This window comes from Aegilops tauschii, chromosome 2 (genome assembly GCF_002575655.3).
Source record: "Aegilops tauschii subsp. strangulata cultivar AL8/78 chromosome 2, Aet v6.0, whole genome shotgun sequence".
Classification (NCBI taxonomy): Eukaryota; Viridiplantae; Streptophyta; class Magnoliopsida; order Poales; family Poaceae; genus Aegilops; species Aegilops tauschii.
This window is the reverse complement of record NC_053036.3, coordinates 560,007,500-560,078,864: the sequence shown is the minus strand read 5'-3', so window position 1 is coordinate 560,078,864 and position 71,365 is coordinate 560,007,500. Positions and strand designations below refer to the sequence as shown.

At 46.9% G+C, this 71,365-nt stretch overlaps 4 protein-coding genes and 1 long non-coding RNA gene across 6 annotated transcripts; 4 read left to right on the top strand and 1 right to left on the bottom strand.

The window, feature by feature from the left end:
• Positions 1-28,491: 28,491 nt before the first annotated feature.
• Positions 28,492-31,639, top strand: LOC109741247 (uncharacterized). The gene is made up of 8 exons (XM_020300325.4): positions 28,492-28,791; positions 29,285-29,401; positions 29,706-29,899; positions 29,980-30,085; positions 30,205-30,352; positions 30,490-30,626; positions 30,754-30,920; positions 31,014-31,639. The coding sequence occupies exons 1-8, from the start codon at positions 28,701-28,703 to the stop codon at positions 31,305-31,307; spliced, it is 1,254 nt and encodes a 417-aa protein (XP_020155914.1). The 5' UTR covers positions 28,492-28,700; the 3' UTR covers positions 31,308-31,639.
• Positions 31,640-36,712: 5,073 nt separating this feature from the next.
• On the top strand, positions 36,713-38,438 carry LOC109741243 (E3 ubiquitin-protein ligase PUB23). The gene has a single exon (XM_020300322.4). The coding sequence runs from the start codon at positions 36,997-36,999 to the stop codon at positions 38,251-38,253; it is 1,257 nt and encodes a 418-aa protein (XP_020155911.1). The 5' UTR covers positions 36,713-36,996; the 3' UTR covers positions 38,254-38,438.
• A 2,733-nt stretch (positions 38,439-41,171) lies between these two features.
• Positions 41,172-42,410, bottom strand: LOC109741248 (F-box/kelch-repeat protein At2g43270-like). The gene is made up of 2 exons (XM_020300326.1): positions 41,519-42,410; positions 41,172-41,365 (listed from the first exon to the last, which is right to left on the bottom strand). The coding sequence occupies exons 1-2, from the start codon at positions 42,408-42,410 to the stop codon at positions 41,172-41,174; spliced, it is 1,086 nt and encodes a 361-aa protein (XP_020155915.1).
• Positions 42,411-42,586: 176 nt separating this feature from the next.
• On the top strand, positions 42,587-45,920 carry LOC109741245 (uncharacterized). Its single transcript, XM_020300323.4, has 4 exons — positions 42,587-42,864; positions 42,989-43,028; positions 43,131-43,249; positions 43,367-45,920. The coding sequence occupies exons 1-4, from the start codon at positions 42,835-42,837 to the stop codon at positions 45,443-45,445; spliced, it is 2,268 nt and encodes a 755-aa protein (XP_020155912.1). The 5' UTR covers positions 42,587-42,834; the 3' UTR covers positions 45,446-45,920.
• A 5,676-nt stretch (positions 45,921-51,596) lies between these two features.
• Positions 51,597-54,782, top strand: LOC109741244 (uncharacterized). 2 transcript variants are annotated; one of them, XR_012203309.1, is made up of 5 exons: positions 51,597-51,875; positions 51,975-52,090; positions 52,366-52,549; positions 52,741-53,005; positions 54,160-54,782. It is a non-coding gene; the product is annotated as an uncharacterized lncRNA (long non-coding RNA). The 2 variants fall into 2 exon arrangements; XR_012203308.1 differs by having other exon boundaries at positions 51,975-52,138; positions 54,160-54,435.
• Positions 54,783-71,365: the final 16,583 nt, after the last annotated feature.

Below are 71,365 nucleotides of genomic sequence, written 5' to 3'. Positions count from 1 at the left end.
TGAAAACTTTAGTATTTGCTAGAATGTTTTGTTGGAAATAATCTATAATCCAACATGTATCCTCGTTGTCGTTGTGTGTTGATGACTTGTTGTATTTAATGAATGGTACATTTCAGTTGCGAATGCATGTCATAGACTCAATTTATGAATGGTTTTCGAGTCACTTCTTGGAGTGTGAGTACCGTAGTAGTATAGCCAGCATCCGGTTAGTATATGAAGTTGCCACATCACATAGAGCCAACCTAATATTGGAGTATGCTAGCCCTCCACCGGCGCGCCGCTTCAAATGGCGGAGGAAGTGAGAGGTCGCGTCACCTTGTGTCCAGATCTAAGATGCCACGTGTACCAGATGAATGACTCCAAGTTCGACCACCGTGATGTTAGGTGCGAGCCCAGGAACATTGTTGGAGAGACCCCCCTCATAATTTTCCTACATTGGTCGTTTGATTCATAGGATAGAATGCTATAGGATTTTTTTCCTATTTAATCATCTTTTAATTGGCAATCTAGCATCCACTCCAACTTTTGTTTCACTTCCTTTGTTCCTACGAAGAGAGTACTTGCTCTAAATGATGTGCCGCTGCAAGAGCCGCCTATATTTATTAACCATGCTCTAAAAAGGTGGACCAGCTTTGGCTATAGTAGTACTGTACTAGGTTAGTAGGTGAACTTGCGCTTGGCTCTTCTCCTCTTCCGGAAGTCGAACAATAATGATGGTACTATAGTAGTACTTCTGGCAATCTGACACCAAATGAACTGCTGCACGTCCACCGCTTGTAAGCAAAAGTTTCTCCTCGTGCTGCGAGCCACCGCGCACGCGTTGGTGAGGGAGAAGGCGTAGTAAGCAAGCTTCTCGTCGTTCTGCGAGTTGACGGGACACATCAAAGTTATTTATTAGTACTCTTGGAGTAAACTCGCTCTTGGATTAAACTCGCTCTTCCTTGGACAAAACTATCCAATGATGGTGAAAGCCGATCCAGCTGCTGTTGACACAACGTTACTACCATTTATGAGAAGCAACTGTATCTATATGTCGGACATTTCGGTGGTTACCTACCCTGGTCGTGATATAGTAGGCCGCTTCAGCCTAGATGATCAGTCCTGCGTTGGCCTCGAGATTTACAATAGCTGGCCCTTCCCAGAGAATCACGTGTGGTTCAAAGCAAGCGTTTCCAACGCCGAGGATTGGTTGAGTTGAAGTTCATTTCATTGCTTGTTATTTGTTGTGTGATGAACACTTTAGTATTTGCTAGAATGTTTTGTTGGAAATAATCTATAATCCAACATGTATCCTCGTTGTCGTTGTGTGTTGATGACTTGTTGTATTTAATGAATGGTACATTTCAGTTGCGAATGCATGTCATAGACTCAATTTATGAATGGTTTTCGAGTCACTCTTGGAGTGTGAGTACCGTAGTAGTATAGCCAGCATCCGGTTAGTATATGAAGTTGCCACATCACATAGAGCCAACCTAATATTGGAGTATGCTAGCCCTCCACCGGCGCGCCGCTTAAAATGGCGGAGGAAGTGAGAGGTCGCGTCACCTTGTGTCCAGATCTAAGATGCCACGTGTACCAGATGAATGACTCCAAGTTCGACCACCGTGATGTTAGGTGCGAGCCCAGGAACATTGTTGGAGAGACCCCCCTCATAATTTTCCTACGTTGGTCGTTTGATTCATAGGATAGAATGCTATAGGATTTTTTTCCTATTTAATCATCTTTTAATTGGCAATCTAGCATCCACTCCAACTTTTGTTTCACTTCCTTTGTTCCTACGAAGAGAGTACTTGCTCTAAATGATGTGCCGCTGCAAGAGCCGCCTATATTTATTAACCATGCTCTAAAAAGGTGGACCAGCTTTGGCTATAGTAGTACTGTACTAGGTTAGTAGGTGACCTTGCGCTTGGCTCTTCTCCTCTTCCGGAAGTCGAACAATAATGATGGTACTACAGTAGTACTTCTGGCAACCTGACACCAAATGAACTGCTGCACGTCCACCGCTTGTAAGCAAAAGTTTCTCCTCGTGTTGCGAGTCACCGCGCACGCGTTGGCGAGGGAGAAGGCGTAGTAAGCAAGCTTCTCGTCGTTCTGCGAGTTGACGGGACACATCAAAGTTATTTATTAGTACTCTTGGAGTAAACTCGCTCTTGGATTAAACTCGCTCTTCCTTGGACAAAACTATCCAATGATGGTGAAAGCCGATCCAGCTGCTGTTGACACAACGTTACTACCATTTATGAGAAGCAACTGTATCTATATGTCGGACATTTCTGTGGTTACCTACCCTGGTCGTGATATAGTAGGCCGCTTCAGCCTAGATGATCAGTCCTGCGTTGGCCTCGAGATTTACAATAGCTGGCCCTTCCCAGAGAATCACGTGTGGTTCAAAGCAAGCGTTTCCAACGCCGAGGATTGGTTGAGTTGAAGTTCATTTCATTGCTTGTTATTTGTTGTGTGATGAAAACTTTAGTATTTGCTAGAATGTTTTGTTGGAAATAATCTATAATCCAACATGTATCCTCGTTGTCGTTGTGTGTTGATGACTTGTTGTATTTAATGAATGGTACATTTCAGTTGCGAATGCATGTCATAGACTCAATTTATGAATGGTTTTCGAGTCACTTCTTGGAGTGTGAGTACCGTAGTAGTATAGCCAGCATCCGGTTAGTATATGAAGTTGCCACATCACATAGAGCCAACCTAATATTGGAGTATGCTAGCCCTCCACCGGCGCGCCGCTTCAAATGGCGGAGGAAGTGAGAGGTCGCGTCACCTTGTGTCCAGATCTAAGATGCCACGTGTACCAGATGAATGACTCCAAGTTCGACCACCGTGATGTTAGGTGCGAGCCCAGGAACATTGTTGGAGAGACCCCCCTCATAATTTTCCTACATTGGTCGTTTGATTCATAGGATAGAATGCTATAGGATTTTTTTTCCTATTTAATCATCTTTTAATTGGCAATCTAGCATCCACTCCAACTTTTGTTTCACTTCCTTTGTTCCTACGAAGAGAGTACTTGCTCTAAATGATGTGCCGCTGCAAGAGCCGCCTATATTTATTAACCATGCTCTAAAAAGGTGGACCAGCTTTGGCTATAGTAGTACTGTACTAGGTTAGTAGGTGAACTTGCGCTTGGCTCTTCTCCTCTTCCGGAAGTCGAACAATAATGATGGTACTATAGTAGTACTTCTGGCAATCTGACACCAAATGAACTGCTGCACGTCCACCGCTTGTAAGCAAAAGTTTCTCCTCGTGCTGCGAGCCACCGCGCACGCGTTGGTGAGGGAGAAGGCGTAGTAAGCAAGCTTCTCGTCGTTCTGCGAGTTGACGGGACACATCAAAGTTATTTATTAGTACTCTTGGAGTAAACTCGCTCTTGGATTAAACTCGCTCTTCCTTGGACAAAACTATCCAATGATGGTGAAAGCCGATCCAGCTGCTGTTGACACAACGTTACTACCATTTATGAGAAGCAACTGTATCTATATGTCAGACATTTCGGTGGTTACCTACCCTGGTCGTGATATAGTAGGCCGCTTCAGCCTAGATGATCAGTCCTGCATTGGCCTCGAGATTTACAATAGCTGGCCCTTCCCAGAGAATCACTTGTGGTTCAAAGCAAGCGTTTCCAACGCCGAGGATTGGTTGAGTTGAAGTTCATTTCATTGCTTGTTATTTGTTGTGTGATGAACACTTTAGTATTTATAATCTATCCTCGTTGTTGTTGTGGGTTGATAACCTGTTCTATGTAATAAAATGATATGCCTGTGATAAACTTACTAAATTTATGAATGGCTATCGAGTCGCTTCTCTGAGTGGGTGCTGCGACGAGGCAAAAAATATTTTCCGAATACATAATTGTACGTGCATTGCAACAGGTTATCGGATGAGGCCAATCAACAATAGTACACTATTTGTACTAGCTTCACATGCAGCACTATCTCTACGTCTACGTACGTAATACAACAATTTTTAAACTTGAGACCAGCCACCCATCCTCACAAAGAACACTTTTTAACTTAGCACAGACTCCAGGAAATTTGGCCACAGTGTGAGGTGGGCCATATGTTAATGTGTTCGTTGTACGTAACTAGCACCTCGAATCCTCGATACTACTACTATAAGTAGTACTAGGAGTAGTAGGGTGGCATGGGCCAGAACAAGCATTCACGTCTAGGAGTATGGCACACACCACCAGCACGACTTCCATCTGACACCATATTTCTTGGAGTCCGTGCTACAGCAATCTCTTCAACCTAGTCGTTTCTCTAACTCCGCCATCGCGTGGCGGGCGAGGTGGGGGTTTGCCGATAGTCGGTTTCCTCAACTGCGGTCCCACTTGTAAGGCCAACTCCAACGCACGACCCCAAACGGACCTCTGTTTTGCCCGGATTCTGTCCGTTTGGGTAGGGCCATGGGGTCGTGTCCGGGCCATTTCTCGGATGCGGTGGTCGTGCGCCGAACGCGCGACCGCATCCCGGCCGCGTACATTTTTCTTTGCAAACACATATATTTTTTTCATCATTGATTTTTTGGTACATGGAAATACATCACCAAAATTTTGACTAGAAAAGCAAGACCAAAGAAAACAAGAACCACAAGAATACATTTTAGAAGGTATCCAACTTCCATAACTGCTCCTGCTGTTGGATTAGTGCCTTCTCGATGCATTCATTGTTGATCTGCGGAGGCTCGATCTTGCATGCTTCTTTCTTCTTCGAGTATAAAGAAGTAGACGTGTCTAGCCTCTATTCTATCAACAAGTGCACTAGTCTCATCTCTAGCCTCTATGCTAGCTAAAAGTGCTAAACATCTACTAAATTGTGCTCTATCAATATATCATTGTACTCTTCTTCCCAATACCAAAACTTGCATCCATTCTACACAATAAAATTTTAAGTTAGCACAACTAGTCTAATCCGAGAGCACAACCGAAGATTTGGTCGAGTTCTTCCTCCTTTTGCCGACACGTGGGACATCCAGCATCCAGGTCGTGTCATGCAAGAAAATAGAGTGGTAGGTGAAGCCACGTGATGTGCATCTTGGGTTAAACTGTAAATAGAATCTTACTACTCTTGAGTAACTCCAAAAGCGGCCACCGAAGATCTTTATTGGATTTGTTTTTCATCACCAGCACGTCGAGGTGAAAGATGTGCAGGTTCAGTGGGTCCTCTTGCGTTTTCACTGACATGTGGGACCGCATATGAGCAAACAGACGATGGGCTCCGCGCGTCTGCTAGCTGGCTGAGAAGAGAGATAGAGGAGGGCCGAGCACGGACTCCAGGAAATTTGTTCTACGTACTCGATATAGTGGAGTAACTAGCACCTCGATATAGTGGGGTGGCATGGGCCATAACTAGCATTCATGTCTAGCAGTACGGAACACGCCACCCACACGAGTCCCATCCGACACCAATTTTCTTGGAGTCCGTGCTAGCTACATCCATCTCTTCTCCCTCCTGTTTTCTCAGCCATCGCGCGGTGGGCAGGGTGGGGGTTTGCCGATAGTCGGTTTGCTCAACTGCGGTCCCACTTGTAAGTGAAAATGCAACACAGCATGCATTCCCCCTTGAGCGGCGTGCCGGAGAAACCGTGTGGGGGTGCGACGCGAACACGGCAGGCTTTTCCTTTTGAACTTGTAACTTGTAAAATTTGGTTCTGCTCCATGGGGCGACCGATAGATAGAAATAATGATTTTCCCTAGAGTAATGAGAAGTTTGGTTCTGGCACGGTTCATGCATGGAGTACGTAGGAAAATTATGAAGTTGATGCGAAAGGTAGGATAATTGCTAGTAGTACCATATACTACTACATGGATTTGACGGAAAGATAAAGATACATACGGATCCATCAATGACATCCTCACGCCCTAGTGCACCGGGTCACCAACCGACGTGTGAGGAGCAGCGGCGTTGGCGGCAAGCTCAACAATGCCGTCCAAGGTTGCCCTGCGGTCCAAGAAGGCCAGCGTCCTATCTTCCTCCTCTTGCATGTAGTAGTCCTTGTGGACGATTTGCGCGTAGACGTTGGTGATTATGTCGATGGTGTCTTGCTGCGCCAGGCGCTGCGCGGCGAGCGCGACCTCGAGGTGGACATTCTCCGGCGCGACGGCGGGCAGTCGCAGGGCCACCAGTGCGTTGAAGAGGTTGTCACCATAGAGGTTGTTGAGGGTGGCAGGCATCACAGAGCCTGGGCGCGTGGGCTGGAGGCATACGTCAAGGTCGTCCGCGAGCTTCTTGACGCCGGTGAACTTGTCGAGGAAGCCGACGAGGACCTCATCGAACAAGGAGACGAAGCTGTCGTCCAAGCGGCCCCTCGCCCTAGCGGCCTCAAGCACTACCTGGAGACATTCCTCGGTGCCAGGATGCAGGCCGGCGTCGTGGACCATCTGGTACAGCCGGCTGATGCTCGCGCTCATCGCCTCCATGGGTCTAGCTTCTAGTCAACTGATCTTGTGATTGGAGTGATCACTCTTGCCCTTAGGTGCGTAGGTGCATAGGATTTCGTAGATTGGACTGGCGGGAGCCTTTATATGAGAAGTGCAGACTGTGTTGAATTCACGTGTGTGTTGGCCATCTACTCCTCGCCCCTCTACTGCACCTGCCTTTGGCTGTATGACAGGTTGGCCAGCCACCCGTTGGACCCACGTGTCATACACCCAAAGGCAGGTGCAGTAAGTCAATGAAGCCGCGTCCCCCTCCGTGCCCGTGCATGCTTTCAATGACTTGAGACTACCAAACATCACATGCGGTGGTTAGTTCATTGCATGTAATCCTATTAAGTAGCAAAAAGACATTAAGTTACCTCGCCGATAGGAATAAAACAATACACCATGTATTTATTTATAGAGGGAGTATAGCCAGCATCCGGTTAGTATATGAAGTTGCCACATCACATAGAGCCAACCTAATATTGGAGTATGCTAGCCCTCCACCGGCGCGCCGCTTCAAATGGCGGAGGAAGTGAGAGGTCGTGTCACCTTGTGTCTAGATCTGAGATGCCACGTGTACCAGATGAATGACTCCAAGTTCAACCACCGTGATGCTAGGTGCGAGCCAAGTAACACTGTTGGAGAGACCCCCCTCATAATTTTCCTACATTGTCGACAACGAGGTGCCTATGGTGACTTCGTAAATTTCAAGATGATAGTGTCGTGCGTGTGTGCGTTCATAGGGGTGAGTGTATGCGCGTGTATATGAGCGCTTGCGTCTCTACTGTGTAAAAAACGTAAATGTGTGTCAAAAAGAGACTAGTCAGTATACTCAATATTGTGCACCTCGGAGAGGAAAACGATAGAACTAGTACGTATTTATTTACGGTGCAGATTCACTCATTTTGCTCCATATGTACTCCGTCTCGATGTAGTCTAGTCACTTGTTGAAATCTCTAGAAGGGCAAATACTCCTTTCTGGTTTACAGGGCAATACTAGCAAGTAGTTGTACGTACTAGTACAATAGTGGGCTCACATAGCAATTTTGTCTCATGCAAGAGCCTGGCTATATGCGTGCTCCAATGTTCGCAACTGCAACGTTCGGTTTGCGCTTGGCTCTTCGCCTCTTCGAGAAGACGAACAATGATGTTACTACTACTGCTTCTATAGTGTCGAATCCACTGCTGCATGTCCGTCCACCGCGAGCGGGACGGATAGCTTGTTGTAGAAGTACTACTAAGCAAAAGCCTGTCCTTGTTTGCGAGCAACCGCGCGCATGGGTGAGGGAGAAGGCGTGTAGTAAAATCAAGCTTCTCCTCGTTGTACAAGTTGACGCGACACATCATAGCACTGGCCCCACATGCTTGCCTCTAAACTTGGCTAAAAGACCCGCAGTGTACAATATATTTGCTGCAACCTCTAACATTTACCCACCACAAATTAAAATATATGTGGCCGTATGCATCGTTCTGATGCAGAGGCCAGGGAGTCCCCCCTTTTCGAAAAAAACAAATTAAAATATATATTCCTGTCTTGACTAGATGAGCGTGCAAACTACAATCACCAGGGTGTCAGGTAGGGCCAGAAGACTATTTTAATTATTTTTTTAACTTTGAGACGGCCACATAGCATGGAGCCGCCCCAACGATTTTAAGCTTACAGGCACGGTACACGCTATCCTAGACTACTCTACACATGAAACTGCCACACGAGCGTCCGGGCTGCGCTTGGCTCTTCGCCTGTTCGGGAAGTCGAACAATGATGGAGTACTGCTGCATTGGAGGAGTACTACAGTACGCTTCTGGCCATCTGACACCGATTGAACTGCTGCATGTCCACCGCATGCGGGAGGGAGAGCGTGTAGCGAAAGCTTCTCCTAGTCTTGCCAGCCACCACGCTAATGGGCGAGGGAGGGATGCTCCTGCCTTTGCGTGTATGACAAGTGGGCCCGACAGGTGTATGGCCAACCTGTCATACAGCCAAAGGCAGGTGCAGTTAAGTCCGCGAGGGAGAGGATAATCAAACTTCTCGTTGATGTATGAGTTGACGCGACACATCAAAGCACTGCACTCGATATATTTCAATAATTTGCGTTTACCGATGCATTAATTACAACGCATGCATGCATGCTGTGACTCTCCTTTTGATACTTGCATGTGTTGATTTAATGCACCTTGAAGTAGTATAAAATATGTGACGGTAAAGCTTTGTAATACCCCAGCCCAAGTCGAGAGATAGTTGTGCACGAGGAGGGCGAGATCATGCAGACAGAACAGGACCCGACGATGGAGCTCTCTAAGGTCTCGATGGACCTCACCGTGCTCCACTGCCCCTTGTGCCTCTGCCCCTTGAATTGTGGTTTCTCAACGAGTTGTGCTGAACTTCTTGTGAATTTTGGTGGTTTTCAGTAATGAAAATCGGAAGGGGCAAGCCCTTCTTTGATCAAAATAATAATAATCGTCCTTATATATTCATCAGTCTTGCTATAAGTCGCAATAGATGCTATATAGGTCCGTCGGATCTTACATCAAGATCCGTGCTTTCAGATTTTCTTTTTTCTCTCTTAAATCTCAGTCGAGTGAGACATAGCCACGCCATTAAACAGAGGCTCGGGCGCCATTAATGGAGACCTTGGGAGAGAGGTGGACGGCAGATGGAGGTCAAATGGCTCTCCTCCCGATAAGCACGCGCAGGGGTCTGATCGCACGCCTCTCGTACTCAAATAGCTACCCTGCACAGCGCTTCCTAGCTAATAAAAAATGGGGACGCGTGGCGGCACGTAAATGGTACTAGTAAGTAGAACGCCCACGGTTTCAATAATACTTGTGTTTCCGATTGTAACGTGACAGGACTTGTTCCAAAATGACTTTGTTGATTGTTAATGTGTGCACCTTCGCAAATCGGACTGCAAATTTACCACAGCATGTTGGTGCCATGTCATGGCACCAAGCCAAGTTTCATTATTTTCATGCGTGTTTTGGATTTACAGGAATTAAAAAACTAAGTTTCTCAATGTTTCCAACCCAGCCACGACGCCCAGAATTTTGAATTTCATTCCCATTTCTTGCATGGAACCTTGAAATTTACCCGAGGACACACATGTGATTTTTCAACCAACTTTGGTGCACTGGAACATGTGCTTGTATTTCAAATTTGAATTATGCACACAAAGGTGACACGTTCCCTCCCAGAACCACGAGCCTTCTTGAGAGAAGCTCTGATTTGCAAGAAGCTTATACCAAAATTTGTTCCTATTCGGCCAATTTTTTTTACCATGACATGACACCATGCCAAGTTTCATGATTTTAAAACCAAGTTTCTCGATGTTCTCGACCGAGCCACGATGCCCAGATGTTTGAATTTTATTCTCATTTTTTGCATGGTACCTACTCCCTCCTTCTATCTATATAGGGCCTAATGTGTTTTTCAAGACAACCTTTGACTATTGACAAGATTAATAGCACATGAGATGTATACTATGAAAATTATATTATTGGAAGCTCCTTTGACATACAAATTTGAAGGTATGCTTTGTGTAAGTTGCATGTCATATATTATTGCACTAACGTTTGGTCAAAGTTAGCCTCGAAAAACGCATTAGGACCTATATAGATGGAAGGAGGGAGTAGAAATTCACCCGAGGACACAAATGTGATTTTTCAACCAACTTTGGTGCACGGGAGCATGTGCTTGTAGTTCAAATTTGAATTATGCACATTAAATGACCAAAAACTCAATTAATGTGTAAATAAGGCCAAACAAAGCCGGAATAATTCCAAAATTTAACAGGGCACTCATGTAGTTCTATGTTGCCTTTGTAAATAAACTCAAGGGGGACAACGTATATCGTTTCGCACTCAAAGGTGGCACGTTCACTCTCAGAACCACGAGCCTTCTTGAGAGAAGCTTCGGTTTGCAAGAAGCATATACCAAGATATGTTCCTATTCGGCCAATTTTTTTACCACAACATGGTAGTACCATGACATGACATCCATGCCAAGTTTCATGATTTTCAGACGTGTTTTGGATTTACAAGAATTTTAAAACCAAGTTTCTCAATGTTCTCGAGCGAGCCACGGTGCCTAGATGTTTTAATTTTATTCTCATTTCTTGCATGGGACCTAGAAATTCACCCGAGGACACAAATGTGATTTTTCAACCAACTTTGGTGCACGAGAGCATGTGCTTGTAGTTCAAATTTGACTTATGCACATTAAATGACCAGAAACTCAATTAATGTATAAAAAAGGACAAACGGACCCGGAATAATTCCAAAATTTAATAGGACAATAATGTAGTTCTATGTTGCCTTTGTTAAGAAACTCAAGGGGGGGCAGCGTATATCGTTTCACACTCAAAGGTGGCACGTTTCCTCTTAGAACCACGAGCTTCCAAATCGGCCCAATTTTTTACCACAACATGTTAGTGCCGTGACATGACACCATGCCAAGTTTCATGATTTCCAGGCGAGTTTTGGATTTACATGAATTTAAAATCAAAGTTTCTCGATGTTCTCGGCCGAGTCATGACGCCTAGATGTTTGAATTTCATTCTCATTTCTTCCATGGGACCTAGAAATTCAACCAAGGACACCCATGTGATTTTTCAACCCACTTTGGTGCACCGGAGCACGTGCATGCAATTCATATTTAGATTATGCACATTAAAAGTCCAGAAACTCAATTAATATTTTAGTCATTTTTTGTGTTCTAAAATGTCTGCCGGCTCGCGGAAGGACATGTTGACGGCACACGCGCGGATTCAATGAAGGCAGGCGGGGCAGTCTTAAGCTGGTTGCACGCGGCGAGGAGGCGTGCTCAGCCGGGCCTACAGCGAGCGCGGCCCTCTTGGCTGGTGCGCCGGTTCAATGCCTGCGCTATGAGAGGTCGCGTCCGTGTCAGAGCAATCACTCCCTCCAGTCCTTTTTTGTTTGGGTATAACAAAATCTTGTTTTCCATTCACATTTTACAAGTAAAATTCATGGACAAACTTTGACCCAAAGTACGATGGGGACTAGTAAACCAGAATGGAGGTAGTAGCTTTTTTAATCAAAGAAGGGTTTCCCTTCCGATTTTCATTACTGAAAACCAGCATCTAAATCTAAGCCATAGTATTTGCCCTAGAACTACCAGGTTCAACATCTCGCAACATAAACCCATACAACCTCCATCGCAAAAAAAACCATACAACCATACGCCAAGGAGGTACGTAGTACTATGAATTCCATTTTCGCTCCATACCAATCGTTCTAAAAACTACTTACTACTTATAACGCACCATTGAAAATTGGAACTCTTAACCCCGCTAAAAAAATGATATTTTAAACGTGGCTACTCGATCTGTGGCAACTGGCGAGCCACCGCGCTCCAAGTCGTTCACCTGTGGTCCCGAGTCCCGACCATCAACTCCTACGGATCAAATTATCACGCGGGCTGACTATTCCTACAAAGGTGCTCCACCACGTACCCGGTACCCGCGAATGCAGCAATCGTGCACCTAGGGTCTTAGGGTTTATTTGTTAACGTTGCCTTTACGTAACACTCATGTGTGCGACACAGCGAGAGGTCGACTGCGTGCGTGCGCCTCTTCTCTTCGTATATGTACTCCACCGTTTGTCTGGTGTCCAAAAAATTATAATAACTACTAGCAATGTGCCAATGAGTTGCCACACGATCAAAGTAGATTAATACATATTCACCGATTTGATAGAAAAAAAGTCTAGTTTTGAAATACGTATATCACTAAAAATATGTTATGTTTCACTCAAAATATATTCCTTTGGCGGTTTTGATGAGATAAGGGAGGAATGTTGTTGGTTTCAAGATTCGAGAAGTGGTATATGTCTAATTTCTACTCTTACTAGCAAGATGCCCGTGCGTTGCACGAAACATCAAGATCTTGTGGGAGAAAAGGATGAACGAGGGAAGGCCTTATCTGCAAATGTGGTGAAGAGTGCGGGTAAATTGCCGTATTTTCCTTCCTATCTGTCAGATATAAATCGGACGACCTACATTGCAGGATGGCAGGCCCACCATCATCACCAACTCTATTTTTTATCCCTACTCTTATAAAAAGCATTGTCGGTGATGATCATGTGCCTGCCATCCTGCAATATAGGCCGTCCGATCTATATCTGACGGATAGGAAGGAAACTATGGCAATTTTGCAAAACATTTGCAAATAATGCCTTCCCTCGTTCATCCTTTTCCCCCACAAGATAAACTACTCATACAAATGCATCTTGATGTTCCGTGCAACGCATGGGCATCTTGCTAGTTGTTGCAAAAAGCCCATGTGTGTGTGAGAGAGAGGGAGAGTGGAGGAGGACGGAGTGCATGTGTGACAAAGACACAAGGAGTGTGTGTGCGATAGGTATCATCTTAAAATGAGGCGATAGTGTGTGTGTGCACGATCGAGAGGGCGTGTCTCAAGAAGGGAAGAAAAATCTACATAGATACAAGGAGCGGGAGAGAGACATGTATGCGATGGTGGAAGCACGAGTGTGCGGGTATATAAACCTATCTAGAGGCTAGCTAGTCGATAAATGTTTGTGAGAGAAATACGAGTCGGGGTGCGAAAGCGAGAGTTTTGTGTGTGTGAGAGAGAGATGGTAGTCGGGAAGGGGAGTGGAAGCAGGAGTTGTGTGTGTGTGTCTGTGTCTGTGAGAGAGAGAAAGAGAGGAGACGGTAGTCGGGGTTGTCTGATCGGTAAACAAATGAATAATGTCAGTCTGGGATGGAGACGAAAAGGAGACCGCAACAAATGTTGTGTCTACAGGAGAGAGAGAGAGAGAGAGAGAGAGAGAGAGAGAGAGTAATTTTAGTGGTATGAGTCATATGTAGAGACATATAGGGTGTGTGAGAGAATCCCATAGAGAGAAAGACAAAGTGAAAGACGAGTGGAGACTGTGTGTGTGGCGGTGAAAAAGAAAGCTTAGGTACCGAGTGATACCAGAGAACAGTAGAGACGTGAGAGATAATGAAAACGTGTAATGTATAATGATAGGGAGAGTGTGACACTTCTCAAGGGAGACGTTGGGAGACCATGTTTGCGAGGATAGGAGAAACATGAAGTGAGCGTGCGGGTGAGCTGGAGAAAAGAGAGTGATAGCTACCTGAAGGAGCATGCATGCGAGAGAGATGGGCGTGAAATGAGTGAACAAAAAAGGGATTCAAATATTTGAATTCGAGATGATGATACATGTAATCCATACTCGAACCAAAATTGATCTATCAAACATGCATACTCATATGAATTCACGCACATCTATGTTATTTAATATGTAGATATTACTGATCCATATATTTTAGTAGAACATAATTTGGTTAATTTTTTTCGAATTCAACCTTAAGATTTCGAGATCGTTGTATTTGTAAATCATATTATACATATAAAGGAGCAGAATTCTTTGTTTTGCTTTTGAAAGTATATATAAAAATGATGTATATAGAATGTAATTCCAATTGAAAATGGATCCCGCCCGAAAAAAATAGAATACAAACGGGATTCGAATTGAGTTGGCACGGTAAACGTGCACTTTGCAAAATTTGAACGAAGCGGGGAAAGTCGCAGTAACCGCCCGAAACCAAAATCTGCGAGATGGAAATCACTACTGCCTATCCCTGCCACGCAAAGCCTATCTGCTGGATTTCTATAGGTTTCGATAGGGGTAGGTTTGTAATTTCACCCAAATGTGACGTAACCGCCTCTCACCCGGATTCGTACACGGTGGGCGCCAAAACACAGTGTGTCCTCGGTCGAAATCGACTCCCTCCCCGATTCATATTCATACACGGTGGGCGCCAAAAACAAACTCTCATCGGCAAATATTCGGTGTATGCGAGATTACCGTCCTATCCCCAACCGACTAATGTTGATGTGATGTAGTAGAAATTTGAAACGGGGGCTAAGTTTGTAAATTTCCTCGCATTTGAGACAAGCGCGCCCTGAATACATGGTTCCCCCCTTCCTCTCTACCTCCCTTTTCCCCATTCGTACTCCGTGGGCGCCAAAACACCCTCTCCACCCCACCCTCCTCCGTCCGCCGTCGTCCGCCACCCCATCCAGCACCGTCCTCCTCCACCATGCCGGAGCTGATACCCCGATGCCGCCGTCCATTACAAGAGATCGACCTCTCTCATCCACGGCTTCGGACCGGGATCCTTGCATCCCGTCCTCTCGCTTCATCCCCGCCGTCGTCCACCTTGCCGGCGCCGCTCCTACGACCGTCTCGTCCACCGCGCCCCGCCGCCACCGTCTACTCTCCTAGATCTGCTTCCACGCCGCCGACAGCCATCGCTACCGCAGCACCGTCAAATTCTCAGCAGATGCGTACACGGCGCCGCACCAGAGGTGGTACTCTTTCGTATCTGCTCAACTTATTTATCGCAGCAAGAAAATAGATCGCCACTGCTTTACTCTGATTTCTTGTCTTGGTTGCGAAGTTGCCTTTGTCCGGTTTGCACCTTCAGATCCGCCATGGCACGCTCAACACTATACTCCCAATGCTTATGGTTTTCCCCTTTTATATTCCACACTAGTTAAATCACAGTAGACTAAATTTCAAAATTGGGTCAGTCGATTTTTCAGAGCTCGCCGGAGTTCGCCGGTGTGATCGAAGGGGCTCGTGTGGTTGTGGGGCCTTGCCGAATGAAGAAAACTCGACGCGGGTGGGGGTTGGGGCGGGGTGGGGTGGGGGTGGTGGAGGAACACAGGCGGTGGGGGCCGGTGGTCCGGCCGGCGGCCCGTGCGGTGTTCTATATGGGAAGAATCAGAGACGAGGAAGAAGAAGGGTTAGGAGACGTAGGATCTTCATCCAACCGCCTGAAATGGTCGAGAGACAGCTGGGAGTTGCATTTGCGCTCTGGTTCATCATGTGTGGGCACTGCGCAACCAACATTTTATTATCCAAAATCTGCTTGCTCTTCTTTACCATGTTCCTCTTCCGTTCTTCTTTAATATGTACTCTCTCCGTTCCTAAATACAAGTCTTTGTATAGATTCCACCATGGACTACATATGGAGCAAAATGAGTGAATCTACACTCTAAAATGTATCTGGATACATCTGTATGTGATCCATAGTGGAAATTGTTGGGGATCGTAGCAGAATTTTAAAATTTCCTACGCATCACCAAGATCCATCTATGGAATATACTAGCAACGAGGGGAAAGGAGTGCATCTACATACCCTTGTAGATCGCGAGCGGAAGCGTTCAAGTGAACGGGGTTGATGGAGTCGTACTCGTCGTGATCCAAATCACCGATGACCGAGTGCCGAACGGACGGCACCTCCGCGTTCAACACACGTACGGAGCAGCGACGTCTCCTCCTTCTTGATCCAGCAAGGGGGAAGGAGAGGTTGATGGAGATCCAGCAGCACGACGGCGTGGTGGTGGAAGTAGCGGGGATCCCGGCAGGGCTTCGCCAAGCGCAAGCGGGAGGGAGAGGTGTTGCAGGGGGAGAGGGAGGCGCCAAGGGCTGTTGTTCTGCTGCCCTCCCTCCCCCCCACTATATATAGGCCCCCTGGGGGGCGCCGGCCCTGGATCCCATCTACAAGGGGGGGCGGCGGCCAGGGGGGAAACTTGCCCCCCAAGTCAGGTGGGGCGCCCCCCACCCCTAGGGTTTCCAACCCTAGGCGCAGGGGGAGGCCCATGGGGGGCGCCCCAGCCCACTAGGGGCTGGTTCCCTTCCCACTTCAGCCCATGGGGCCCTCCGGGATAGGTGGCCCCACCCGGTGGACCCCCGGGACCCTTCCGGTGGTCCCGGTACAATACCGGTAACCCCCGAAACTTTCCCGGTGGCCGAAACTTGACTTCCTATATATAATTCTTCACCTCCGAACCATTCCGGAACTCCTCGTGACGTCCGGGATCTCATCCAGGACTCCTAACAACTTTCGGGTTTCCGCATACTAATATCTCTACAACCCTAGCGTCACCGACCTTAAGTGTGTAGACCCTACGGGTTCGGGAGACATGCAGACATGACCGAGACGCCTCTCCGGTCAATAACCAACAGCGGGATCTGGATACCCATGTTGGCTCCCACATGTTCCATGATGATCTCATCGGATGAACCACGATGTCGAGGATTCAATCAATCTCGTATACAATTCCCTTTGTCAATCGGTATGTTACTTGCCCGAGATTCGATCGTCGGTATCCCAATACCTTGTTCAATCTCGTTACCGGCAAGTCTCTTTACTCGTACCGTAATGCATGATCCCGTGGCTAACTCCTTAGTCACATTGAGCTCATTATGATGATGCATTACCGAGTGGGCCCAGAGATACCTCTCCGTCATACGGAGTGACAAATCCCAGTCTCGATCCGTGTCAACCCAACAGACACCTTCAGAGATACCCGTAATGTACCTTTATAGTCACCCAGTTACGTTGTGACGTTTGGTACACCCAAAGCACTCCTACGGTATCCGGGAGTTACACGATCTCATGGTCTAAGGAAAAGATACTTGACATTGGAAAAGCTCTAGCAAACGAACTACACGATCTTTTGTGCTATGCTTAGGATTGGGTCTTGTCCATCACATCATTCTCCTAATGATGTGATCCCGTTATCAATGACATCCAATGTCCATAGTCAGGAAACCATGACTATCTGTTGATCAACGAGCTAGTCAACTAGAGGCTCACTAGGGACATGTTGTGGTCTATATATTCACACATGTATTACGATTTCCGGATAACACAATTTTAGCATGAGCAATAGACAATTATCATGAACAAAGAAATATTATAATAACCATTTATTATTGCCTCTAGGGCATATTTCCAACAGAAATCTCTACCAAGACTTATATTTTGGAACGGAGGGAGTATGATAGTAGTACAATATGTTCCTTGTACTGAAGATGAGCAGGGACATTTGCAGTGTAGAGGTCTATAAGGTCGGTTGTGATGGACACTTTGAGCCTCTTTGATTCATAGTATCTTGTAAACATAGCAATAGGATTTGTAGTGGCCTGCCCACTTGAATCCTATAAGAATAGCAAGGAAATGCGGGGAGCTGTGTCGCCTTTGAGAGTTACACTGATATTAACAGTACCGCAGCTTCACTTGAAGAGAGCTGGTATCCGAAGCCTTTCTAGTCGTACCGACAATACTAGCACATATATTCCAGCAAGTTCCACTTTGCTGATTTTACTCTGATGCTTAAGGTTTTCCCGTTATATCTACACTATGATTTGTGTAGCTGCTTTGTGTCGCTCTAGCAACAGTCCACTCTTGAAGCTAAACACTGCAATGACTTACAAAATTGGCACCAAGGCATTGAGTGCCATTCTGGATGCAATGAAACTCATACGCTCCCCACCTGTTGATTCTTGTTCAGAATATGATCCTAATGACTATTCTAACCTCGAGGAGTCAAAGGCAGATGGCCTGTCCTATTCACCCATCAAGGTGCCTGTTCTAATTTGGCAATGTTTTATTGATTGCGGGTATCTTGCATATGTTGTCTTGCATTTCTTCTACTTTTTTGCACCGCCATCTGCTTAGTTTACTCATCATATATGTAGAGATGCCATGCCCATCCATTATCAATACATATTCCATCTGTCATCATACCATGTTTTTCCACTCAAATGTTGTTCTTGTGCATCAGACATCAAAAAGGAAGAGGGTGATTGCCGAACCTGAAGGAGCACCAGCAAAGTCCTTGAAAAACGTGGTGGTGCCAGAGAAATCAGACAGCACCCCACTTATATTGGCTGTACAACCAGTGACACAAAACGTAGGACCGACTCTAGCAGACTGTACCCATACTTCACTGGCCACACCATTAGCCCCACCACACAGGACCTGCACTACAGCAAAAGGTATGCCGATTTCATTTGCCATAGCACCAGCTGTACCACAAAAAAATCCCACTCCAGCCAAAAGTACAACAAGTCCACCGGCCGAAGACCTATCCCAACTGCAAAGACGGCCAATTCCTGCAGATTGGAACCCCATTCCATTTGTTCCCAGTTTAAAAGACAATGCTTTCAATGTTGTTAGGGACTACGTGCATATATTCCCATCATGGGAAGATTATTGTGAAGACAAACACCATTTTCACATCTTCCTGTCCAACTTACGTGTAAGTGCTATTATTCATGGTTATTATTTTCCTGTTTTCTGCTGATTGAACACATCAATGATTTACATTACATTGTTGTAACTAGGCGAGGGTCAATCTGGATAGTCATGACGAGCAAAGCTTGCTTGTGCTTTTCAAGAAAGCATTGCAGCAGTATCGGTGTTACCTGAGGAAATCACACTTTGATGGCAAGTCTATAAATGAATTTCCGGTGAAGTCTCCTGTGCTAAATTTAGAAGACATTGAATGGAAAAACCTTGTTATGCACTGGTCTCGTTCCCAGGATGAGGTACTGCCTATGAAATCACATGACAATTTGAACTTCTACTTTTCCGCATGTGCCTTACGGATCTTTTTTGCAGGAAATCTGCTCGAAGAAGAATTCCGGTTTGACAAGAACGACAGGATATCGCAAATATGATGCCCGCTGCTTTTCTCTTGTTAGTACCTATTGTCCTGTATCACTGTACTTGCATACATACCTGGTTCATTATGTGACAGCAGTATGCATGATAGCTTGCTTATCGATTGTTCGCTCCAAATTATCTGATTTGTATGAATGGTTACATTAGTGTAGAATATATCCAATGCCAATGTTTTTTTAGCTCTGCATTGTTCTTGTAAGTACATGTTGTCCTTTATCAGTGTACTTATAATGACAGGTAGTTGTTCATGTACCATCACTCTGCAGCTTATTTTCCTTTGCCCTCCATTTTCTACACATCAGATCTATATTTACTCTTACCATAAGGTTGGTACTGAAGAAGTTTAGTTGTGCATTTCTCTTGGCTGTACCTTTTGCCTGTATCGCTGCACTTACATTTATAGCTACTTGGTTATGTAGCATCACTCTTCATCTTATCTTAAATATTCTCCATTTTTTCGTATATTATCACATCTATATTTACTCTTAACAAAATGTAGAATAAAGGCAATGCTTTTGAAGAAGATTCTGTGGTAAACTTCTTAAATTGCCCCCCCCCCCATCAGCATGGACAAGGCCTTTATAGAGCCTGTCTTCACCAATAATGTAAGTTTGTCCATCTCAAGCCTTCAAACTTTGTTGTATATATTTGGTTAGGCATGACTGCAACAGTTGTTTATTTTTGGTGTTTGCATCAAATTGCTTGTTTAAAGTTTATTATGTAGTTCATAAACAAAAGTTTGTCCTTTCTCAATTTAAGTTTTCAGTTGTACAACCAAGTTCCTTCTTCATACCATGTAAATTAAACTATACAGAGCAAGTGATCTTCTTTTGCACTGCATGTATGCTTCTGTTCTTCATCCGTAATCCAGTGGTGTGGTGAACCTACCCACTATAGCACAATGTCATATTCTGCAATGTCTTAACTATGAACAATGTCATATCATTATACTATTATTTAAACCGTCTCTTTATTTGCCAATCTGAAATGGTATAAATTGACAGCACACTAACCATTGATACTTATGAGTTCTTGATCTGTAATCCAGTGGTGTCGTGAAGCTGCCAACTCCTTCACAATGTCATTTCCTGCCATGTCTTGACCTGAACAATACCATATTGTGTTAATGCAATTTTAAATTGTGTCACTTTATTCGTCAATAAGAAATGTGATGAATTGTCAGCATTGATACTTTTATGTGCAAAACCTGTCATCTGTCTGCTTGTTTATCTTTCAGAGTGAGGAAGATATAAGTGTTGAACAAGCGTAGTCTCATCATCTTGCTCAGCTGCTTGCGCTGCAGCTCCCCAGCAGGGCTAACCTTTCTTGAACTCTATTGAAGTGTTGTCGGTTTTGTATATTATTTTGTCGGCGTGTTTATCTGCACTGGTGGCGATCTTTGATGCCCAGTGTATGTAATCTGCTGTCTGCTTGTGCTTTATTATCATAGTGGCGAACTTTGATGCCCAGTGGATGTAATATGCCGTAATTTCTTTATTGTATAGGCTAGGTTTTTTCTAATTCACGATGCTGCAGTTATTTTACTGTATATATATCCTGTCTTCGCAGTAAACCAGCCAAACCGTAAAATTACGGTACATAATCGGGCCGTCATGCAATCACGATGTAGGTTGGGCCTGAAACGTGCCGAACAGCTCATGGGCTGGCAGCAGCTCGAAATGAACCCCGACCCATGATTGTGCGAATCAAATCACGGGCTTTTAACAGGCCAAAATTGTCTCGGTCCTTGTTTGGCCCAATCAGATATCGGCTGCGAGCAGGCCGGATGCAAACCAGGCTGTAGTTAGGCCCAACTATATGACGGGCTTTTAACAGGACGAAATTAATATAGGGCCAAAATGTTAAACGGGCCCTTAACAGGCCAAAACTAATATCAGGCCGAATTACTAAGTGGGCCTTTAGCAAGTGGACCCAAAAGCATAGTGTCCAGTTGACGGGCCGAATCTGATATGGGCCATAATTGAGCCCAAAGCCTCTTAAAGGGCCGGACCTGATCTGGGCCGTAATTTGGCCCAGAACGTGGTAGGCTTTTAACGGGCCGGATCTCATATGGGCCACTATTAGGCCCGGAGCGTGGCAGGCCATTAATGGACCGGATCAAATATGGGCCGACATTTGGCCCAAAACATGGCAGCCAGTTAATGGGCCGGCCTACTAGGGTCCTCAAAATCTTGTGGGCCTACAGCTGGGCTGGCCCATTAATGTCGGCGAAATCTCATGGGCCTTTAGCTGGGCCGGCCCATTATGATCCGCAAGAATCTTGTGGGCCTTTACCTGGGCCGGCCCATTATGGCACACAAAAATCTTGTGGGCCTTTACCTGGGCCGACCCATTATGGCCCGCAAAATCTTGTGGGCCTTTAGCTGGGCCAGCCCATTATGGTCCGCAAAATCTCGTGGGCCTTTAGCTGGGCCGGCCCATTATGGTCCGCAAAATCTTGTGGGCCTTCAGTTGGGCCGGCCCATTTAAACTTGATGGGCCGGTCCACGTGTCAACATATCATAGGCGCGTCTCGCCCATTGGATGAGTGACACCTGTGCCAACGCAGACCTGACACGTGTCTCCTCCAGCCAATGATGATTTTACACGTGGAGAATCCCCATTGGTCAGGGCTGTTAACGGGTTATCGGATCCAAAACCCAACCCGATAGCTTAACAGCGTTCCGTTACGGTGGATGCCACGTGTCGGTCACCCTTGACGAAAGCACTTCTGTGACGCGCGATTTATCGTCATGGAAGTGGACACTTCCATGATGATAATTTTGGTAATGTCATGGAACACTTCTACGACAGCACAGGTATGACTATCTTGATTCTGTCATAAATTTGTCATGGATGTACATGCATGACAAAAAACGCGACCTACTATGACAAACACGTATCATCACGGAAGTGTATTTTTTTTGTAGTGAATCATGCTCAAGTCACAAAGCATTGAGACAGACATTAAGTTAAAACCAAGGGATTCAACAAGCATCACTTTATCCATGTGCTGATCCTTTGAGATTGCAACTCTACCTAGACCCAATACCTTGCTTTTACCAGTGTCAGCAAATGTGATGTGACTCTTGTCAGATGGACGTAAGGTTGAGTCCATGAGAAGACTTCGATCACCAGTCATATGATTAGTGCATCCGCTGTCCATAATCCATTCTGAAGCATGAGGTGTCATACCCTACAATACAGTTAGGGGGATAGGCTTCACCAAGAGTATTGTGAAGCATAAACAATTGATTCACAAGAGAATTATCAAAGCTCGGATCAAGATTAGGACTGATAGGATGATTGGTAAGCGATTCAGGAGCAAAATACATAGTAAGACCATTTGGGCATTTGATCTTGCGCCCTAAAAGATTTTTTAGGTCCCCAGCAATAGCATCAGACGCCTTTGATTTCTGGCTGGAGACCTTTCCCTGCAAAAGAAAGTTAATTCTTCTTAACCACCCACATCTTCAGGGGTGGCTTAGAAGTAATGAGTCTAAGTGCAGCATCTGAGAATTTCGGCTTTGGAGCCCTAGCAAATAGCCTTGCAGAAGATGAATGATACTCATATGAATAAGCAGGAAAGTTCTTAGTTTTATGAACATAGCGGTTTGAAGACACACACTCATATTCACAAGTTTGAGTACAATTTCCCTACAAAACATTGGCGTTAGGGTGACTCAGTTGAGTCCTGTATCTGTATGAAGCCTTTGGACCATATGAAGCTTTTGGTCTGGGATTTGTCTTCTTCCCAGGCGGTGTCATGATGACATTCACAGGAAGATTCTCAAGACAACTTTTGGGAACCCAGATCTTCCTCATTGGTGGTCCATTCCTGCAGTTAGTACCAATATACCTGGCAAACACTTCACCATTCTGATTCTTAAACTGTTTATAGTTTGCATCAAAGGATTCATCAATGATAATAGGGTTAGCACAAGTGAAGCCAGATAAGGTGGATGGATCCACTGAAGGTCCCTTTGCAGCAACCCATGTGGTTTTGGGATACTGCTCAGGCTTCCAGTAGGAACCATCAACATTCATTTTCCTCTCGAACCCAACACCCTCTTTCCTAGGGTTTCGGTTCAGAATCTGCTTTTTGAGGACATCGCACAGTGTCTGATGCCCTTTGAGACTTTTGTACATCCCTGTTTCAAGCAATGTCTTCAACCTAGCATTTTCATCAGCAATAATAGTGGTATCCTCAGCAGAGGGGTTAGTTACCACATCAACAGTTGAAGATATTGCAACAGTAGCAGCAGTAGAACATTCAGCAACAGAAGTAGCGTTATCACGCTCAAGGCATTTTAGACATGGTGGTTCAAATCCTTCCTGAGCGGGACTGATCTGTTGAGCGTGAAGTGACTCAGTCTCTTTTTGAAGATCTTCATGAGCCGCTCTCAATTTCTCAAGCTCTTGCTTCCTTTGAAGATAATCATAGGAAATCTTTTCATGAGTGGTTGAGAGTGTTTCATGATGACTTTCAAATTCCTGGTACTTAACATGAAGATTTTTATGTCTTCAATTAAGGACTGATATCGGGTCATTTCCGCGTCCAACAGGTCATCACTTTTGTCTAACAGTTTTTTAGTATGTTCCATAGCTTTCTGTTGTTCAGTTGCAATTTTAGCAAGTGTTTTGTAGCTGGGTTGGATTCACAATCAGAGTCATCTTCACTTGATGTTTGAAAGTAAGCATCGCGTGATTTTACCTTGGCACCTCGTGCCATGAAGCAGTAGGTGGGAGCTGAGTCGTCCTTGTCATTAGCATCGGCGTTGGTGACGGGGCCATTGTCTTCAGTGTTGAAGATGGACTTGGCAACGTAGGCTGTAGCTAGAGCCAGACTTGCAACGCCAGGGTCGGACTCCTCCTCAGACTCCAACTCTGCCTCCTCAGAAGCAGACTCCTCCTCTGAATCCATATCCTTGCCAAGAAAAGCACGAGCCTTGCCAGATGAGCTCTTCTTCTGTGATGAAGACTTGGACGAAGACTTGGAAGAAGACTTTGAGGATTTCTTCTTCTTCTTGTCATCAGAATCATATTCCTTGCTCTTCTTCTTCTTGTTGTTCTCATTGTCCCACTGTGGACATTCAGAGATGTAGTGTCCAGGTTTCTTGCACTTGTGACATGTTCTCTTCTTGTAATCATGAGTGGAAGCTTCGTCATTTCTTGAGCTAGATCGTGAAGACTTTCTGAAGCCCTTCTTCTTAGTGAACTTCTGGAACTTCTTCACAAGCATAGCAAGTTCCTTTCGAATGTCTTCAGGATCACCAGAACTGCAATCAGATTCTTCTTCGGATGAGGAAACAGCTTTTGCCTTCAAAGCACGAGTTCGGCCATAGTTGGGACCATAGATATCTCTTTTCTCAGATAACTGGAACTCATGTGTGTTGAGCTTCTCAAGTATGTCAGACGGATCGAGTGTCTTGAAGTCAGGGCGTTCTTGTATCATCAGGGCAAGGGTGTCAAATGAGCTATCAAGTGATCTCAGCAGTGTCTTGACGATTTCATGCTTGGTGATCTCAGTGGCGCCTAGAGCACGAAGCTCATTTGTGATGTCGGTGAGGCGATCAAACGTGAGCTGGACATTCTCATTGTCGTTTCTCTTGAAGCGGTTGAAGAGGTTGCGAAGAACACTGATCCTTTGATCTCTCTGGGTTGAGACGCCTTCATTGACCTTGGAGAGCCAGTCCCAGACTAGCTTCGACGTTTCCAGGGCACTCACACGGCCATACTGTCCTTTGGTCAGATGACCACAGATGATGTTCTTGGCAGTAGAATCCAGTTGAATGAACTTCTTGACATCAGCAGGGGTGACACCTTCACCAGTCTTGGGAACACCATTCTTGACGACATACCAGAGGTCGACATCAATGGCTTCAAGATGCATTCGCATCTTATTATTCCAGTAGGGATATTCAGTTCCATCGAAGACGGGGCACGCAGCGGAGACTTTGATTATCCCTGCAGTCGACATGGCTAAAACTCCAGGTGGTTAAACTGAATCACACAGAACAAGGGAGTACCTTGCTCTGATACCAATTGAAAGTGCTAGTAATCGACTAGAGGGGGGTGAATAGGCGATTTTAATGAAAGTCTTCAAAACATGAAAGTTTCGAAGACAAACAATAGAAATGAACCTATTGATATGCAGCGGAAGGTAGACTACACTAAGCAAGCCATAGTCAAGTATTCAATGAAGTGAAAGCACGAAGACTAATAGCAGCTAGGTAGTAAAGATCGGGATGGAAGATAGTATGAAGCCAAACAACAATAGAAGTCACACGGTGAAGTCAAACAGGTAATGCAAACAGGCAATGACTTCATGAAGACAAACTGTAAATAAAGAGAGGGAGAGGATAGAACCAGACACTTGGTGAGGACAATGATTTGTTGGACCAGTTCCAGTTGCTGTGACAACTGTACGTCTGGTTAGGGAGGCTGAGATTTAACTCAGAAGACCGTGTCTTCACCTTATTCCCCTTGAGCTAAGGACACCCAGTCCTCGCCCAATCACTCTGGTAAGTCTTCAAGGTAGACTACCAAACCTTCACAGACTTCGTTCACCAGCAATCCACAATGACTCTTGGATGCTGAGAACGCGACGCCTAACCGGCTGGAGGATTCATAGTCCTCAAGTGTAACAAGTCTTCAGGTCACGCGGACAGAAAGACTTCAGTGATGCCTAACACTATTTGGCTCTGGGTGTTTGGGCTTTGTCCTCGCAAGGATTTCTCTCTCTCAAAAGCTTCGGAGGTGGGTTGCTCTCAAACGACAAAAGCCGTGCACTAACTCTGAGTAGCCACCAATTTATGGTGTAGGGGGTGGGCTATTTATAGCCACTAGGCAACCCGACCTGATTTGTCTGAAATGACCCTGGGTCACTAAGGAACTGACACGTGTTCCAACGGTCAGATTTCAAACACACGCGGCAGTTTGACTTAGGCTACAAGTAAAGCTGACTCATCCAGCTCTGGATAAGATTTGCTCTCATTGTCTTCGCTCGAAGACATAGGATTTTGGTTGAGCATCACTTCAGTCACTCTCACTTTGTTCACTGGGACCCCACTTAACAGTACGGTGGTTCCTATGACTCAACAAAGAAGAAAAGGAAACAACGAAACAACTAAGTCTTCGCGCTCCATAGTCTTCACGTGATGTCTTCTCTTGTCATAGTCTTCAATGTGAATATCTTCACATACCACCATTGTCTTCAATGTCTTCATACATTTTTAGGGGTCATCTTCGGTAGGTAAACCGAATCAATGAGGGACTACTACCTGTGTTATCCTGCAATTCTCACAAACACATTAGTCCCTCAACCAGGTTTGTTGTCAATACTCCAAAACCAACTAGGGGTGGCACTAGATGCACTTATAGGCCCGTCACCGCCGGCCACAACAGCGCCGCGCGGGTAAGCGACCGACCGCGCCAGCCAACAACAGCGGCATGAGGGGAGGTGGGAGGGGGCTTAGGCGGCGAGGGAAGTAAAGGCCGCCCCGGTCGCCCCGCTCGGGGAGGCGACGCGGGGGGTACGGGGCTTCAAAAAATTAATACAACACAATCCATGTTTTCTACAAAAGATTAGAGTTGAGTTCGGTGCATTCTGTTAATTCTTTGAAAAGTGGTGGCAAACGATATCATTGTCGTAATTGTGGTGATTTTATGCTTTTTACTCCGCTGACGCGGCGGATGAGGAAAAGCATGGGTTCTTTGCGTGAAGCAAAAACACCGCGAGGATTGTCAATGGACTTCCACTGTCGCGCTAATTTTCTAAAATCCAAATCTGATCCACTCATCTAAAAAAATGGCAAATGCCATTTGTAACTATGTGCAAATTTTGTTTATGCAATAAGACATTCACTAACAATTAACTGCCGATTTGTTTTCTCGTCTTGTGATTTGAACAGACTGGTTCGATCCGACGATGAAGAGGCAACTGCGGCAATACTCCATCTACTCGCTTGGGGGAACAAGACGATCCCTCACCCCACCCCACACTCCTCGTGCGCGGAATATGTTCAGTTATCAACATATCAGGACACCAAGGTTCCTTTGAGACATAGGGGTGCTTTTGTAGTCCGATCCCGCCATGACAAGTTATGCTAGGGGAGCGTGGGTGATGTTGTTTGGGAATATATCTATTGGGCAACATTTTCCATCTAAGATGTATCCATAACTTTTGAAGTTTACATATACATTTCTTACATTTCATGCAATACTCTGTAAAATTTGGAATGATGTATAATATTAGGTCAGAGTGTAGATTTGCATGTTTACATGTCAGTGATTTCATGATCCTTTCCGAACTCCAAAAAATCTACACAAAACTAGGAGACGATTTTTTTAGATGACGAAGACTTGCCATAGTAGAGGGACAGGGGAGACATGTGGGGCCCAACATAGGCACTCCATGGTGCCTCCTCCGGGCGTTGAGGTGACGGACAGGGCGGGCTAGGAGCAGGTCGACAAAAAGAAGGGCGATGTCGGTGCCATGTAGCTTCTTCCTGGCCGTGACTGCCAGAGAGGAAGAGGGTCCAATGGGTAGATGACGGTGACTTGGCAGATAGTTGGCAATGGGCGTGGACAGGGGATGAAGATGTCACTAGTGAGGATGAAGATGCGAGCGACGAAGGGGTGCGAGGGGATGACAAAGAGGGTTTCTTCTATTGGAAGGAAGCAGAGGAACTCCTAGGAAGAGGGATCTGAATGGAGATGACGAGGAGGTTAGGGGAGAAACAAACATGTATTTTTCACGTGGCGATGTCATATCGACAATAATTTCTTTCAACTTCATGTTACTCAAATATCTCGGATAGAAATCCTCTGAATTTTTTATCAAGGAGGTTATGGGATGTCGGATTTTAGCTCCTCAAAGCTAGGAAGTTCAGGTCGACTCCACACTTGGAGCTCATGAGGAGAGTTTCTAACGGCCAACCTATTCTAAAGTTGGGGGTGGGGCGGGGGGGAGTGATTAATTTGTGATACCTTATGCATAGAGCTAATCTGCTCGGACCAAAAAAGACTCACATCAAGTGCGAAGTCAGTGAATTAAGTAGCAAAATCAATGACTTGACTATCCAACCAAAATGCCCCGTGTTTCTTTGCACTTGATAAATTACCCCCGCCAACTGATAAATACCTCATATGAAGAGTAAAATCAATATAATGTTGCTACAGACATGGCAAATTTTGAATGATTTTTATATGATGTATCACATCAATCCGTTTATGCGTAGAGCAAACCAGATAGCACCGTTCAATACTTCATCCGTCGAAAGTTCGGACGAGCAACTGTCCTCCACACCATAGTTTCAACATCAATATTTAGTACTACTCCGTCCCGTAATGTAAGACGTTTTTTAATACTACTAGTGTAGCGTCAAAAAACGTCTTACATTATGGGAAGAGCACCATCAACCTTTAGTTAATTACTTTTTTACAATAAACCTTTAGTTAATTCTGTCTCAATTAGAGATAATTTTTGAAATAAACCTCAATTAGAGATGGAAAAGGACAGATTTGCCCCTGGCTGAAAACAACGCACGCACGCCGTCCCTCTTTCCTTGGCCCGCTGGACTGCTCCTCCGCCGCCAGAGCTCCGCCCTCCCGTCCGCCGATCGTCCCCAGCACCCTACCGGCCCTCCACAGCTCGACCCATCCCTCCCTACCATCTCCTCAGCGCGGCCCCGTCCCGCTCTGCCTTCTCCTGCCGGGCCGCCGTCCTTGGAAGCGATGGCGGCGGCGGCAGGAGTCGCCGGGGAGTCGTCGGGGACGAAGACGAGGAAGCTTAAGGTTGCTGTCATCCACCCCGACCTTGGAATCGGTACGGAACCCTCACCCTCCTCCTCTCACCACAGCCGATCGCTAGATGCAGTTCTTCTGAATCTGACGCCATGGAGTTGGGAGGATCGAGTAGATCACGTGACTTCTTAAACTCCCCCAGCTAGAGGCTGGAGTCCCTGATTTCGTAGTGTTGATAGATTCTTCAAGGAGGACGGTATCACTGAGCTTCTCCGCATGTCCAGGAGATCCCCAATTCTGTACCAGATTCGAGTAGACTGGTGGTCGTTCAGGTGTGGCATAAGAGTATGGGAAGTGATGTTTCCTTTTCATACGTAGTTGGTGTTTCTAGTGATAGCTTATAATTAGCTTACTCGAAGAAACTAGGAGCAATTACATGACTTCAGTGTCGAATCGCAGTTAAGCACACTTGCAGCTACAACGCATGTACAGAAGCATTGCAGCAGGCGTGATATAGCATATGAGCAAAGTATAATATCTCCTGCAGTAGGATCTAAAGAGCAATTTTGATGTAGGTGGTGCTGAGAGATTGATAGTTGATGCGGCATGTCAGCTTGCTGCCCATGGACACGATGTTCACGTTTTCACATCACACCATGACAGAAATCGGTGTTTTGAGGAAACAGTGTCTGGTAAATCTCTGAATTATATCTATGTTATATTTCGCTGAAAGCCTGATAGACCTGTTTCTTAAATTTATCCATATCTGAGTTGCATTATATCTCTTTTTTGGATTGATGTTTTTTAATTATTTGCGGCAGACTTGATCTGGAGTAAATGTTCTATGATATTTGCATGCTGATTCACTTCCTGCAAAATGTCCCATAAATAGTTTTTTTAATATCTTACATGTATATTATTGGGTTATGTTTATGGCAAACAATGCTTATGATGCGTGTATAGAAGTTTTAGTGGACTTCTATGTCTGTTTTCCAGGTCCATTCCCAGTTACAGTATATGGAGATTTCCTGCCTCGTCATGTGTTTTACCGCTTTCATGCTGTCTGTGCTTATCTTCGCTGCATTTTTGTTGCCCTCTGCGTGCTACTTTGGTGGCCCTCCTTTGACGTCATATTGGTAGACCAGGTTTCTGTTGTGATCCCACTTCTTAAACTAAAGGCATCATCAAAGGTACTTATCTCTTATTTGAAGTGCTTTAGTGTGCTCTAATTGCAGCTATGTGCTGAGGTACTTTTTTGTTGCATTTTCAGACAATTTTTTATTGTCATTTTCCTGATATGTTGCTTGCACAACATACAACACTTCTTCGGAGGTTGTATCGCAAGCCAATTGACATGATTGAGGAAGCCACGACTGGTATCGTCTTGGGCATCTAGAACTGTATCTATACTTATGTTTTGACTTTCCTTTAATTATATGTTGAGACATCTACTGGCATTCTAATTGTAGCGGTCATTCTTTTTTGCATATATTAGGTATGGCAGATTTGATTCTAGTCAACAGTAAGTTCACCGAGGCAACTTTTGCCAGGACTTTTTGTGGTCTTCATGCTAGAGGAATCGAGCCTGGTGTTCTATATCCAGCGGTCTCCGTTGAGCAGTTTCATGAACCTCATGATTATAAGTAACTTCATGCTTGTATATCTCTTTGTGACTCATTTAGGTTTCATTCATTCAGATTTTAGTATATAATAGCTAGCTGTCTGTCGTATTTTGTCCTCTTTCAGTTGTAGCGAAACTGAACTATCATCTTTCTGTCAGGTTGAATTTCCTCTCAATTAACCGGTTTGAGAGAAAAAAGAATCTTGGTCTAGCCATTTCAGCATTTGCTTTGCTCCGGTCAGTTGTTTCTAAGCAACCTGGTGATGCTCTGCGGGAAGCAAGCTTAACAGTGGCAGGTAATGTTTGTTTATGTGTTATTTCCCCCCTTTATTCACAGGTTTAACCTTGCTACATCTTGAGTTATTAAACAATATCAGAATATTAACCACTGGCCACTGTTTTCTTTCATTTCTCATGCTGAAGGTGGGTACGATAAGCGTCTCAAAGAAAACGTTGAATACCTTGAGGAGCTCAAAAGATTGGCAGCGACTGAAGGTGTTTCTGAACATGTTAAATTCGTGACATCTTGTTCTTCATCTGAAAGAAACGAGCTTCTGTCCAACTGCCTTTGTGTGTTGTACACTCCAAAGGTAAACAATGCCTACCACCATTTGTGTAAGACTTTTATCAGTCTAAGCAGATTATTCTCATTCAGCCTACATGTCTGACACTACTACGCCCAGGACGAGCATTTTGGCATTGTTCCTCTTGAAGCCATGGCAGCATACAAGCCTGTAATCGCATGCAACAGTGGTGGCCCAGTGGAGACAGTGGTGAACGAAGCGACAGGTTTTCTGTGCGATCCCTCCCCCATCGAATTTTCCAAAGCCATGCTGAAGTTTGTGAGCGATCACGATCTAGCGGTCCGGATGGGCAAGCAAGCACGCGACCGTGTGGTGCAGAAATTCTCGACCAAGACGTTCGGTGACCTCCTGAACAGCTATGTCCTCAATGTCTACCATCAGAGGATGGAGTGATCCGAGTCCGGTGTCGGCAGCGCCAAATGGAGGCCTTTTGAGTAGCACATTAACATCATCCTCTTTTTTATCCTTATGACTTGTGAGTTCTGACTTTGATGTACCACACATTTGGAGGCAAGCTAGCATGGTCTTGCATGGTGATGGCGACCTTGCATTATTGCCCTGTGATGAACTGATTTCCTTGTCGATCTCTGTATTCTCTCGGATATTCATGCGGGCAAGCTCGTAAATAAGGGTTTGACCGGTCAAATCCGAACAGTCGGGGTCAGTTCTCACTTGCAAGCGACACTGTGTTAAGAAACGATGTTTGAATGGAATCTTGTTGGTCATGGTAGCTGTGCCAATTATTTCCTGATGGTGCCCCTTTTGTTAATTCTGTGAAGGATTGTGATTCATCCAACCACCAGATTTCTCCACGGTCTCTGTGGTCATACGTTTCGGGAAATGTTAGGATGTGTGTAACTGCTACTGCTTGGATGTGGAAACAAGCAATCCGATACAATGTCAAAATGGTGTGTCCAAACTGATCCGGTGTCAAAATGCTGTGTGCTGAACCGAAAGTTAAACTATGACGGGTGCCTTCTCGAGGAGAAACTCTCGAGTGTGAACAAGCAAAGTAAAACCTCTCAGATGTGCATAGTCAACGCGGTTCTGTCTGTCAGCGGCAAAACGTTGCTTCCGCTCAGAGGGAACTGGGTCTGCGAGGTCAAAAACTGTAGGAAAAAACCCAAAGTCTACGGCTCGGAGTATATATTACTACCACAATGTGAATTCCTGCAACTCACCGGCGAGCGAACAATGCCAAATGCCTGACAGTGTTATTAGTATAGTAAATAACTTTCTTAACCCCTAGGCCGGTGACGGTGGACGACGAGGACGCGTCCATTTGTTTTCCATATCGGATTCGTCAACGGATCTTAGCAGCTTCTTGATGATCGCTTGATCGGAGGCAGCTGTGCTACGTGCTGATTGCGGCGTTTCTTCAGAAAAAACAGGGGAGACGCGGGGCGGTCAAACCGATCGGGACGCGCCCGTTGGTTGGAGACGATGGGATACGCCCGAAGCATGGCATAGCATGTCGGGACGGCCTGGCAGACGCTCAAAGTCGTCGGGCGGGCGACGGCGAGAAACAGCGAGCCGGGCTGGGTTGGACATCACGGCGTGCTGCACGTCGGATCGGCAAGTGGCTGTAACTAGGCGTAGTACGTATTACAGATGATTAGAGCAACTCCAACGGGCCGACTCAAACGGACGGTGATTTCGTTCGTTTTTTGTTCGTTTGGTTCGGCCGCCCGCCCGGCGTCCGTCCTGTTTTTTATATGGGTCGGCAGCGCGCCCAACGCGCCGACCCATATGTGCAGGCGTGGCCGGCTGGCCGCCCAATTTTACATTGATTTGCATTCAAACATATTGTGAAATGAAATAACAAGCAAAATAGTTTAGCCGCCCAAATAAATAGTATAATTTTACAAGCCAAATACAAATAAAAATGTTTCACATAGTTTTGCAAACGAATAAAAGAAGATACATCTATTGGTTGCCAACATGAGTCCACATATGCTCAACCAAATCATTTTGCAGTTGCACGTGAGTTTTCCAATCACGCATGTCTTCATGAAACTGAGTGAACTGCTCAAATGTTGCCGCTACTCCATGCTCAGTCACAACATTCTCACCCTGAAACTGAAAGCCTTGATCGTACAGACGTTCCGGACGCTCGTCTTCTATGATCATATTGTGCATGATCACACAAGCAGTCATCACCTCCCATAGTTTCTGCGTGCTCCAAGTATTGGCAGGATACCGAACGATGCCCCATCGAGATTGCAAAACACCAAAGGCACGCTCGACATCCTTTCTAGCACTCTTTTGCTCTTGGGCAAATCTTTTCCTTTTCTCTCCGACAGGGTTGAGTATTGTCTTGACAACAGTGGTCCACTGAGGATAGATACCATCCAAATAGTACCCTTTGTCGTAGTTGTGGCCATTGACAGTAAAGTTCACCGGTGGGCTGTTGCCTTCGGCAAGCCTAGCAAACACCGGCGAGCGCTGAAGCACGTTGATATCATTGTGTGATCCAGCCATGCCAAAGAAAGAGTGCCAGATCCAGAGATCTTGAGACGCCACGGCCTCTAGTATGACAGTGCAAGCCCTGCCATGTTCCTTATACTGCCCTTGCCAAGCAGAAGGGCGGTTCTTCCACTCCCAGTGCATGCAGTCTATGCTGCCAAGCATCCCCGGGAAGCCCCTGCTGGCATTCATCGCCAACAAACGGGCTGTATCTTCAGCTGCCGGCTCTCTCAAGTACCCAGGGCCAAACACAGCAATCACAGCCTTGCAGAACTTATACAGGGACTCTAGGCATGTAGACTCGCTCATACGGACGTACTCGTCAATGAGATCACCGGGCACTCCGTATGCAAGCATTCGGATGGCGGCAGTGCATTTCTGATAAGAGGAGAAACCAATCTTGCCGACGGCATCCTCTTTGCACTCGAAGTAGTCATCATAGCCGACCACTCCCTCTCTAATACGGTTGAAAACATGCCAACTCATACGGAACCGGCGGTGGAATTTGTGATGTTTGAACAACGAGTTTGTTGTATCAAAGCAGTCCTTGCAGAGAAGGAAATGCCCGCTCTCTCGGTTACGATTCAACGCCGGAAGGTGGCCTGGAATGGAGCCACGGAACAACGACCGCTGGTTGTTGAGGTGGTGATGGACCAACACGGCAGCCAATATCTCCTCGTCGTCGTCGGAGTCGCAAAGGAAATTGTGGAAAAAGAACTCGTCGGCGGAGTCCATTTTCGTACCTTGGCAAACTGTCGAACAGCTTGCGGGCGTCGAAGAAGGAGACGGCCGGCGAGGGGAGTCGCGGCGCCCACAGACCAGCTAGCTGCCCTGCCGGCGTCCGACGAGCGCGCCGGTCGGATGTGGCGGGGGCGGCGAGGCGTCTTCTTGGTCGCGGACGGCTGTGCGGTGGGGGAAGCGGCGGCGGGAACCAGTTTGCTCCCCGGCGGCAAAACGGCGGCCACGGGCGACTGGGGGCAGGGGCGGCGTTGCTGGGCGGATGTGGAGGCGGCGGTGTCGGTGACGGAGGAGGCGGGGTGAGGGTTGCTTGTTGGCCGGGGAAGGGGGGTGGGTGGGTAAGAGGGGAGGGGAGGCCAATGTGCCACAGACCAGCGGGCCCGGGGACAGGAGTAGGCGAGCGCGCGCGTCCATCGCGTGTCCGCGCCGACGCAAATCAGGCTCAAAAATGACCGGGAATGGGTCGCCCGCGGACGAAAAACGAACGCGCGTCCGTTTGGGTCAGCGCGTTGGGCCACCTTTTCTGTCCGCGCCGACCCGACGGCCGCGGACGAAATGAGTCGCCCCATTGGAGTTGCTCTTATTCCTGTGCAAGTTGGAGTAGTACCCATTTTAAGACACGGATTTGCCGCGAGTTCTGGTTTGTGCCTTGGAAAATTGTGGATTTCGCTAAGTGGTGATGCACTAATCACTAATGGACAGCTTCAGGCCAACCGATTTTAGGCTTGCGTTTGCAGGATAAACAAACGGAGTTTAGCAGCCAAGCGACCCTTTGCATCCATCCATGACCTATGCTCCGGATACATTATGCATTTTGTACAACAAATTGTGATGGTTAAAAGCAATTGTTCTGCTCTGCAAATTGAGGTAAGCTGGTGACGAGCCACTTGCTAATGGACTGCACAAGCGACGGATTACCTCTGATGAAACAGATCTTCGTGACTCATGCGTCGATCAGCCAGTGTTTTGGTTGAGACCGTACTTGTTGCTCGGCGTCTTGTTCTGCTTGCAGTGTTTCTGATTTCAAGAGTGGGCAGGCAGACAGTGATGACCGGGAAAGATGCCGCAATCACATCAGACTCCCACCTAAACCGCGAAAAAAAGAAAGAGAGTTCATGAAATTGGCTCGTAGCATCTTGGCATCCATCTTCGGCGCACATGGGGAATTGTTTGGGTGGAATTTGGCAACAGCAATTGTGGATAAACTTTCACCGTGGGTTACAACTGAGCCATTTTCTTTTGAGGAAAACTGAACCATTTTCTGTTGGGGAAAACTGAACCATTTACTGTACTAGTTAACCTATGCACTACTCCCTCCATCCCATAATATAAGAAAAAAATTTACACTACGCTACTGTAAAAAAAACGCTCTTATATTATGGGACGGAGGAAGTAGTAGTTAACTTATGTAGTACTAAGATATATTTTCCGATGAACAGGGTGGATGCATACATAGTTAACTTGGGCATTAAGATATTTGAATTTTTTAAAGAAATGCGCTTTATTGTATTACAGTTTATGCAGTGTACCGCTCGCCATTAAGGAATTCGTCTTTAGAGGAGGAGTTGAGGATCCGGCCGGAAAATTTGAATAGGAAAATGCCCGGTCATAGTCAAAGGAAACGCCCAACCGCTCTCCCGACTGAACTTAACAATGAACGGAGCAAACATAAGAAGAAATGGAGCTGGATCAGGAATAATTAACTCTAAAAAACCTGCTGTCATCACCGGCCACCTCCTCATCTTAACAACCCCAACCTGCATCTCAAGTTTTCAACCCTAGAAAATAAAAATCAAGGCTCCTCGAAAAGATAAAGATAAGTAGTATACGTAAGAGTAGTAGTAGAAGAAGAGGTAAACCTCTCGTGTTCCTCCTGTTTGTGGCAACTTGGTAAGCGGCGTCGATCACAATTCACGCCAAGTCGTTGGTAAATTTCCGCTCTAACCGACGGGCTGTTGGCCGGGTTGCTTTGCTTCAGTCGACGCCCATCGAATCCATGCATGTGGCTAAAAGTCTCGTCAAAACGCCGAAGGGCTACCGCTGGGCGTGAGACGGAGTCTCTGGCTGAAGATCGTGGCAGCAACCCATATCGTCGCGCCACCTTTTTCTTTAATTTTTAGTTTTGTATATACAAACATATTTGCCAACCTTACACTCAGAGGGTGTTTGATTACAGGGACTTATTGGTGTAGGGACTTAAAAAAATCTCTTTAAGTCCCATCTAAACCAAACAGGAGGGACTTATAGGGACTTAAAGTGGGCATCTGGGACTTATGAAATAAGACTCTCAAGGAGGGAATTATAGGGACTTATATTTGTAATATGGTCTTTTAGTCCATGTTAAGTCCCAGGAACTAAACAGGTAGGGACTTGGGACTTTGGGACTAAAAAAAGTCTTAAGACTTATGAACCAAACAGGACCTCAATACATATGTGTAAGCATCGCCTACCATTCTGGCCCTCTGACTATTGACTCCGGGGTATTATTATACGCGCATACGATCCACAGAAATCAAACCGATAAGGTGGGAATACCGCGAGCTGCTCGGTTTATCCTGTTTTTCTATAGGGTTTCACAAGGATTTTTAATTAAATTCTGTGACGACGCAGTGCATAATTTATGATATACAGTTTGTCTCCAGTTTGATTGAGGAGAGTGGATGCCTCATTCAGAACTACTGCTGCACATGGATTAGTTCTACGGGGTACCTACGGGCTTGCATGACTTCAGCAATGCGCATGCACAAATTGCAGTTGCAGATAGTATAAAACCAACATCCCTGTTCGTTCCCAGACAAACTACATTTCATTTCAGGGCAAGAATTTAGGCTCCTTTCATTGGCGCAAGGATAGGTAGAAGATCAATTCATTGGAGGCCATGGCCATGGAGGAGTCGCCCCAGCTGTTCCTGTGCCCGATCTCCATGGAGCTGATGGAGGACCCCGTCACGGTGTCCACCGGCGTCACCTACGACCGCCGCAGCATCGAGCGGTGGTTCTTCAAGTACGGCAAGACCACGTGCCCGGCCACCATGCAGCGCGTCGCCTCCCTCGACCTCACGCCCAACCACACCCTCAAGCGCGTCATCGCCTCCTGGCAGGACCGCGCCTCCACCTCCTCCTCCGGCCCCTCCAGCCCCGCGGACGCGCTCAAGCCGATGGCGCGGGAGCGGCTGCCGTCGGTGCTCGCCGGCATTGAGGGCACGCCCTTCAAGGTCACGGCGCTCAAGGGCCTGAGGCTCTGCATGGCCGGAGACCAGGTGGCGCGGGACGACTTCGTGGCCTGCGACGGCATCCAGGTGCTCGGCCGCGTCATGGCGCAGGCGCTGGCGGAGAGCGGCGCCGGCGGGGAATTCTCGGCGTTCCGGACGTGCGAGGAGGCCGCCGCCGTCCTCGCCACGCTCCCGCTGTCCGACGAGGAGTCGGTGGACCTGGTGCTGAGGCCCGAGTGCATGAGGCCCATGGTCGCGCTGGTCCAGCGCGGCAGCGCCGAGGCGAGGCTGCACGCCATGTCCATCCTCGCCAAGGTCTCCGAGGCCAGCGGCGCCCGCAACTGGACCGACGACGTCGACGTCGACGACATGGTCAAGTCCCTCCTCGACCTCCTCTCCGACGGGGCCTCCTCCAAGCTCAGCTCCCGCGCGCTCGACGTGCTCATCGACGTCACGGCGCGCTCGCGCTCCAGGGGCGCCCGGCGCGGCAAGGGCGTGGTGGAGGTCGGGGCCGTGCGCGTGCTCGTGGAGCTCCTCCCGGAGGCCGACCGACACGTCGCCGAGCGGGCGCTCCTCCTCCTGAAGCGGCTGTGCAAGTGCCCCGAGGGCCGGCTCGCGTTCGCGGAGCACGGGCTCGCCGTGGCGGCCGTGGTGCGGACCGTGCTGCGGGTGTCCGGCCTGGCCACGAGGCTGGCGGTCAACGTGCTGTGGCTGGTGTCGTGCGCGGCGCGGCCGACGGAGAGGGTGCTGGACGACATGGTGGCGAGCGGCGGGGTGGCGAAGCTGCTGGCGCTGCTGCAGGCGGACAGCTCGCCGTCGACCAAGGAGAAGGTGGCGAGGATGCTCAGGGTGCACGGCGCGTTCTGGAGGCAGTACCCTTGCATCCCCGCCGACCTCAAGGACTACCTCAAATTTCTCAAGTGATCTTGCTCGGATGGGTCCCCTCTGCGTGCTGCGCCGTAGCTCGATCTGCAAGTGTAAAGAGAAACGGGAGGATCGATGGAGTGAATATATTGTTTGGTAGGGAAGATTGAAATCCATGCGTTGAGCATGAGGATGCGTGTACAGATTAAAGGTTCAAATTGATTTGATAGTGGTTTTTTGATCCACCCAGGGTTCCATCATTCATCAATTCCAGTTTGGCGGCATATCCATGATTTGTATATACTAGTTGTATGTATCAAATGGTTATTCAAAGTGAGTAATGACTTTGTTTGCTCAAGGCAAAGAGACTGCAGCTCACATAGACATGGTTCTGTTCCCCCATGCTATCTTTGTTAGGGTGATATACTTGGGTGCACTCTCCTCTTTCGGTAAAATCGGTGAAACTGTGCACGATGGAAGTCCAGAAAAATAGTACTTACATATCTAGAGAAATTCCACGGCATTTTACACAAGATGCATTTATCATGTCAGAAAAATTCATGCATGTATTAGATTTACCACTGTGAAATAATAGATATAAATAGCAGTTGAATAGAAGAATGAATAGAAACATAATTTTGGGGACCTTGCTGTTCCAGACCGATGATGGTAGGGTGAATTTTTATGTTATGTTTTGGTTCCCCGTCGTTGATGGTGAAGCGATGATGCCATCGTCGGCTTGGAATAAGTCCTCCCTGTCTCGCCCTTGCTTTGATGGTGCTTCTTCGCATCGTTGGAAGGCATGTGTGAGGGTGGTGTGTTCGTTAGTTCTCCGTGTTGGGGGGGGGGGGGGGGGTCTTATGCAAGTTTGTCTTGGTGGTGGTGTTTTGCAGAGCTAATGGCGCGTTGCCGGCATCGGCGCGGCTTGGTCCTTTGGTTTCAGTTTTGATCGACGAAGGTTGCTTGGCTTCAGCCTTGTCGCGGAGCACGTGAGAGTTGTGCCCCCTACTCCATCTGGCCATACCTGGGGTATTATACAGGCCCTCTCCAGTGTTTTCTTCTCCGTGGTGTCGATTTGTTACATAGAAAGCAGTTGCCGACATCTTCTGGTCTAGATCGATGACTTTTTGGTCATGCTTCTACAAGCTTATAGGTTTAAACAAGTTTGCGCTGCTAAGACGGACACCCCGATGCAAAAATGAGCTTTTCTCACCAGGGGCGGAGAGAGGGAGGGGCGAGCAGGGGCTAGACCCCTGCCAATGGCTCGCCCCCCTCAACGATTTGTAGCAGGTAGTCCAGTGTACATACGCTAATGGCCGCAGCTAATTACCTAATTAGCCCATACTTATTAGCCCATATACGTGAATAAATAATTTAGACGTGTTGTACCGAATTACAACAGCCCAAAGCCCACAATGCGGGTGGTTGTTTTAGCCCAGGCCAGTGCCTCTGGATGTGAATACGTGCTCGATCAGATCGATCGATTGATCTGATTCTAGGGCATTTGTCTTGTCAGCAACTCAGCATGCGTGTTCCTCTAGGGCGTTTGTCGCTGACGCCGCTAGCGCGTCTCCTGGTCAGGCGTTTTCGGCTGGCCGCCATTTGTGCGTATACTGTTAGGACGCTTGCCGTCGGCCCGGCCGACGCTTGTGCATATCCACGACGACGAAACCTTCCACTGTTCTACGGTTCTTAGATGGCAAGATGCAAGCAGATGACGCCTGGAGTTAGGATATAAGCAGGTACCATTATGCACTAAGCTATTATTTATTACTTCCTCCAATCACAATATAAGATGTTCTACCATTTCCTCATTTAGATGTATACATGTGCATTTCAGCGTGTTTGTTCAATCCTTTCACTCTGCATAAAGTCTATCCATTTGTCCCATAATATAATATCGTTTTGAAAACTAAAACAGCTTGCAGAACAATCTTATATTATGGGATGGAGGGAGTATATATTGAAATATTCAAAACATCTTATATTTGTGAACCGAGAAAGTATTATTTTTATAAATCATGATTTTAGTCGGGTTATTTAGCATTGTGCATAAAACAGTAAAAAATAGTCAGACACGTCTCCACACAAAATGGGAGACGACTCTCATAGGCGTTACACTATTAGGAAGAAAAAGCCTTAAAGATCAGATGAGATAATCAACTTGTTGGATGTTGGTGATCATACAACTCAATTTATAATCTAATATATATAAATGTAATTTTATTTTATTTGGTAAGTACCAAACATATATTTGTATATGCATTGACATCAAGGCCAGCGTGATGTTTTGTCTCTTGTGTGATCATTGGCTTTTCGCCCCTCTCAAGTTCAAATCCTGGCTCCGCCCCTGTTTCTCACCGCGCACTGCCGATAGGTGCAGGAGAGAAAACTTCGACACCCCAAAGAATTTGAATGTATTTTGTCAATTTCTGCAAGGGTGTTCCTTAAGGGTATCTGCTACATAATATATGGCCTTTCACCTTTTTGGCCAAAAAATAGAGAATAATACTAACATAATTTGAACCTACTAGCATCCACGGTAGAATTTGTCATTTTATGTTATTGAATGTGTGGGTTAAATCCGAATTCAAATTGATGAGATGGTAGATATATCCTTTGTAGTGCTGACCACAAATTTTCAAGAACCTTTGTACGATAATCCGACACGATTTCACCTGAAGAGGTGAATTCATACAAGTCACCACCTTTTTTGTTTGTATCAATTTATGGTTTGGTGTTATGGTTCATACGAATCAAAATGCTGCTCCGTTGCTATTTTTTCTTTACGAGAAGGCCATGGACATATGTTAAATCTATCAATACCAGATTCAGAAAAAAGGAAAATAAAGATTACAACCAAGCAAATATTCTTTAGTGTTTTTATCGCAATTTTGAAAACAAGACTTTCACATTAGGTAAAGATAACAAACATAAGCTTATCGCAAGCTGAAACACAACCATCAAAGTTGGGCCGGCTAAGACGCAATACGAACAAGACTTTCCATGTAGGGAGTTACGTTGAAGAAGAAGATATTCTTCTTAGTAGCGTGTTCCCTCCGACGCTTGTATCTTAGCCCTTCCAACGCAAACACTTTGGTCAGCGGGTTAGAAGCTGTCTGCAGCTCGTAGCGGTAGAAATTGGGACCAGACTGTAGCATGATTGCGCCTCCTGGAAGAAATGACATTGGCCGAACCAGATCTGATATACACAGAGAGTAACGATGCTCCCATCTCGAGTTCACGGTAGTATCATCTTCAACCAATATCCAAACCCCCCCCCCCCCCCCCCCCCCCCCCCCCCCCCCCCCACTCTTGGTAAAACCTGTCAGGCACAGCTCGCCCTGCTGAATCACGTCCAACAGAAAGGATTCATCGCGTGCACGATCCAATGACAAGGTATCCGGTAGACGAATGACGCGGGACGTCTCATCTTCCAGGCTGAAGCGGACGAAGCCGTTTCGATCATGCTCAAGATGGAACCTGTCGATGACCCAAAACAATCCACCGTTTACGAATTTCCCGGTTATCCACTCGACCACAGGGTAAGGCAAATCAGTCGTGGTTTCCCTCCAAGAAGTACATGCCTCACCATCACCAACAGTGAACACTTCCATCCCCATGCGGTAAACTTCAGTGAGAGGATCTTTGGAGCGGACGAATGCCCGGACTACCTTGTACTTGTCAGTGTGATGGTCCAAACCAAACCCCGTCGGGAGGAACATATGCTTGTACTGCGTTTTGGTGCGGTTACTTTTAGGCAACGTCATTGTGTCCCTGGTGGCCGGATTGAAGATGTAGAGTTTGGTGTTGGTAGGGAAGAGCACCAGACCGTGGCAGTGGGCAATGTGAGAGATTGAGCTAAATTCTCCAGGGAAGTCAGTTGTGTGCATCAACCTTGTATCAGAGACACCTAGCCCTAGCTGCCACTGGTAGAAGCGGATTTGGGTTGAGAAGGTGGTTGTCCACTCCTCACCTTCGATAGTACTGTCCAAGGCGTGGGGAATGATGAGCCATGATGGTTTCTGGCGCTCAAGATGACTCCGGATAAACATGGGGTCGGAGATGGTTGTGCACCAGGCCTTACTGAGAGACTTGAACCGCAGGAGGGACTTCACTGGCAGCCGAAGAAATATCTCGAGAACAAGCTCTTCCATCAACTCGGGGGGACATCTTGCCGCCTTCGTCTCCCTCTTCTCACGAGTCTTCAAGTCCATTGCGTACATGCAGCAAGAAACAGATTAGTACGATGCTTAATAGCTCTGCATTGTTGGCGCATATATGTAGGGAACAGATAAGATGAGCACAGCCTCCAAAACCGTGTCGGAGACCGTCCATAAATAAATATCCTTTTTTTTCTTCCGTAATCTCTTTTTGAGTAACTCTTCCGTAATCTCTTGTTACGACAAACGGAAACTAGGCCCAAGGACAGCCTGGTGAACCTTTTCTGGGCTGGGCGGCCCATTCAGTTCTCGCCGCCGGTAACGCCAAAACGAAAAAGCTCCCGCTCCCTTATCGCGCGGGCTCACCCTTTTTCCCGGGAACTTCGGAATTTGACTCTCCGAAGCAAAACCAAATCGGAGCCTCTTCCCCTGGGACACGCCCGTCGATTCCCGCCGCTCGCTTTCCCCCACCTCCGCCATGGCCGACGAATCCGCCACGCAAAGCCAGGTACGCCTCGTCGCGAGGGTCTCCTCCTATCTCCGCTTCTTGCTTCTGTACCGCCGTTCCGTTTGCCGGCGCTGCGGCGCAATCGGTGCTTCGTCGGTCTCACCGGAGTTCGCTCTTCTTGCAGGCCCAAGGGTGCGGCTCGTACCCCTTCTCGTTCCCTTCCCGTGGGTGCCCTCTACCCCCCCTCATGAATTTCCATTATCTGTTCTGTTTCGACGTTTAGATCTCTGAAACGTGCTCACGTCGTATTCGGTGTTTTTCGTCAGAGCCGCCGGACATCAGGAACTGGTTCTCAAGTTACCAGTACGAGTCCCCGGAGGTGCCGGAGCTGGCTATTGACCCTCCTGCTGTCGACAACGGCAGCGAGACCCAAGACCCGTTGGAGGTAAAGAATCTGCTGATCTATGTTAACCAAATCCTACTGAAATTGCTTCTCTTGCTACCTTATCCCAATTGTATTCTTACCCATTATATTTGCTGTATTGTGCATGCTGGGATCCAGTTCCCGGTGGCTGGGCATTCATTTCTGAAAGACGCCCCTGGGAATGGCGGCACTGATTTGAAGAGGGACTGTTTTGGGAGCCAAGCTGAGCATGCTGAGGCTTCTGCTAAGAGAGATTTCCTTCCGAGTGGTGGGAGCACTGTTGAACAGGGCACGAAAAGGAAGCAAAGCCTGCGGGGGCTGTTTGGTTTTCTGGACCATGAAGAGGGTACTCAAACTGAAAATCGGGTGGCGTGGCCTGTGCAGAGAAGTACGGTGGATCCTCCGTGGAACCGCAACTGGGTAGGCTTACAGAATAGAAAGCGCAGCCATGAAGGCATGGTTGAATACAGCGAGCTGCCGACAGATAGTGAGAGCACATGTATAGCTGAGACTCAAGCTGAAAGTCGGGTGGCGTTGCCTGTGCTGAAAAGTGCAGTGGATCGTCTGTGGGACTGCAACTGGATAGGCTTGCGGAATAGAAAGCGCATCCATGAAGGCGTAGTTGAACACAGCGAGCTGCCGACAGATAGTGAGAGCACCTGTATAGCTGAAACTCAGACTGATAGTCGAGTGGTGTTGCCTGCGCTGAGAGGTGCAGTGGATCCTCTGTGGGACTGCAACTGGATAGGCTTAAGGAATGGCAAGCGCAGCCATGAAGGCGTAGCTCAACATAGTGAGCTGCCGATGGATAGTGAGGGCACTTGTGTACCTGAAACTCAGTTAAACCCCCCGGGAGGTCAGGAGACCAAACACAGTAAACGTTCGGTTAATTGTGGTGGTACTAGTTTAGCAGCAGATACTGAAGAAGGTTTACCAGAAGATGGCACTGAAAGCAACCTGCCAGTTAATTTTGACAGTAAAGGCCTAGCAGATGCGGGGAAAACTGAGCAAAGTCTGCGAGGGTTGTTTGAAGCAGGTTTTCTTGGCAACCGCGATGAAGCTACTCAAACTGAAAGTCCGGTGGTGTTGCCTGTGCTGAGACGTGCAGTGGATCCTCGTTGGGACTGCAATTGGATAGGCTTACGGAATAGAAAGCGCAGCCATGAAGGTGCAGTTGAACACAGCGAGCTGCTGACGGATAGTGAGGGCACTTGTATAGCTGAAACTCAAGTAAACCCCCCAGGAGGTCAGCAGAACCACATCAAACAGCTAGTTCATTGTGGTGGTACTAGTAAAGCAGCAGATACTGAAGAAGGTTTCCTAGAAGATCGCACTGAACATAGCAACCTGCCAATTAATTTTCCTAGTAAAGGCCTAGCGGGTAGTGAGAAGACTAAGCGAAGTCTGCGAAAATTGTTTGGAGCAGGTTTTCTTGACGATGGGGATGAAGCTAATGAATCTGAAACTTGGGTGGTGTCGGCTGTACAGAGAAATGCAGTGCAGCCTCTGTCAAATTGCAATGCTGCAGGCTTGCCTCATATCGAACATATCCATGAAGGCGCAGTAGGATACAGTGAGCTACCGGCAGATCACGATGTCATCAGTATAGCTGAAACTCGAGAAAATCCACCAGTGGGTCAGGTGATTGAACACAACAGACTGCCTGTTAACTGTGGTAGTATGAGTTTATCAGCAGATACCGAAGAAGGTTTCCTAGAAGATGGCATTGAACACAGCAAAGTGCCAGTCAATTCTCATAATAAAGTCCTATCTGACATTGAGAAAACTGGCATCGAACACCTCGTACTGCCTGTTAATCCTAATGGAATTGGTTCAGCTGTCACAGAAGAAAGCTTTCCTGGAGATGAAATTAGACGAAGCAAGCCTAAACTGGAGCATAAGAAAACAGAAGGAACAGCTGCGGCCGATGGTTTTGTTGCCATCAGGACAAAGGTGAAGCCAGCTGAGGATCGCAGGAAAAACAAAATGCCTAAGCTCTCAACACGAAGAGAGAACACAACATTGCAAGAGAACCGCTACATTTTGGGGACAGGTAGCACTAGAAGCCCCTTGTCAGATAGGACCAATATCTCAGAAGTTGCAGGAGCTCCAGCACAGGAGATCAGCGGCAAATGGAAGTGCCCTCGCAAAGGCAAGCCCTACGTTGGCCCTCCGATGAAACAGCTGCGGTTGGAACAATGGGTGCGCCGAGTTTAACAGTTTTACATTGTTAGCTTTGGTAAGGAGAGTTTGCATCAGGGCGAAGCCTGGAGTCTTCACCTGAAATATTAGGTACCATGTTCAGCTTTGGTATTCCTGCCCAGCCTGCAGTAGAAGTGCATCTGCTTTGCATCCACCAGAAGATCCTTCACACCTGCTGCTACATTCATCTCTCTGTTATGGTGTCGTGGTACGTGCAGCTGACTGAATCTACTAAAAAGAGTGCAGAACTTGACATCAGGCGTTCAGTTGTGATTGAACTAATTTTTGCCCTTTGAAGCGTTGTGAATTGGGATCTGTTGAACATGTAGCACTAGCTGTTTTACAGCCTTGAAAGTGGCACGGCATAACATGGTGCTCCCACCATGATGGATTAGTATTTTTTTAGTGGAAAATTAACAATGAACTGCTTCTTTTGTTGGTAAGAACCAGTGTAATTTATTATGAAATATATACAAGCAACTCGATCGGAGACGCGCATGCCCGTCCCTCTATGGATATAACGAAAGGATTACATGATAAATATGATAGAAAGAGTGGTATGGTAGATCGAATGCCAACACTTTATTTGGCAAAACAAAGTGCAGTCCATTATAATTTATGATTACTCAGTAGAAGAACAGCCTCCAGCCTCTTGAGAAGAGTCATGTGTTTGACATTCAGAATACGTGCATATTACATGATTAATAACTTGTGCTAGTAAAATTCCAATAATATATACTAGCATGTACTACCTCTTCCTGCTGTATCTAGAATATTGGTTAAACTTTAAGCAAATGATGAAGAAAATTTTGCACCTTTTTTTTTTTTGAGGCAAACAATGGAGGATAATCGCCCACCTGAACGTTTCTATTGCTCATATCAGGGGGAGAGATGATTACAGCAACATAGACTCGCACATAGAGTGAATTTATGTGTGACACGTGAGAAGCTTTAGATTGTTCTTTCCTTACGAAAAAGGCTTTCACCCCGTTTTATATAAAGCAATGATCAACACCATCCGATACAAGCGCACACCCTCACAACACACGCACACACGCATCCAAGGCAGGATACATAAGCGCCGAGTGCAGCAACACCAACCCAAGCACTACACTAAGAGGTGAAGCCGCATATGACGAACTGTGGACTCCAAGGCGGCGCCTTCAGGAAGGGAACGACACCGGAGCGCCGCCACCGCCCGATCCGAGGATCAGAGTTTCCCCTAGAGCACCACGACGGGCAATGAGAGCCGCGACGACGCCTTCAAGAAGGAAACGAGTTTCGCCGCCGCCGGTCCGTCCGAAGATAGTGCAGGTTTTCTGTTAGAGTATGTAATGGGCCTAATGGCATGGGCTGGCGGTATAGCCCGTTAGTCTTAAGGTTAATTAGAGATAAGGGTCGCTTGCTTAGGGGTCAAGTAAGCCTTGCTTGGGAGTCAAGTAAACCTCTCTATATAAAGAGAGGAGATGTATCAATCTAATCAAGCAAGAATTAAGAAGGAAATCCCTTCCCTCTTGCCCGGCCGTGGGCAAAAAGGCCCACGGCCGGCCCTCTCGCGCCCTCCTTCTAGCAGCGCCATAACAATTTGGTATCAGCTAGCTTCGGTTCGATCATGTCTTCACCGCGCCCAACCCGTCTCTTCCGCTGCCGGGATCCTCCGTCGCGCCCGTCCCCGCCGTCCTCACCCCGAAGGAGGTGTCCGGGGTGCTGCGGGACCTAACCCAGGCGGTCCAGGAGATCCGCCTGTTCTTGACCGGGTCCTACGGTCCGCACCCGGCTGCGTCGCCCATCGCCGCCACCGCGTCGCCGTGGCTGCCGCTACACCAAGCGGCCTCCGCCTCGCTCGCCGGGCGGCTGCAGCAGCCGCTGCAGCTGCCATCCACCGCCCCGCCCTGGCTGCAGTGGCAGCCACCGCTCCTGGCGGCCTCCGCCGCGCCCGGCGCTCCGCCGCAGCAGCCGCTGCCCCAGAGCGTCCCTGCCGTGCTCGTCGGGCCGCTGCAGCAGCCGCTGCAGCTGCCATCCACTGCCACCACCGCCCCGTCTTGGCTACAGTGGCAGCCGCCGCTCCTGGCGGCCTCCGCCGCGCCCGGCGCTCTGCTGCAGCAGCCACCGCCGGTCAGCTTCGGCCCCGCATCGACCGCGCCGGTGGGATTCCCGATCCACCAGATCAAGTTCCCGCCGTCGCCATTACCGCTTCCCCAGGGCATCCCCATCCAGCAGATCAAGTTCCCGCCATCGCCGTCACCGCTTCCGGCTTGGATCACTACCCGCCACGTGTCGGCGGCGGTGAGGTTGCAGGCTGTTGCGCGCGGCCTCCTAGCGCGTCGGCGTGTGCGGGAGATGCGTGGTCTGCAGCTGCCGCTCCTCCCAGCTGCGTTTCGCTGCGTCGGGGATCTTGGGCATGCTGTTTTCCCCGCGGGCAGCGACCACAAAATCTGCGACATCGGCGGTTGGGGGGGGGGGGCGCACCCCTCCTCGTCATTCTCCATCGCAAGCCCTCCACTCTTCCCTGTGCGGTGCAGACCAACAGCCATACACATGCACTCCTTTTTGTCCAGGTGGTGTCCATGGGATCCAGGTGGCTGTACACGTGCACGTCCGACATGCGGATGGTGTCCACTTTTTGTTAAGGGGTCCAAAATAAATCGTTCTAGTCCATTTCAGGTTGAGAGTAATAAAATAAGCCGAGATGTAAAAGGCTTGTTTTTAGGTGTTAGGTTTGTGTTGCGTCGAGTCATGGTTATAAGTTGGTTAGGCTGCAGCTCGAGGACAAGCTGCATGTCCAGGTGGGGTGTAGTGTTAGAGTATGTAATGGGCCTAATGGTATGGGCTGGCGGTATAGCCCGTTAGTCTTAGGGTTAATTAGAGATAAGGGTCGCTTGCTTAGGGGTCAAGTAAGCCTTGCTTGGGAGTCAAGTAAACCTCTCTATACAAAGAGAGGAGATGTATCAATCTAATCAAGCAAGAATTAAGAAGGAAATCCCTTCCCTCTTGCCCGGCCGTGGGCAAAAAGGCCCCCGGCCGGCCCTCTCGCGCCCTCCTTCTAGCAGCGCCATAACATTTTCACCCCGGCTACCACTCACCGCCACCGAACGCCACACCCCGGCTACCACGCCGTCCACACGGCCATGGCAACCGGGCAGCACCAATCCACGAGCTCTGCCCATGAGCACCGCGGAACCACCACCAAGGCCGCCGCCCCGGCATCCAAGACCTTACACCACCTCACCCGAGATCCGCTGCTACCCCAACCAAAGCACATGGACGCCCCCAGTGCCGAGACCCAATAGGCGGGCCAAACTTGGCCTTCATCGACCCGTTCTGCGGCACCGGGCGCGAGACGAGCATGGTCCTGCTACCGGGCGCGAGACGAGCTCGGCCCTGCTGTCGGGCGTGAGACGAGGTCAATCCTGCTGCCGGGCGCGAGACGAGCTCGGTCCTGCTACCAGGTGCGAGACGGGTGATGGACCGCCGCGGTGGAGGGCCAGCCCTTTGACGAAGATAGCGGCCGGACGCCGCGAAGATGGCTCGAAGGTCGAACCAGGCCGCCTACAGACGAACTGACGCCAAACCTCCAGCCGCCGCCGCAGGCAACCCGCCGAGCCGCCGTGGTGCCGGCGCGACGAATGGAAGCCTCCACCAGAGGGCTGAGCCGCCTTGCCGCCACCGCCCACAGCCGGAGCAGCAGCCACGCCGGGCCAGTGCCCCAACCCACGCCGCCCACCGGAAATCGCCAGATCCGGCCGACACGCTCTGCCACCACCGCCACCAAGCCGCTGTTGTGCTGGTCCCCTCGATGTCAGCAGCCGCCGCCCGATGCCCAGGGCCGCCGAGTCGCACCGCCCGCAGCCCTCGCCGCAGGAGCCCCGTCGCGCCAGATCCGCCGCCATAGCTGGGCCCCGCGCGACCCACCACCAGCCGCGCCGTCGGCCACGCGGCCACCACCCAACGCCACCAGCACGCCAGGCGACGTCGCGCCCGGCACCCACGCCGCGCCCGCCGCAAGAGAAGGGCCCGCACCACTCCTCTGTATGCGGGGGAACCAGAAGACCCCGCCGCCGCCGGCCCGGGCGAGCTTTGCTCGGCCAGGCCCTCTGGCGGCGGCGGGGGAGGAGGAGAGAGGAGGGAGTACTTGGGGGCGGCCGCGCCGGAAGCCCTCCCCGCCGCCGCGCGGGAGGGAGAGGGTAGGTCCTTCCGTGGTGCAACACATGCTTACATAAATAGCCACTGGTGTATGGGCCACACACACACACACACACACACACACACACACACACACACACCTGGCAACTCACGACCGCTATGCCCTGGGCATCTCTTAGTCCACTGCGTCACTGGACGCAGGCGTGACACAATTCTAATGCTTAGAACTAAATTGGAAGAATCTATAAGGATGGAGAACCCAAAGATAATCTCAAATTCTCAACTGCTGACTGATTATGTCTGACTTCCGTTAATATACACAACTAGATGATACCCCGCGCGTTGCTGCGGGAATTAAAGGTTAAAAGGTTTGCAAGAAAAAGAACAAATTGAAAGAAAATTATGGTAGCTTGCTACATGGGAAACACACACCTACTTGAGGACCCTCACCAACTGGTTACTTGAATATATGTTTGTTAACTCCTTGCATGTTGCCTACCTATTCTGCTTAGTCCAATCTTGCGTAATATTCTGCATTTGTTGACATAGATACATGTGTGTCTTCTGCTTTACCTTGCCTCTCAATGTTGTAAGACTAATCAGCAACATGAAAAAAAATCAGAACTATAATGATTATTAGTTATGGCTTGAATAGGGCATTCAGTAAGTAAGATGCCATTGATGATAAAGAAGACGTAAAATGCAACTATAATTCAAACATATGACATGATATGATTGAATTAATGATGTCTGCAAGTACAACTTCGCTTAGAAACCAATTAGTATCGTGTTGTTTTGTGCATACTTATGTCCAAAAGCTCGGAGAACAATCCGAGGACTCAATCACGAAGAATGAAAGAGGCTCACTTGGCATAAATTTCATAATACTCTGCTTTGAAGGCTTCATACTAACTTCCTATGTATAAAACATATTGACAATGAGAAAGAACATCTCTAACATTTTCTGAACATAACAGGTATGTTACAGAAACTGTACTACCAACATAATTTTTGGTTTTGTTACATGATCCACAATAGTCTTTAAATCAGATTCAAAAGTAAATGACTAAAAAATTGGATATGTAGAAATGCCATGATGAAAATGTGATTAGCATTAATTATATCACAAAGATTGCATTGGTTCATCTCACTTGCAATCTGTTTGTATTTTCGTTGAATACCTTTTTGACATGACAAAACAATTATCTGCAAAATCAACATGAGAATAGAGGGTTAATTTTAGCAGACTAATGTGGCCTCGAGATGTAGGTATTGTTGCTCAAATCGAAATAAACCATTGTAAGAAAGGTAAAAGAATAATCATTGTCCATCCAAAATGAATCTAAATGAACTGCCGCCGCATGAACCATCCAACCAAATATATATCCAATCAAAAGAGAATTTAGTGTGTGACAGAGGCTTGCCTACGATGCAGACGAACGACTGAATCATGTGAAGGTCTAGAAATGAAAGGGGAAGCCGAGTAGCTAAGTGTAAGAATCTCCCCTTTCCGTAGCTTGCACCAAAGGTCAGGAATCTCTCACATTACAGCCTCACTTGAAGCCTAGCCTTTAATTGTGAATCTGCAAAATACGAAAATGCATGATGATCTTCTCCTTTCCAAAGCGTGAATACTCCAATGCCACCTGCAATGACCTGCGAAATGTTCAGGAAGCTTTCCCAGCCGCATCAGAGTAAAATAATTTGTCCCTTGTCAACCTATTCCAGTCGAAGAGTTATTTTCCTATGAGAGTGGACTTTCAGTGCCCGGGTGTCCAGGCACCCCATTATCAGCACCGTTCGTCCACAACTCAGCGTCTGGGGATCTGTAACATGTACTGTAGCGAGCTTTTGTTTAGCAGGCGTTTCGGTCGCTAAGCGCGCGCGGGGCGCTGGACACATTTCAAAGCAATCTGGGCCTAGACTGGCACCGTGCCCCATAGGTTGATTCCACCTAGCGACCGAGACATCGAGATGACATGTCTGCCTGCTGTAAGCAAAAGGGTTAAACGTGCACGCGATTCAAATAGCTGAAAAGACGTGTCTCCTTGGAGCTCCCGTCGTCCACATCTCTATTCCCCACCCCCTTCCACCTCGCCAACAAACTCTCCGCCCACGTACCCCAGCTTAGATTCTACTGGAGTTGGTCGATCGTGGTGGGGGATGAGATGGTAACAGGATTCGTCGAGCTACTCCACCTTCATGACTCGCAGACGGAAGGCATAGCAAATCCAGAGTCTTCTTGTGGTATCGACATGCTGGCATCAATCGCCGCCGATCTGGATTTGGAGCCAATCTCCAGGTTAGTGACGGCGTACTGACGTACTCTATTCAATCTATTGATGATTTCTCTGTTCTCATCTGATGTATGTTGTACCAAGACTTCCCCCTTTTCTTCCAGATCCGAAGTTGTGGATGGTAGCACATCCGATCCGATTTGGGGTGACGCGCAAGCAGCCGATGTACCCAAGTCCGGACATGGCGAGACGAATCCTTCTCCATGGCAGTCATCCGGAGGTTGGAAACGCAGGGATGCAGCTGGGAGCTGTCTTCGGTTGATTCCTGGTTTATTTTTTATTCATTTTTTATCTGTATTGATTCCTTGTTTCGGTCTTGATAAATGTGGTGCCTCGTAATGTATAGTTTTCAGCAGGTAGAGTAATATGCACCATACAGAACGTGCATAGTGGCATAGTGCCGCTGTAGTTGTGTGTGTGCTTGTGTTATTTTTTCCCTGTGTTGTATCGCACTGCTCTGATGAGCATTTGAGTTAATTTTGTTTATTTTATAAGGAACCGATCCTGGGATGGGCTTAAGGCGAGGGCAATGCCAAGCAAGATGAGCTCTATTTAATCATGTCTGCTGAACTCCGAAGGCAAAAATGCACCTGACACATTTGCTCCTGTGGTAGATATGGTGGCGTGTTCGGTCTCTTCTTGAATGGCGTCCCAGGCCGTGGAGATGCGAACACTGCAGGTGAGCATCTGTAACTCGTTCTTCAGATAATCTTGTTTCATGTTTCTGAAAAAACAGCTCACGATACTGAATATGATTCAAGTAGTCGCCGTGTAGACACTACATATTATAAACGCGATCATTTCCCCACTGGCGTCAACGATTTTGGAAGAATATTTAGACACAAACTCACTGCAGTTTTCTTGGTCCAGGAACCGGATTCATAATGGACTTGCAGCTAGAGCAACCCCAAGCAAACTGAGCTAGATTGAAAGATGTCTCCTAAACTCTAAAGGCAAGCACACACCTAACACTTTTAGTCATGTAGAAGGCATGTCGTTTGATTCATGCCAAGAAGCGTACAAACAGTAAAACCTATTCGTTTGGGAGAATGGTTTCGGAATTCGTCATGGAAAATCCAGATGGGGAGATGGGCGGCGCTACCAGCTGATACACGAAATTGTTTGCCAGTGCCAGGTCAGTTACATAGCGTCATGCTTGAAGTTTCAGTAGAACTACATACATCTTGTTGCCCCATTTTGTGATGAGAAAATTTAAGATGGTCCAAGTTATATGAGCCATCAATTTTGCCCAATCCAATGGGTGAATGTGTCTTACCTCTTGGGAGGTAAGAATCTATTAATTCCTTTACCAGGTCAATATAGACTTTGCACTTTACATAAATAAGGAATAAGGAACTAAATGATTACATATTAAAGTGAGATAACAAAAGGAAAGAAATATCATTATACTAATTACAATCTGTTTATTTTGCACTTTTAGCTCTGTTACATCCTCACATATTGAGCTTTATTTTTCTGCCCATTTTGATAGCGGCAAAAGGTTCGTAAAATACATACACGCTTGTAAACCGGATAGCATATTTGTCAAATTACTGATATTCTTTAATCTTTTACTGGATTTCTCAACCTTTTTTGATGATTGTTTCTTGAGCTGATACAAATAATATATGATTATGTAGTGTGAAAATAATTTTCTGTATAGATGGTTCTTGGATAATGACAATTGTCATTCTTGAAAGGTATAGGTCTTTTTTTGGACTTAAAAAAAATTACACCTTTCAAGAAATAAGAGGTCTCTATGGAAGATAATATATGATAATGTAAAGTGTGAATAATTTTCTGTATACGATGGTTCTTGGAGAATGACAATTAACTATACCTTTCAAGAAATAAGGGGTCTCTATGGAAGATAATATATAGTGTGAAAATAATTTTCTATATACCATGGTTCTTGGAGAATGGCAATTAACTATAGCTTTCAAGAAATAAGAGGTCTCTTTGAGAGAATATATTTTCTTCTTCGAAAAACAAGTCTGCATTATGTGATCAATCCGATATGGGCGAAAGAATGATGGATCCATTCAAAGATTTCCTTTTAGCAAGTGACTTGCCACAGTTGAGAAATTTTACATGTCCAGAATTGCCTTTGACCAACAAATGGTTGAGATCAAATACTCCTCTTACATCATATGAGGAAAGACATTAGCAAACAATTGTCATTCTTAAAAGTGTTTGGAAAATTGGATTCTTTCGTCCTTGGAAATCGCTTGGCATTTACTATATTGTAGACATTAGCTTTGTCGTTGTCTCTGTGCTTGTGGTGTGCAGGGTAAACTAGGCAAATAGAAAAAGATCGTACAGAACAGAGTGCAAGGCGAGGATGCGGCTCCTCCGCGCAAAGGATCATGGTTGGTATGTCAGCATATTCAGTAACAAGCACAGTCACCCTCTGTCTGCAAGTCGTCAGGAGACGAGGCATTGGAATTCACATAGTGAGATCAATCTGGTTCGTTTGAATTTCATCAAGAATCTCAGGTAGAATGGTATACAATATTATCAATGCAACACATGGAGAGATCAGACCGGTGCATCGTCCCGTAAGCAGAACTTAAGGTATCTTTGCACAAGGATAGCTCAAGATGCAATAACAGATGACATGGATAAGACTGTCAACTTTTAGAAGATATGAAGTCTGTTGATCCGAACCTGTCAGTACGCGTTGAATTTGATCAGGAAGGCTCCCCCAAGTTTGTCTTGTACGTGAAAGATAGGATTATGTATGGTGAAGATAGGATTATGTATGATGAATGTACGATGCACCCTATCTTCACGTACATCTATATTTTGTAGAAACCAAATATATTTTGCCGATCCTAAAGATAACTTATCCTTGGTGAACAGTCAGCGTAACCAGTGTAATTGTTTTCACCCAATTATTCCATAATCGCTAACGGCTCGATGCGTCTACTTATTGATGGTTGCTATATGTGTGAATGAATGAATGAATGTGCCGTACTAGAAACAGCTAGACCAGAACCATATTTTTTAATTAAAATGCACTATATTTTCGACGCACATAATCTGGGCGCTAGCATCCCTTTTTTCCGTTTCAGAACAGTGTTGACTCGCAAAGTGAAATGAAGTTATGTATACTTATTTGGTTCAAAAAAAAAGTTATGCACACTTATCAAACAATCTTATTTGGGATACGTACCTGTTCAAGGAACAAGAGTTTGTCCTGCTTTGCTTCAACGCGAGTCCTGTTCCAAGTACGTACACCAAGGTTGATGGTCTAGGTACATAGTGTCATCAACGGAGCAACGAACTGTTCCTGGTACAAACCTTGGAGCCCTGTGTTCCCGGTACGGCCCGCGTTACACCGATCAACCTTCCTCAGACATGCCCGTGGGTGGTGGAACCACCCAAGGCACTGTGCAGGTTGGTCGGTGCTAAATTTTCTTTTCATCTTCTGTCTTAAACAATGGATTCAAATATGGAGTAAATATACAAGCACTATGTTGAGTTGTCCAACGACTCTTCCGGCGAGGAGGACTACTCGGATGAGATGCACTATGTTAGGCAGTAATATTAGTTGTTACTCATAACTTATACCGGGTACATTAACCCATCACAAACATACATGTACCTGGTACAACCCTCGCACAGTAATTGGACTTGGTACATTCGGCCACCACAAGGATACTCTTGTACCCGATAGATTAAGTGGACAAACCGTATACTTACACCTGGTACATTCAGACATACTTGTGCCTAGTACATTAAGTGGACAATCGTATACTTGTACCTGGTACATTCACGCATACTTGTACCTGGTACATTCATGCATACTTGTACCTGGTACATTCACGCATACTTGTACCTGGTACATGTAGAACTAGCCATATAACACCTAAATTAATAATAGTACTGGCATTATTAATAAAAAATGGAGAATAGCTTTTTTCTTCTGTGAGCATCATGCAACTCATACGGCCGTGGTACCTTCTTCGTGTTGGGATCGTAGCAGAATTTTAAAATTTTCCTACGCTCACCAAGATCCATCTATGGAGTATACTAGCAACGAGGGAAAGGAGTGCATCTACATACCCTTGTAGATCGCGAGCGGAAGCGTTCCAATGAACGAGGTTGATGGAGTCGTACTCGCCGTGATCCAAATCACCGATGACCGAGTGCCGAACGGACGGCACCTCCGCGTTCAACACACGTACGGAGCAGCGACGTCTCCTCCTTCTTGATCCAGCAAGGGGGAAGGAGAGGTTGATGGAGATCCAGCAACACGACGGCGTGGTGGTGGATGTAGCGGGATCTCGGCAGGGCTTCGCCGAGCTTCTGCGAGAGGGAGAGGTGTTGCAGGGGAGGAGGGAGGCGCCAAAGGCTGTAGTCCTACTGCCCTCCCTCCCCCCTTTATATAGGCCCCCTGGGAGGGGGGGGGGCCGGCCTGGAACCCATCTACATGGGGGGCGGCGGCCAGGGGGGAGACTTGCCCCCCAAGGCAAGTGGGGCGCCCCCCCACCCTAGGGTTTCCAACCCTAGGCGCAGGGGGGAGGCCCATGGGGGGTGCCCCAGCCCACTAAGGGCTGGTTCCCTTCCCACTTCAGCCCACGGGGCCCTCCGGGATAGGTGGCCCCACCCGGTGGACCCCCGGGACCCTTCCGGTGGTCCTGGTACAATACCGGTGACCCCCGAAACTTATCCCGTGGCCGAAACTTGACTTCCTATATATAATTCTTCACCTCCGGACCATTCCGGAACTCCTCGTGACGTCCGGGATCTCATCCGGGACTCCGAACAACTTTCGGGTTTCTGCATACTCATATCTCTACAACCCTAGCGTCACCGAACCTTAAGTGTGTAGACCCTACGGGTTCGGGAGACATGCAGACATGACCGAGACGCCTCTTCGGTCAATAACCAACAGCGGGATCTGGATACCCATGTTGGCTCCCACATGTTCCATGATGATCTCATCGGATGAACCACGATGTCGAGGATTCAATCAATCCCGTATACAATTCCCTTTGTCAATCGGTATGTTACTTGCCCGAGATTCGATCGTCGGTATCCCAATACCTTGTTCAATCTCGTTACCGGCAAGTCTCTTTAATCGTACCGCAATGCATGATCCCGTGACTAACTCCTTAGTCACATTGAGCTCATTATGATGATGCATTACCGAGTGGGCCCAGAGATACCTCTCCGTCATACGGAGTGACAAATCCCAGTCTCGATCCGTGCCAACCCAACAGACACTTTCGGAGATACCCGTAGTGTACCTTTATAGGCACCCAGTTACGTTGTGACGTTTGGCACACCCAAAGTACTCCTACGGTATCCGGGAGTTGCACGATCTCATGGTCTAAGGAAAAGATACTTGACATTGGAAAAGCTCTAGCAAACGAACTACACGATCTTTGAGCTATGCTTAGGATTGGGTCTTGTCCATCACATCATTCTCCTAATGATGTGATCCCGTTATCAATGACATCCAATGTCCATAGTCAGGAAACCATAACTATCTGTTGATGAACGAGCTAGTCAACTAGAGGCTTACTAGGGACACGTTGTGGTCTATGTATTCACACATGTATTACGATTTCCGGATAACACAATTATAGCATGAACAATAGACAATTACCATGAACAAAGAAATATAATAATAACCATTTATTATTGCCTCTAGGGCATATTTCCAACAGTCTCCCACTTGCACTAGAGTCAACAATCTAGTTACATTGTGATGAATCGAACACCCATTGCGTCCTGGTGTTGATCATGTTTTGCTCTAGGGAGAGGTTTAGTCAACGGATCTGCTACATTCAGGTCCGTATGTACTTTACAAATATCTATGTCTCCATTTTGAACACTTTCACGAATGGAGTTGAAGCGACGCTTGATATGCCTGGTGTTCCTGTGAAACCTGGGCTCCTTGGCAAGGGCAATAGCTCCAGTGTTGTCACAAAAGAGAGTCATCGGGCCCGACACATTGGGAATCACCCCTAGGTCGGTAATGAACTCCTTCATCCAGACTGCTTCCTGTGCTGCCTCCGAGGCTGCCATGTACTCCGCTTCACATGTAGATCCCGCCACGACGCTTTGCTTGCAACTGCACCAGCTTACTGCTCCTCCATTCAAAATATACACGTATCCGGTTTGTGACTTCGAGTCATCCAGATCTGTGTCGAAGCTAGCGTCGACGTAACCCTTTACGACGAGCTCTTCGTCACCTCCATAAACGAGAAACATATCCTTAGTCCTCTTCAGGTACTTCAGGATATTCTTGACCGCTGTCCAGTGTTCCATGCCGGGATTACTTTGGCACCTTCCTACCAAACTTACGGCAAGGTTTACATCAGGTATGGTACACAGCATGGCATACATAATAGACCATATGGCCGAGGCATAGGGGATGACACTCATCTTTTCTCTATCTTCTGCCGTGGTCGGGCATTGAGCCGTGCTCAATTGCACACCTTGCAATACAGGCAAGAACCCCTTCTTGGACTAGTCCATATTGAACTTCTTCAATAACTTGTCAAGGTACATACTCTGTGAAAGACCAATGAGGCGTCTTGATCTATCTCTATAGATCTTGATGCCTAATATATAAGCAGCTTCTCCAAGGTCCTTCATTGAAAAACACTTATTCAAATAGGTCTTTATACTTTCCGAGAATTCTATATCATTTCCCATCAATAGTATGTCATCCACATATAATAAGAGAAATGCTACAGAGCTCCCACTCACTTTCTTGTAAACACAGGCTTCTCCATAAGTCTGTGTAAACCCAAACGCTTTGATCATCTCATCAAAGCGAATGTTCCAACTCCGAGATGCTTGCACCAGTCCATAGATGGAGCGCTGGAGCTTGCATACCTTGTTAGCATTCTTAGGATAGACAAAACCTTCCAGCTGCATCATATACAATTCTTCCTTAAGGAAGCCGTTAAGGAATGCCGTTTTGACGTCCATCTGCCATATCTCATAATCATAGTATGCGGCAATTTCTAACATGATTCGGACGGACTTCAGCTTCGCTACGGGTGAGAAAGTCTCATCGTAGTCAACCCCTTGAACTTGTCGATAACCCTTAGCGACAAGTCGAGCCTTATAGATGGTCACATTACCATCCGCGTCTGTCTTCTTCTTAAAGATCCATTTGTTTTCTATGGCTCGCCGATCATCGGGCAAGTCAGTCAAAGTCCATACTTCGTTTTCATACATGGATCCTATCTCGGATTTCATGGCTTCTAGCCATTTGTCGGAATCCGGGCCCGCCATCGCTTCTTCATAGTTCGAAGATTCATCGTTGTCTAACAACATGATTTCCAGGACAGGGTTGCCGTACCACTCTGGTGCGGAACGTGTCCTTGTGGACCTACGAAGTTCAGTAGTAACTTGATCCGAAGCTTCATGATCATCATCATTAACTTCCTCCCCAGTCGGTGTAGGCACCACAGGAACATCTTCCTGCGCTGCGCTACTTTCCGGTACGGAAGGGGTGACTATCACCTCATCAAGTTCCACTTTCCTCCCACTTACTTCCTTCGAGAGAAACTCTTTCTCCAGAAAGGACCCGTTCTTGGCAACGAAGATCTTGCCTTCGGATGTGAGGTAGAAGGTATACCCAATAGTTTCTTTAGGGTATCCTATGAAGACGCATTTCTCCGACTTGGGTTCGAGCTTTTCAGGTTGAAGTTTCTTGACATAAGCATCGCATCCCCAAACTTTTAGAAACGACAGCTTAGGTTTCTTCCCAAACCATAATTCATACGGTGTCGTCTCAACGGATTTCGACGGAGCCCTATTTAAAGTGAATGCGGCAGTCTCTAAAGCATAGCCCCAAAATGAGAGCGGTAAATCGGTAAGAGACATCATAGATCGCACCATATCCAATAGAGTGCGATTACGATGTTCGGACACACCGTTTCACTGAGGTGTTCCAGGCGGCGTGAGTTGTGAAACGATTCCACATTTCCTTAAGTGCGCACCAAATTCGTGACTTAAATATTCTCCACCACGATCTGATCGTAAGAATTTTATTTTTCTGTCACGTTGATTCTCAACCTCACTCTGAAATTCCTTGAACTTTTCAAAGGTTTCAGACTTGTGTTTCATTAGGTGGACATACCCATATCTACTTAAATCATCAATGAGAGTGAGAACATAACGATATCCTCCGCGAGCCTCAACACGCATTGGACCGCACACATCGGTATGTATGATTTCCAATAAGTTGGTTGCTCGCTCCATTGTTCCGGAGAACGGAGTCTTGGTCATCTTACCCATGAGGCATGGTTCGCACGTGTCAAATGATTCGTAATCAAGAGACTCCAAAAGTCCATCTGCATGGAGCTTCTTCATGCGCTTGACACCAATGTGACCAAGGCGGCAGTGCCACAAGTATGTGGGACTATCGTTATCAACTTTACATATTTTGGTATTCACACTATAAATATGTGTAACATCACGTTCGAGATTCATCAAGAATAAACCACTGACCAGCGGGGCATGACCATAAAACATATCTCTCAAATAAATAGAACAACCATTATTCTCGGATTTAAATGAGTAGCCATCTCGAATTAAACGAGATCCAGATACAATGTTCATGCTCAAAGCTGGCACTAAATAACAATTATTGAGGTTTAAAACTAATCCCGTAGGTAGATGCAGAGGTAGCGTGCCGACGGCGATCACATCGACCTTGGAACCATTCCCGACGCGCATCGTCACCTCGTCCTTTGCCAGTCTCCGTTTATTCCGCAGTTCCTGTTTTGAGTTAGAAATTTAAGCAACCGCACCGGTATCAAATACCCAGGAGCTACTACGAGTACCGGTAAGGTACACATCAATTAGATGTATATCACATATACCTTTGGTGTTGCCGGCCTTCTTGTCCGCTAAGTATTTGGGGCAGTTCCGCTTCCAGTGACCACTTCCCTTGCAATAAAAGCACTCAGTCTCAGGCTTGGGTCCATTCTTTGACTTCTTCCCGGCAACTGGCTTACCGGGCGCGGCAACTCCCTTGCCGTCCTTCTTGAAGTTCTTCTTACCCTTGCCCTTCTTGAACTTAGTGGTTTTATTCACCATCAACACTTGATGTTCTTTTCTGATCTCCACCTCCGCTGATTTCAGCATCGAATATACCTCAGGAATGGTCTTTTCCATCCCCTGCATATTGAAGTTCATCACAAAGCTCTTGTAGCTTGGTGGAAGCGACTGAAGGATTCTGTCAATGACCGCATCATCCGGGAGATTAACTCCCAGCTGAGACAAGCGGTTGTGTAACCCAGACATTCTGAGTATGTGCTCACTAACAGAACTATTCTCCTCCATTTTACAGCTGAAGAACTTGTAGGAGACTTCATATCTCTCGACCCAGGCATGAGCTTGGAAAACCATTTTCAGCTCTTCGAACATCTCATATGCTCCATGCTTCTCAAAACGCTTTTGGAGCCCCGGTTCTAAGCTGTAAAGTATGCCGCACTGAACGAGGGAGTAATCATCAGCACGAGATTGCCAAGCGTTCATAACGTCTTGGTTCTCTGGGATTGGTGCTTCACCTAGCGGTGCTTCTAGGACATAATCTTTCTTGGCTGCTATGAGGATGATCCTCAGGTTCCGGACCCAGTCCGTATAGTTGCTGCCATCATCTTCCAGCTTGGTTTTCTCTAGGAACACGTTGAAGTTGAGGACAACGTGGGCCATTTGATCTACAAGACATATTGTAAAGATTTTAGACTAAGTTCATGATAATTAAGTTCATATAATCAAATTATTCAATTAACTCCCACTCAGATAGACATCCCTCTAGTCATCTAAGTGAAACATGATCCGAGTTAACTAGGCCGTGTCCGATCATCACGTGAGACGGACTAGTCAAGATCGGTGAACATCTCCATGTTGATCGTATCTTCTATACGACTCATGCTCGACCTTTCGGTCCTCCGTGTTCCGAGGCCATGTCTGTACATGCTAGGCTCGTCAAGTCAACCTAAGTGTATTGCGTGTGTTCCGAGGCCATGTCTGTACATGCTAGGCTCGTCAACACCCGTTGTATGCGAACGTTAGAATCTATCACACCCGATCATCACGTGGTGCTTCGAAACAACGATCCTTCGCAACGGTGCATAGTTAGGGTGAACACTTTCTTGAAATTATTATAAGGGATCATCTTACTTACTACCGTCGTTCTAAGCAAATAAGATGCAAAAACATGATAAACATCTCATGCAATCAAATAGTGACATGATATGGCCAATATCATTTTGCTCCTTTGATCTCCATCTTCGGGGCACCATGATCATCTTCGTCACCGGCATGACACCATGATCTCCATCATTGTGTCTTCATGAAGTTGTCACGCCAACGATTACTTCTACTTCTATGGCTAACGCGTTCAGCAATAAAGTAAAGTAATTTACATGGCGTTATTCAATGACACGCAGGTCATACAAAATAATAAAGACAACTCCTATGGCTCCTGCCGGTTGTCATACTCATCGACATGCAAGTCGTGATTCCTATTACAAGAATATGATCAATCTCATACATCACATATATCATTCATCACATCTTCTCGCCATATCACATCACATAGCACATGCTGCAAAAACAAGTTAGACGTCCTCTAATTGTTGTTGCAAGTTTTTACGTGGCTTGTATAGGTTTCTAGCAAGAACGTTTCTTACCTACGTAAAACCACAACGTGATATGCCAATTTCTATTTACCCTTCATAAGGACCCTTTTCATCGAATCCGTTCCGACTAAAGTGGGAGAGACAGACACCCGCTAGCCACCTTATGCAACTAGTGCATGTCAGTCGGTGGAACCTGTCTCACGTAAGCGTACGTGTAAGGTCGGTCCGGGCCGCTTCATCCCACAATGCCGCCGAAACAAGATAAGACTAGTAGCGGCAAGAAGAATTGGCAACATCTACGCCCACAACTGCTTTGTGTTCTACTCGTGCATAGTAACTACGCATAGGCCTGGCTCATGATGCCACTGTTGGGGATTGTAGCAGAATTTTAAAATTTTCCTACGCTCACCAAGATCCATCTATGGAGTATACTAGCAACGAGGGAAAGGAGTGCATCTACATACCCTTGTAGATCGCGAGCGGAAGCGTTCCAATGAACGAGGTTGATGGAGTCGTACTCGCCGTGATCCAAATCACCGATGACCGAGTGCCGAACGGACGGCACCTCCGCGTTCAACACACGTACGGAGCAGCGACGTCTCCTCCTTCTTGATCCAGCAAGGGGGAAGGAGAGGTTGATGGAGATCCAGCAGCACGACGGCGTGGTGGTGGATGTAGCGGGATCTCGGCAGGGCTTCGCCGAGCTTCTGCGAGAGGGAGAGGTGTTGCAGGGGAGGAGGGAGGCGCCAAAGGCTGTAGTCCTACTGCCCTCCCTCCCCCCTTTATATAGGCCCCCTGGGAGGGGGGGGGCGCCGGCCTGGAACCCATCTACATGGGGTGCGGTGGCCAGGGGGGAGACTTGCCCCCCAAGGCAAGTGGGGCGCCCCCCCCCCTAGGGTTTCCAACCCTAGGCGCAGGGGGGAGGCCCATGGGGGGTGCCCCAGCCCACTAAGGGCTGGTTCCCTTCCCACTTCAGCCCATGGGGCCCTTCGGGATAGGTGGCCCCACCCGGTGGACCCCCGGGACCCTTCCGGTGGTCCCGGTACAATACCGGTGACCCCCGAAACTTTCCCCGTGGCCGAAACTTGACTTCCTATATATAATTCTTCACCTCCGGACCATTCTGGAACTCCTCGTGACGTCCGGGATCTCATCCGGGACTCCGAACAACTTTCGGGTTTCTGCATACTCATATCTCTACAACCCTAGCGTCACCGAACCTTAAGTGTGTAGACCCTACGGGTTCGGGAGACATGCAGACATGACCGAGACGCCTCTCCGGTCAATAACCAACAGCGGGATCTGGATACCCATGTTGGCTCCCACATGTTCCACGATGATCTCATCGGATGAACCACGATGTCGAGGATTCAATCAATCCCGTATACAATTCCCTTTGTCAATCGGTATGTTACTTGCCCGAGATTCGATCGTCGGTATCCCAATACCTTGTTCAATCTCGTTACCGGCAAGTCTCTTTAATCGTACCGCAATGAATGATCCCGTGACTAACTCCTTAGTCACATTGAGCTCATTATGATGATGCATTACCGAGTGGGCCCAGAGATACCTCTCCGTCATACGGAGTGACAAATCCCAGTCTCGATCTGTGCCAACCCAACAGACACTTTCGGAGATACCCGTAGTGTACCTTTATAGTCACCCAGTTACGTTGTGACGTTTGGCACACCCAAAGTACTCCTACGGTATCCGGGAGTTGCACGATCTCATGGTCTAAGGAAAAGATACTTGACATTGGAAAAGCTCTAGCAAACGAACTACACGATCTTTGAGCTATGCTTAGGATTGGGTCTTGTCCATCACATCATTCTCCTATTGATGTGATCCCGTTATCAATGACATCCAATGTCCATAGTCAGGAAACCATAACTATCTGTTGATCAACGAGCTAGTCAACTAGAGGCTTACTAGGGACACGTTGTGGTCTATGTATTCACACATGTATTACGATTTCCGGATAACACAATTATAGCATGAACAATAGACAATTACCATGAACAAAGAAATATAATAATAACCATTTATTATTGCCTCTAGGGCATATTTCCAACACTTCGGACACTTCACCGGCAACATTCACGAGCTTCTCGCATCCATCTGTGTCAAACCCATGCTGTGCAACGATACTGAGACTCATCATCCTCAATGCGGTAGATGCCACACCATTCCACCTTGGCAAAAATGTTGTGCAAGTCTAGTCCCGGGAAAGAACCTGGGGTAACACAAACATTCACGAGCTTCTCGCATCCATCTGTGTCAAACCCATGTTGTGCAACGACACTGAGACTCATCGTCCTCAATGCGGTCGATGCCACACCATTCCACCTTGGCAAAAATGTTGTGCAAGTCCAGTCCCGGGAAAGAACCTGGGGTAACACAAACTTCAAGACGCCGCCCTCAAAAGGGGAAGTGACGCAAGATCGAGGTCATGGTCCGACCTTCCGCCGCATGAGGCCATGGTTTGACCTCCCACCGCAAGGTCTAGGCCTTGATCCCAAGATGTGACCCGAGAGCTAACGAGGTTGAAGAGCTCCACGAGGACCCCTCAGGAGGAGAGCGAGATCCGCATAAGCCACACCGCCGACTGCCGCCTAGAGCAAATCTTTCTGCGCACACCCACGCCGTGTAACGCCGCTGAGACTCATCGTCCTCAATGCAGTAGACGCCACACCATTCCACCTTGGCAAAAATGTTGTGCAAGTCCAGACCCAGGAAAAACCTGGGGTAACACAAACTTCAAGACACCACCCTCAAAAGGGGAAGTAATGCAAGATCGATGTCATGGTCTGACCTTCCGCGAAAAGATCAAGGTCGCAGTCTGACCTTCACCCGCAAGATCTAGGCCTTGACCCCGATATGTGACCCAAGAGCTGACGAGGTTGAAGAGCTCCACGACGACCCCTCGGGAGGAGAGCGAGATCCGAAGACACCACACCACCGACTTCCGCCAAGAGCAAATCTTTCTGCGCACACCCACGTTGTCGAACTAATGCGGGAATACCCGCACGTACCACTGGCCTGCAAACCCACCGGTACAAACACTTGTTCCGCGAACAAAAGTCATTCTTACTCCAGGTTCGGGATACATATTCATCTCAATGGTGTTCGGGATACATATTTGTGGCGAGTTTTGAACTTGTTCCGAGAACAACAGTCGATGTTAGGGAAGGTACATATAAGCCTCGAATGGTGTTCTGAGTACACATTTCTGGTGAGTTCTCAACTTGTTCCAGGAACAATAGTCGTTCTTGTTCCAGGTACATATAAGCCTCGGATGGTGTTCGAGGTATTTATTTATGGTGAGTTTTGAACTTCTTCTTAGAACAACAGTCGTTCTTGTTCAAGGTACATATAAGCCTTGGATGATGTTGCTGGCACATTTTTACGTGAGTTTTGAACTTGTTCCGGGAACACACAATTGTTCTTGTTCCAGGTGCAGATAAACCTTAGATGGTGTTCGGGGTACATATTTGTGGTGAGTTCTAAACTTATTGTGAGAACATCATTCGTTCTTGTTCCAGGTACATATAAGCCTCGGATTGTGTTCCAGGTACATATTTGTGGTGAGTTTTGAACTTGTTTCAGGAGCACATAGTTGTTCTTATTCCGGCTACATATAAGCCCGATGGTGTTCCGATTACACATTTGTGGTGAGTTCTCGTTGTTGTTCCTGGTACATATAAGCCTTAGACGGTGTTCACGGTATTTATTTATGGTGAGTTCTGAACTTCTTCTAAGAACAACAGTCGTTCTTGTTCCAGGTACATATAAGTCTTGGATGATGTTCCCAGTACATTTTTTTGTGAGTTCTGAACTTGTTCCAGGAACACAGAATTGTTCTTGTTCCAGGTGCAGATAAGCCTTCGATGGTGTTCGGGGTACATATTTGTACTGAGTTCTGAACTTATTGCGAAAATAACATCCGTTCTTGTTCCAGGTACATATAAGCCTCGGATTATGATCCATATACATATTTGTGGTGTGTTTTGAACTTGTTCGAGGACCACATAGTCGTTCTTATTCCGGATACATATAAGCCCGATGGTGTTCTGATTACACATTTGTGGCGAGTTCTGAGCATGTTCTAGGAACAACAATCATTCTTGTTCCACGCACATATAAGCTTCGGAAGGTGTTCGTGGTATATATTTGTGGTAAGTTCTGAACTTGTTCCAAGAAGAATAGTTGTTCTTGTTCGATGTACATATAATCCTCAGATATTGTTCTTGTTACAAACTTGTGGTGAGTTCTAAACTTGTTTCAGGAACACACAGTCGTGCTTGTTCCAGGTACATGTAATATCCGTATGGTGTTCCGGATACACATTTCTGATGAGTTATGAACATCATCTGAGGCTTATATATACCCAGAACATCAACTGAGACCTATATACACCTGGAATATCATTTCAAGCTTATATGTACCTGGAACAAGAACGACCGTGTGTTCCAGGAACAAGTTTAGAACTCACCATAAATGTCTACCAGGAACATGCTCCAAGTCTTATATGTACCTGAAACCAGAACGACTATTGTTCTCGGAACAAGTTCAGAATACACCAAAAATAAATACCTCGACCACCATCCGAGCCTTATATGTTCCTGGAAAAAGAACGACGGTTGTTCACCACAAATGTGTACCTAGAACACCATCCGGGGGTTATATGTACCTGGAACAAGAATGACTATGTGTTCCGGGAACATGTTCTGAACTCATCATGTTTGTGTAACCAGAACACCTTCCGAAGCTTATATGTACATGGAACAAGAACGACTATTTTTCTTGGAACAAGTACATAACTCACTACAAATATGTACCCCGAACACCATCTGGGGCTTATATGTACTTGGGAAAATGAACTACTGTGTGTTCCTGGATCAAATTCAGAACTCACTGTAAATGTGTACCGGGAACACCATCTGAGGCTTATATGTACCTGGAAGAAGTTCATAACTCACCACAAATAAAGAGCTGTTTTACGGTGATTGGGTTAGTACTCGGAGTACTTAGCAGTACTTACATCTCTGATCACGTCTGATTTTTATTAGCCGTCCGATCTTGCGGGGAATTAAACTTGATTAAATTTAATATGTTAATTGCGATAAGGGCATAATGGTCCAGGGGGAAATATCTTTTCTTGAACCGATCACTTGAGGACCAGATCCATGTCTACTCGATCCAGATCAGAATCCTCATCCGATCTATTCGTCGCCGCTCCTGACCTTCTCCGTCCTCGACCTGCCCGGTGAGAGGAATAAATTCATCATCCTCGTCCTCCACCCAACCAACCCCAGCCCCCCCACGCCGTCACCGAAGAAGAAGAAGGGCGGATCTGCGCCGGCTGAATCGGCGGCGACGGCGGCGGATGATCCCATCTCTTCGCGCGTACCAGGTATGAATCCAGTTTATTAGATTCATCATCCATGCTAGGATAGTACTTGTTGGGCGTTGATGATTGGTTTCCCTCACATGTCAAACGAGCAAAGTCTTTTCCATGCACTTGTCTTTGCCTATGAGCTATTTCACACCTGCAACATTGATAAACAGAAAGATGTTGATGATTGGTTTCCCTCACATGTCATATGCAGGAAGACATGGCGTATGCAAGTGATGAGAGTATGTTCGAGTATCTAAATGTTGTCAGCAAGATGTTTGAGAGTGAGGCTGAAGGCTATGAATTCTACAAAAAATATGCTCTTGAAAAAGGTTTTAGTGTGAGGAAAAGCTACGTTGAGTGGGATGGATCCAACAAATACATAATTTTAAGGAAAATTGTGTGTAGTCGTCAAGGGTTTCGCGAAGAGAAGCACATGAAAAGAAAGATGGAAGATAGAAAGAGGAGGCCACGAAGTTTAACTCGTGTTGGGTGTAATGCTAAATTGGTCATTACGAGACAGGAGGAAACCGGTCGGTGGTTTGTCAAGGATTTCATCGATGAGCACAGCCATCCTCTAGCCCCACGGGATCTTTCTTGTCTGCTGCGTTCGCACAGACGAATTAGCGATGAGCAGAAAGCGGACATTGCGGACATGGAAAAATGTGGGATCCGCAAATACCGTATTATGGATATTTTGTGCTTTCAATACGGTGGATTTGATAAGGTTGGATGCATAAAGAGGGACATTTATAATTTCTGCCATGCTATTAAGCAGGAGACAATCAGTGCCGGTGATGCTAATACGGTGATCATGCACATGATGGCGAGGCGAGAGCGAGATGTGGATTTTTTTCTTCAAGTACTTGGTAGACGAGCATGGCCATCTGAAGGGACTGTTCTGGGCTGATAGTCAATCGCGACTTGACTACAGGCTTTCGGAGACGTCATTGTTTTCGATAGCACATACAGAACCAACAAATACAATCTGCCATTCGTGCCGTTTGTCGGGTTGAATCACCACCGGAGCACTGTCATTTTTGGCTGTGGTATAATTTCTCATGAAACAAGCCAGTCATACGAGTGGATGTTGCGGACCTTTTCTGATTGCATGGCACAGAATCATCCGATATCTGTGATCACAGATGGGGACCTTGCAATGCAGAGAGCAATCAGGGTGGTGTGGCCAGACTCAAACCATAGACTATGTATATGGCAAATTCAGCAGAACATTGTACGCCATCTGCATGATGACGACGTAAAGGAGGAATTCAGATCTTTCATTTATGATACTTCTTCCATTGAAGAGCATGAGATAGAATAGATATACTTCTTACAACGGAATAAAGTAACCAGTGAGGAGTCTTGGCTGCATCAGATGTATCAAATGAGAAAGTTGTGGTGTGCTCCATATCTTGAGGGGCGTTGTTTCCTAGGATTGAGCAGCAATCAGAGGAGTGAGAGCTTGAACTCTGTGCTACATACACATCTTGAGGGTAAGATGTCGTTGTTTGAAATGCTAGAGCACTATGAGCGTTGCCTTGCGTCGCGACGGATTAACGAAGCTCTCCATGACGCCGAAGCCTTGCAGTCCGTTCCATTTACAGAGGAAAATGCTTCGCCGCTTGAGAAACACGCCGCAACAGTTTTCACACCTAGTGTCTTTAAGATGGTCTTATGGAGCATAGATGCCGTCAGCAAATGTCAGATCAGAGAGATACTAGATGGATCAGAAGATTCCACTTATGTTGTGTCCAAGCAGGAAAGAATGGATAAAAAGTTTGGAGTGCGCATTGAAGAGCAAGGAGGTCTTTTGCACAGGGTGAGTTGTTCTTGCCGTAAGCTGGAATGCGCAGGCACACCATGTTCCCACATTTTTTACATATTGGGGATTTTAAAACAAACAATTCTACCCAGTTGTTGCGTTCCCACTAGGTGGACTATGAATGCAAAATGTGCATACGCACCTACCAGAAAAAACCAGATGTATGACTATTCGGTAAGCCTGCAGAGGTACCGCGAGTTGCAGAATTGTAGTCACGCCGCAAGTTTCAAGGCATGCCACTCTGATGAGGACTATCACCATCTAATTATGCTTTTGCAAGCACAACATCATGGCAAGCAATCAAGTTTTGAACAAGCTGACAGCAAGGAGTCAACTAATGCTCAGCATAACAACATTAGGTTTGGCCCGTTGATGCCGCACTCGGAGAAAGTTGATAAGGTTCTGGATCCCATGCATGTGCCAGGCCGAGGTGCACCGAAGAAAAGGCTGCAAGCAAAGACAAAGAAGTCAAGATCACAGAATATCTGTGGCTATTGCAAGAATCCTGGTCACAATCGACGTAAATGCGCTAAATTGCTAGAGGTACGAAATATGTTCATATTTATTTTTTGCATGTGTTTTACTCATAATTGATGTCCATGTGATTTATTCTATTCTTCTGTGTAGGATCTCGAGGCTGAACTGTGATGTCTACATACAGCATGAATCGACGATGAGCCAGAGAAAGTCGTGTGCCATTCAGCTTTGTGTGACGTGGTCTTTACATTCTATTTCATCGTGACAGTAATTTAGTGAGGTGCGGTTGTACTGCCATGTTACTGTATTAGTTCGACATCTTTCGTTTCCATTTTCTGTGTGTATCATTTGATGTCCAACTTTAAGAATAATGATGTATTTCGAACAGGAATAAGGGCTAGCATGGAGCACTTGTTATTGTCGAGTAGAATAATTTTTGTGATGTATTTCTGCACGCACGCACGGCCGCCAGACGGATCTCCCGCGCGATCCCACGGTCTGCATGGCTCATGCATGGCAGGCCGTTTTCGTACGTCGACCCAAACACCGGCCCATCCGAGGTTGCAGCTCCGGACGGCCCACGTCACGTACGATCTCGCGCGTTGTTCTCGTGTAACTAAAAATAGTCCCACCTCGCCCCTCGACCAGATCCTTTACCTGCTTAAATACCTTCATCGAGGTGATTTTAGCAAGCATTGGTCCTCATTGTAGGATGAATATGATTCTTCACCCTTACTATGGTTGTCATGCATATTCATAATCATCATGCATATTCTTCATTTAGAGATCATTAATGACTGACGTATTTTTTAAATAAGCGGGGCCCAATGGGGTGTGCTTGGAAATATTTGAGAAACCTCCATGCAGGTTCATCTTCATTGCATGCAAATCGGGCGGCAGCCGCTGTGCCAGCAGCTGTCAAGGCCTTGATGAATCACTATTCACATGCAGGTCCCCGACTCTTGCATGCAGGTGCCTGGTTTTTGCATGAAGGTCCTAGGGTCGCATCATTGGTTGAGGAAGTATCTCTAGAGTGTTTCGAACTGACATTGCCCAGGGCATAAAAAATTCAAAAAAATACAAAACCTTGGAAACCTAGCATTGTTTGTGCTAGAGATCATGTGTGCCAAAATTGAGGTGATTTGGAGGTGGTCGAAAAAATGCCCGCATTCCGGA

Excerpts from the sequence above, each read along its gene's own strand:
- LOC109741247 (XM_020300325.4), top strand. The coding sequence starts at position 28,701 with ATGGCGGCGGCGGCAGGAGTCGCCGGGGAGTCGTCGGGGACGAAGACG. Across the intron at positions 30,353-30,489 it reads CATGAACCTCATGATTATAA|GTTGAATTTCCTCTCAATTA; the intron begins GTAACTTCATGC and ends TCTTTCTGTCAG. Across the intron at positions 30,627-30,753 it reads AGCAAGCTTAACAGTGGCAG|GTGGGTACGATAAGCGTCTC; the intron begins GTAATGTTTGTT and ends CTCATGCTGAAG.
- LOC109741245 (XM_020300323.4), top strand. The coding sequence starts at position 42,835 with ATGGCCGACGAATCCGCCACGCAAAGCCAG. Across the intron at positions 42,865-42,988 it reads AATCCGCCACGCAAAGCCAG|GCCCAAGGGTGCGGCTCGTA; the intron begins GTACGCCTCGTC and ends CTCTTCTTGCAG. Across the intron at positions 43,029-43,130 it reads CCCCTTCTCGTTCCCTTCCC|AGCCGCCGGACATCAGGAAC; the intron begins GTGGGTGCCCTC and ends GTTTTTCGTCAG.
- LOC109741243 (XM_020300322.4), top strand. The coding sequence starts at position 36,997 with ATGGCCATGGAGGAGTCGCCCCAGCTGTTCCTGTGCCCGATCTCCATG.
- LOC109741248 (XM_020300326.1), bottom strand. The coding sequence starts at position 42,410 with ATGGACTTGAAGACTCGTGAGAAGAGGGAGACGAAGGCGGCAAGATGT. Across the intron at positions 41,366-41,518 it reads GGGCGAGCTGTGCCTGACAG|GAGGCGCAATCATGCTACAG; the intron begins GTTTTACCAAGA and ends CATTTCTTCCAG.